This window comes from Notamacropus eugenii, chromosome 6 (genome assembly GCF_028372415.1).
Source record: "Notamacropus eugenii isolate mMacEug1 chromosome 6, mMacEug1.pri_v2, whole genome shotgun sequence".
NCBI classification, from domain to species: Eukaryota; Metazoa; Chordata; class Mammalia; order Diprotodontia; family Macropodidae; genus Notamacropus; species Notamacropus eugenii.
In genome coordinates, this window is record NC_092877.1 from 364,122,793 (window position 1) to 364,194,881 (window position 72,089).

Below are 72,089 nucleotides of genomic sequence, written 5' to 3' on the forward strand. Positions count from 1 at the left end.
AGCAAATCCTCCCTACTGAGAGGTTTGTCTCAGATGATCATTATATGACTTGGAAGCTTCTTCTGTCACTATTATTGATAGTTTATAGACTCAAAAGACAGGTTTAGTGTAACTGATTATTAAGACGGAGACACACCTCCTAATGGGGAATCCAAAAAGCCAGGCTGATTCCCCATTACTGAACTGGGTCTGCCATATCCTCTCTTGTTCTGAGGCTTCCCCATTGCCATCCACTCTGTCTTTGTCCCTAGTTTTTCATATGCTCTGCTCACTCTATTTTCCCTAATAGCTACAAAGAAAGAGAATATATTCATCAGTCCTTTATCAGGAAGCAGATAAAATGGCAACCTTTCAGTGAACACCTATGTCTTTTTTTTCACCCCCCCAAAGAAAGAGTTGGACATCTAGTTACGTACAAGCTATGAATGTCCACAGTGCTGAAGAAACAACAGACTTCTGTCTTTTTTTCTTATTTTTTGTAAAGGATCACTCAAAGGAAGAGAAAATATATCACTAGGTGCTTTCTTTTCTCCTTCTATGCCCAAGCTATTTCTGTTAAAGGTTTCTACTCAGATTAGGGATAAGGAAACAAGTCAGGGAAGTTTGTCCATTGAGTCAGAAGCAATAGAACCAGCAGAGAGCTCACTCAGGAGCAGGGGAAAGAAAACAAAGCTTTTCCCTGATGGAAAGTTAGGTTGGGAATCAAAATTCCAGTAACAATGATGTAATCCTTTAGAAACATAGGCATTTAAAAAAAAAAAACAAGCATTAGTGCATTTTTTGGACACAAAAACTAGTTCCCAGAAGAGACTCAGACAAACTCCCTAACAAAGTACATCCTCAAAAAAAAAAAACCTTAACTTATTGATTGTTAACAGACGACTTCTTTAACTTTGGCCTTATGGGACTAAGACTGACCACGAAAAATAGCAATAGTTTCTTGTATTGTCTGATGTTGACTTCATTTGCGTATGGAATCAAGACCCCCAACTCTAAACTGTCTAAATTGTCAATATTGTTCATTTCGTTCTGCCCAATTAGTTTTGCATCACTGCTAACAAACCTCGTCACATCTCTCTAAATACTTCATATTTGTCATTCTTCATGGCACAGTGATCTTCTATTATGTTCATCCATGTTAATTTGTTTAGGCCTTTCCCAGTTGCAGAGCATGTAGTTGAATTCCTTCTTTTTGTTGTAACAAAATACATTGCTATGAATATCTTGTGAAAAATGGATCATTTCTTGATGAAAAAAGAAGAAGAAAACCTGCCCTGAGGATAGAGTCCCAGTAGTGGAATTTCTGGGTCAAAAGTTATAAACAATTTAGTAACTTTTTTGCATAATTTCTAACTTTTTTCTGCAACATTTTAACCAATTGCAAAATAATGAATTAATGTTTCTGTCTTCCCTCAGCTCCTCTAATAAGAGTGTTCCCATCTCACTAGTGAGTTCTGATGGGCAAAAACCAAAAGTGACATCTTGCACTGTGGGGAGTCCTTGCCCTTTAGGACATGTATTGGCTTCAAAAACATTTTAGGTATAAATATAATAACAGTATTATAATGAGGTCTGGGATGACTATAGGGATGAGCCACTTTTTGAGTCATGTTCTTCACAAACACCACTTTTTTTCTTAAAATTGAAATCTGAAATTACATTAGGAATCAATAATCAATTCCTTCATTAACATGATGAATTTAAAATATTTTAGCATAATATTGTTACTATCAAAGCACCCTCTGCGGGGTAGCTAGATGGTACAGTGGATAGAGCACTCACCCTGGAGTCAGGAACTCCTGAGTTCAAATACGGCCTCAGACACTTACAAGCCCTGTGATGCTAGGCAAGTTACTTAACCTCTGACCGCCTTAATCCACTGTAAAAGGAAATGGCAAAGCACTCCAATATCTTTGCTAAGAAATCCTCATGGAGAATATTGGTCCGTGGGGTCACATGACTGAACAACAAAAAAAGTACAAGGCACTGTGAAGACAAAAAATCCATCCTTATCCCCAGTGTGTTTGTACCCTATCACAAGATAAAATATATAAATAGAAAAATGAATACAAGGGAATCTGAGGAGAAATAAGTGCTAACAGATGGATTGGGGAGACTTCATGAAAGAGGATACCTGAGATGAATTCTATAAAAGATGATAAGGTTTCAAAGAGGGGAAACTGAGGAAGAGGGATATTTGGGACAGAGGGGTCAAAGAATTTACACACATGTTCAGGGGCAAGAGGTGGTATGTCAAGGATAAGAGACAGTAACCTATTCTGTTTAGAATTCTGACTGTGTGGAGAAAGTAGCATGAAATAATGCTGGTATCCTGTGCCAAGATACAAGTAGAAATCAGGAGGATGAGGTAGCCCTTTCACTCCCACAATACTAGGCAGGATCACTGTGAGTCAAGACCACTGTGGAGCAGATGTGGGGCATCTGAGTTAACTTTGCCCCCAGATAGTTTGGTAGGCGATCTAGCAGTGGGACCTTTGATCAAGGTGCATACAAAAGCAGTTTTAGGAGGTATGTTTGAGTAACTACTAAAACCCTAGGAACTGAGGTGTTTAAAAAGTTCAAGAGACATCATTTCTGAATATTTTAATCATTTTATTAATAACACCAGTATGTCTATTAATAAAAGGATGGTCATTCAGCCATCTCTCTTAGATCAAAGATTCCTCATGGTGGTGGAATCACAGTTTAAATACCCTTGAAAGAGTAGGTGTTCTTGAGTGGCATTAAACTCTAATTGGTTAATAATTAATGAATGAATATTACAATGAGGGTGTTGGGATACATGACTTGGATCACCCAAATTTTGTCAGTTTCCATATCAGACGTATCTGAGAAAACACAATGAACAGAAATGTACCCGTTAACTCAAACTTAGAATTTCTTTTACTGTCTTTGATTAGATGGATCTCAACTAGCATGGATGGCTAATGCTTTTAGAAAGATTTCCCATACTGGTTGATTTCTGGATGAGGAAGAGAAAAGGGAAAAAACCTTGACCTAATACAATAATTAGTTATTAATTCAACAGAAAAATAATCACTTCTCAGAATTCTCTTGCTTACTGCTCTCAATGCCATTGTCAATGGCTTTTACCTACTTTTACCTCCCTATACAGTCTATTACCATTCTAGAAACTGCTTTTACAGTAGTGACATTGGATATGTTTTTATTAAAGTAATTGTTTCTCTGATCCCTTAGGTTCTGAGTGCTACACTGCAATAAGTTAAAAATCACAGCAACGATAGCTGTAAAAGTAGGTAGCAGCCATATCATACAGTGTCTTTACTATGAGGCAAATTAGTTTGTATTTCATCATAGAGAAACTAAGAAGCCATTGAAGGTTCTGGAGGAGTGGAATCCTTTGGTCAGTCAAGAACTTTGAGATGATGATTTCAGCAACTGTGTAAAGAATGGAGTGGGGAGAGGAAAAGTTGCAAGTGGAGAGACCAATTAAGACTTAATGAAGGCCCAATGGACCAGAACCCTTTCCTCAGAAGGAGGAAGGAGACCATTCAAACACAAACAGCCATACTAACTGAAAAATCTATGAATATAGAGATGCCAAAGTAATTCAACTGAGCCACATGCTTTTCCTTATCTGACTTGTTCATGATCCACGTATTCAAATGTACCACAGTCTACTTACCCTGGACTGGTGCATTTGTAAAAAAGGCCCTCTGTATAAAACACTACTAACCCTAACACTTTTGGACCACCACCCTGAACTGGGCTGTAGTCTACATAGCTCCAACCTCCTGTATGTCATGACATGCATGGCTTCAATTCTCAGAGCCAAATAAAGACTGGGACCCAAAAGGGATGGTGACGTGGAACCATATGTCTCCCTATAATCTTTTTGTAAGAGTGAATTTCCCTTCAGTGACTATTCTATTAATAAACTCTGTAGTTAGATTAGAGGTAAGTGTGACTGTGTTCCTTTTCTTTGAGATCCAGTTCTGGGCCAGTGCAGAAAATTATTACAAAAGTCCAGGGGACATATTTAACAAGGCTGGTGGCCATTGCCATTCCCTAGCCTTCCCTTGGTTATGACTGGCTAAAGGTCTTGGAATAACATAGAGGAAATCTATGTTTATTTATTGATTCACGTAGCTCTAGCTCACCGCTATGGAGAATAAACTTTCAGCACTCAACAAAAATGCAATAACCCCTCTTGTCCAGGGATAGACAACTTTGTATTTATATTGTCACTCTCCTTTCACCTCTTTGATACTTTGAAGGATTCACTTCTCATTTAACTTTCCCCAAACATCACTCTTACAATGAATTTACCTTCATTATATCAGTGGTATACACTGACTTAGCTCTGAACAAGCTCAATCCCAGTTTTTAGAGGTGTAGGCTTCTCCATGGTTCTGGTAACAGTTCCCATCCTTTTGTACTGATGTCATTCTTTGCTGGCAGATTATGCAAGTCTAGCATTTCTGTGACATCCCAGGGGAATGAATTAACCCTTCTGATAGCCAGTAATTCTGATCTGAATCCCTTCTCCACAAGGGTTCTTCTTGTCAGTCCCTACACTTTCTGAGTAAAACTCTAAATACATAAGGTTAGCCATTCATATTATAAAGGTGACCTTCAGCGATGCAGGTTGCTTCTAAAACCATTGAAACCCATTCTTGAATCTAGACTTGCTGCTGCCCACCCACTCACCCAATCCTTTTTTCCCCAGTTTCTATCTTCTGTTATTTCTGCTGCAGGTTAACCCCATGGCTACCATAACAGCTAGTAAGTGGAGAAAAGGGGACAGATGCAAGGTTGAGTCAAAAAGATTGGCAACTGCATGGGTTACAAAAGAACGGGAAAAGCTAGGGATGACTACAAAGTAGTGAACCTCAGCAGCCGAAATGAGGAGGAGGGGCTTGTTGAAAAGGAGCATGTTTATGGAAGAAGGGAATAGATTCTATTTCAGACATGTTGCATTTAGACAAGAGAGATATTTGACTTGGTTGGGTTTCTTTCACTGTGCTCTAAGGAATCTCTTCTACTTCTAAGTACATCACGGGGAAGAAGAGACCAGTGGTAACCACCTTCCTCTCCCACAACACATGATATTTTGTTCTGAAGTTCACACACTAACATCATTTGTTACTGAGAATTAGTTTTCTATGTCTGTATCTCATCCCCTACTACATAAACTAAAGATTATTGTGTAGGTTCTTAGTTCTCTTAGGGCAGACACCACTCCTTGAACCAGAATGAAATACTTATTATTATTTCACCTCTCATCCTTACCAGGTAAGTATTGTTACAATGGATGGAGTATCTCCATCCCTAAACTCTTTGGTCACAGGATCCCTTTATACTTTTAAAAAATTTCCCTCCCTAAGAGCTTTACGTGAGTTATATCTATTGATATTTGCCATCTTAGTAGTTAAAACTATTGAATTTTTAATGTATTCATTCATTTTAAAATAACAAAAATAAACCCCATCATGAGTTAACAGATCTTTTTACGAAAAATAACTTTTCCAAAACAAAGACATTTAGTGAGAAGAGCAACACTGTTTTACATATTTTTGCGAGCCTCTTTAATGTCTGGCGTAATAGAAGATTCTCCTAACTGCTTCTGCATTCCTTCTGTTGTGCTACGTTGCTTTAGTTGAGGTATTTAAAGAAAACCTAGCCCCACTGAGCTTTGTAGATGGAAAAGGGAGAGTATCTCAATAAGCAAATTGTATCAGGTTCTCTCCTCTCCTCTCCTCTTCTTTCCTATCTTACCCTCTCCTTTGATGTTCTGCCCAGGGAAAGGTAAATTCCATGACCAAAAGCTGCTTTTTTTCCTTTGGGTTTACTAGCTACATTTCTTGCTCAAAGATTGAGCCTTAAACCCAATTCACCCTGGAGCTCATAGAATGGACAACAAGTCCCCACCCACAGCACAGAGTGGATGTAATAATTAAATAGTAATTATATCTCTTTTACTCAGACCCCCTGAGGGTCTTCCCCTCCCAGTTTAATTTGTTTGTTTGTTTTTTGATTTAGGGGGCCATTCCTTGAGTAACTTAAAGAAGTCTATTCATTGAATGGGTATATCTCACTCAAACTGAGATTGTGATAAGACTCTTAGCCTGAAAGGGCCAGGGTCTCACATTGCATTCTGGGTCATCTCCAGTAGCCCTGTTGAATACCAGGCCAAATGGCTCAGGAGAAGAAAGTGAGGTTGGTGACCTTGCACAGCCCTCCCTCACTCAAATCAAAGTCAACTGCAAGTCATGGCATCATATTGATGACATGGTCCTCTTTAAGAATGAAGGACAAATACAACAACCACGGATGAGAAAGAGATTGGGAAAATAGACAATGCCAAACTAATACTCGGGCTTACTAACCCCTGGCCCAACTATATGTGGTTCAAAGGAAAGGTGAGAGACAGCGGTGGCCCACAGGCAGACCTTGATAAAGCGTTGTTGAGTCAAAACATGGCAGCCACCCCCTGCCTTTTCCCTGCTCCTCTCCCATACCTATTAGTAACTGCTGCCGTCTCACCGAAGGTAAGATCGCAGATTTAGAGCGGAAGGCCATCTGGTTCTTTATTTTACACTTGAGGGCCTGGAGAAGAGGAAGGGTTACTGACCTGTCCAGCACAGTGAGTGAGGGAGTGATGAAGTCAGAATTCGAATCCAGCTCCCCTGACTGCCCTGCTCCCCCACCCACAGCCACATACCCCAAGCAACATCCACACTGACTGCCTTCAAACGCAGAGGCAGGCAGCCCAAAGTCCCGCTTCCGCCCCTGCGCACCTCCGGGGTTGAGTCCCTGGGGCTCCTGAGGCTGGGCGGCCCGGGCCCAACTGCTGGGATGAACTGTGGCTCACGTCCTCCCTCCGCCCATCCCATTCCCTGCCTCTGCCAGCATCGCTGGCCGTCTGCCCCAGGATGCGGTGCGTCAAGAGCGGGCGACCGGGCGCGCAGGTAGGGAGCCTCGGGGCTCTGCGCATTTGTGCCCACCGATGCCCAACACTGCGCCACGCGCAAGGATGAGCTAGCGCGCTCCGTCCCCAATGCAGAGGTTGGTCCTCCTAGCCCCTACCCCACCCCCAACCCCGTGTGTTCAGGGAACGCGGTCCCCTCCCCCCATCCCCCTTTTCCAATGTAGGAAATTTACTGGAGAGAGTGCCTGGTCACAAGCCCTGATCCCCAGCGAACAGGGCTGACTCTCCCGTGCGTGTGAACGCTAAATCCTCACCCCGCAGTGATCCCTTTCCAATTGCCCTCCCAGGGCTCAAGCGCATCTTTGTTCTTGCCGCCCCCCCACCTGTGAGTCTGAGACAAGCCCGCAGTGCCTAGGACCTAGTGCTTGGCTCCTCTCCGCCAAGCCGAGGAGTATATCTTTAAAAAGATGAAACCCAGCCACATGACAAAGCTTTATTTGCATTCTCAATGACACCAAAGCTGGTCCTTCCCATCCCAGTTCTTAGTCAGGGGCTTCATTTCCTTCTAAAAGCAATCCGACCGAGCACCCGCTTGGCTCCAAGCTAACTCGCTTAGCCACCCTTGGCTTGCTCCACAACCTCATGCCTAGCTCTCTGCTGCCTGCAATCTTGCTGTAATGTGCCCTGCGTGGGTACCCCCCCTTCCCCTCCCCTTTGCAGAAGTCTGCAGATGGATGGATGGTAGGAAGCATGAACATTTCCCCTGCAGTTTTACACTGGCCTCTGAGCCCAAGGTGATGCATTCCCTTCCCATTCTGGTTTTCTACCCTACCCATTTAAAGTCTATGCCATATAGAATCATTTTCCCCTGCTCTCGGCCAGAGGGCTTGGGAGGGGGAGGGGAAGGGGAATGTATATCTCTCCCTCCCCATCCTTGTTTTCACTCTGGATGTTACTGCAGCGGCACTGAGGTGACAGGAGCGCTCTGTGGCTTCTCTATGTCCACGGTGCCCTCAGAGGCAGTCAGTCGCCCCCACATCCACCGCTGGGGACTAGGTTGACTCCCAGAGGACTGAGAAGTAGCCTTAGCAATACTAATTTTTAACAAGTTGTTTAGCTACATTCTTCTGATGACTAGCATAATGACTGCCTAAGACAGAGAGAGAGAGGGAGAGCAGAGACACTGTGTGTCAGCCTGTAGGAAGTTCGGACCATAAAGGAAGTGGGGAGGGGTCTAGCAGAGACAGCATCATCTCGGAGTAGTCCTGGAAGGGTTCAGGGCAGTTCAGTTGGAAACAAGTTTGCCGCGGAGTGTTTTCCTTTTGTCAATAATTAATCACTGGAATCAGCCTGGCAAGACTGGAGTTTTAACAACAGTGCAGAAGGTGAGTCAGAAGCAACGCCTCGGGCTGATAAATCCATCGGTAACTCCAAGCAGCAGGGAGCCAGTGTCCACACTGCTCATCAGCCCACAGGGCCATCCACTTGGAACAAGAGGTAAGTTCCTACTTTTATTGGTTTTCCTTTTTTCTTTTCTTTTTATGGACCATGCCTTAGTTTCCCTGGGATGGAATTCTGTACTTTTACAAAGAAACACAAAGACCCCAGCTGGGCTTTAAAGTACTTTCACATAATTTGTTCTATTTGACTGAACTTTAGTCTCATGGGAAAGGATAGGCTTTCTGCTCTGTTTCTTAATATTTCAAAAAACTTGGCTGTTTCCCAAAGAGAAACCAAACTTTATACTCTGAAGTGATGGACACTTTGTCCAAAGAGAAGCCAAAATTCCTCAGATGGTACTTTGACTACCTGTCCACTTATAGGGTGTTTACACTTATTGACTGATTAAGGAAAGGTCACCTAGACACTCCAGTTTATTTTACTTCCCTAGTCATTCTTCTCCCTTTTCACTGTAAGGCAGCTTGTGGTGGGTAGCTACCATCAGTGATACTCTGCCTGCAATCAAGGAAATGCAACTGAAGGAGTTCAGCAATGAGCCTTTTCCACATCTCCCCAAGACTGTAAGAAAGATGCATCGTCTCAAGATGCACATGGATGTTTACAGTTTCTCTACCTTGGCCAAAGTTTGTTTCGAGCATAGCAAGGGTCTTACTGGATCCTAACACCAGTTGAGCCAAAGCTAAAGCTCCTCCCAAGTGCCCTGCCTACATATAAATTGAATCTACCCTACAAATCTAATCATATCAAAGAAAGAGCAGGAAATTACTTGCAAGTGAGTTTCTGAAAAGTTGAAAGACCAGACACCTGAGCTCCCATCCCCAAAAGCACATCCTTGTATACTTACAAGAGGGCAGTTTCAGACAAAGTATTTGACCTACAAGCAGTTTTTTCTTAATTGTTTGAATTATGTGGAAGTCAGGAATCCAGAAGATTCTTCTTTTCTAAGGACCATTCTAGACAGAGCCAGAGACTGAAGAGGTCTGTGTAATTTCAACTCAGCAGTTGCATTGTTCCCATGATGCTCTGAAATAAACCTAAGATTTTTATGGTTTGGATATGCATGATGGAGCATATACTCTATGGTGAAATCCCTATCTGCACCAATGAAATTTCATGGGCACTAGAATAAAATTCACTGTCTGTATGCCATTCTAGAACTCTCAGCAACCAATTAAGACTGGCTTATCAAACTGAAGGGTAAGATAACTGTCAGTAAACAGGATGTGATTGTCAGCTTCAGTTGGAAGTCAACAGCCATTGAGCTCCCATTGGTAGGCTTAGTAGACTCAGAAGTTACCTCCATCCTGTGGCTTCCCAAGGCCCTCAGCCCTTTGAACTCTGAGTCTTTGGACTTCAGTCATGTTAATAAGGTCAGAGAGCTGGAAGGGCCCAATCAGTCCAATCGTCCCATTTTACAGATGAGGAACCTGAAGCAGAAAAGGTTCACAACTAGTATCTATATGCATTTTTTTATGCTCCCCACTAGACTCCATGAGGATTGGGGCAAGTACTATTTTTATTTGGTACTGACTTATGTCAGTACCAAAGAGCCCTGAATTGAAATCAGAGAAACTGAGTTCAAATCTAGACCCTGCTACTTGTACCTGTGTGACTTTGGGCAGATCACTTAATCCTCTATGAACCTCAGTTTCCCCATCTGTAAATTAGGGGAACTCCATAACCTCTAATATCCTTTCCCTTATTGTTCTAAATCTACAATTTATGATCCTTCCAGATCTAAATCTATAACACTTTGCCCATGTATTGCAAGGGAAATTTTTTTCGTTATATTGGATTGACTTGACTATATTGGATTGACTAAGAATTTTGGTCTGCATCCTATAGGCGCCAGTATATTATTATTAAATGCTTTCTCAGTGGAGACCAGTATAGCCTAGTAGAGAGCCAGGAAAAGCTGGGTTCAAGAAGTGCCTTTGACACATTGTGGCTGGGGGAGTCACTCACCAGGAAGAACAGGAGATCCCTGTACCAGTGAAAGTACAGACTTAATCTCTGCCCCTAGTTTATCACTGAAAAAATTGAGACCCACCCTTCGGGGTGGAGGGGAGAGGAGGCAATCTGACGGTCACAAACAGGCAGAGAATTTGTAACTTGGAGCTCACCAACACCAAGGCTTAATCCACCACATGGGTGGTTTCCCAGAGACTTTTTCTGAAGCCACACCAAGACTTTTGAAACAGTGAAGCTGTGCCAGGAATGGACCTGTGACCACACCTGGCACTGCTTTGCATAGGTCTATATGCTATATAATCTCCAGACATTGTTTTTGAAGAAAAATGGATAGATATTATGGCCCGACATGAAAGAATTATGGGACCCTTAGGTTATCTTTTCTGCCTCACTCTGACCTAGGCATTATCTCCCTGAGATCCCTTTCATTGGCCAAAAGTAAGAACAAAATGAAGAAGAGGCAAAAAGCCAGGAAAAGGAGTCATGGTGGTAGATGGAGTGTGAGGTGCTCCCCCTAGCTGCCTAGAAAGCAGTGCTATTCATCAATCTTTTCTCATTCTTTGGAATGCTTGTACGTTTCCAAAATTTGCTCCGGCATAACTAGGGGTGCAGTGAGGTGGTGGAAGGGACAGTTATCTTATTTCTCTTTCTATCTTTATCAGTGTCTAGCACACAGCAGGTCCTTAATATTTGGAGAATTATAGATGTATGTATGTATTATATGTACAAATGTACATAGACATATATATTTTTTATATGCATATGAATTCTTTGAAGAAAGATCCATTAGATTGTCAATATGGGCATGCTCTCCACCAATGCAAATAATGGCCCCATTTGGTCTTCCAGAGTTGCTATGCTTCTACCCAGAAATGCTCCAAAATGAGTGAAGTTGGCCTTTGAACAACACAGCACAGTCATTACTAAGTCTGTAACAAATGTTTGTACATTAGAAGAACCTGCCATTGGCGTAGGCTCCAATTGCCAGTTCTACTCTATATGATGATGAGACACTAGACTAGGGTGTTAGATTTAAAGTCAAAGGACCACAGGTAAAATCTGTATTCTGCCATTTGGAACTCATGAGATTATGGACAACTCATATGATTTTTCTATGCCTCAGTTTCTTCCCCTGTAAAATGGAGAGTTAGATGACCTCTAAGGCCCCTTCCAGTTCTAATTACTATGAGTTTTTAACTTATTAGATGATATATGAAAAGACAGACACAAAAAAGAGAGACAGATGGAAAAGAGGCAGAAGTAGACATAGGCACAGAGAAAGAGACAGTGGAGAGGAGAGACAATGGAAGGGGAAAAGGAAGAGGGTGAGAAGCAGGGAGAAAGAGAGAGGAGAGAGAAAGGGAGAGAAAAGTTAGAGGGAAGAAAGGGGAGAGAGAAGTTAGAGAAAAAGAGAGAGAAGGAAAGAGGGGAAAAAAAGGAGGATAGAGGAGGGAAAGAGAGATGAAGGGAGGGAGAGAGGGAGAAAGACAGAGGAGAGACAGGAGGAAAGAGGTGGGGAAAGAGAGAGATGAAAAAAGAGGGAAAGAGAAGAGGGTGGAAGAAAGGAAGAGAAAGGGAAAACAGGAGAGAGAGAGGAGAAGAGAGAGAGAGAGAGAGAGAGAGAGAGAGAGAGAGAGAGAGAGAGAGAGAGAGAGAGAGAGAGAGAGAGAATGGCTTAGAAGGCCAAACCAGTCTTGGATTCAGAAAGATCTGGGATCAATTCCTGATTCTGACACATTCTACATTCTGACACATATTAATGAGGGGAAAAAATTTTAAAAAATGTAATGAATAAAACAAAAAGAATTATATATTTGAATTCACACATATGTGGATTGCTATGCAGACCATGAACAAGCCAGTTAACGTGTAAAAGTTGATAGCATCAGTTGAAAGAGCTTAGACAGATGAAATCTCAGATCTGGATCAAATACATATACACATATTCACACATATCTATCCTCCTCTAAAGTCATTTTCCAAAACTTTCTTGTAGAATAAAAGGGACTATGGGACTTCAAAAGCTTTACCAACGAAGAATAAACTAAAATAGGTCCTACCAGACTGGAAAGACTTCAAATGAAGGCCTAGAAATAGTCCGGAAAAAATCAGAAGAGGCATATCACCACAAGACTGGTCAACAGAAGAAGAATTTATTTTGGCCATAGCAGTTCAGGAAACTAGCTCTTAAGGTCTGGATGAGGTTACAAAGAGCCAGTTTGGGGTGGTCAGAACCCCAGACTTAAAAGGCAGAGGTTTTTTGAGGTCTAAAGGATCCAGGCACATGGAAGTAAGCCACAGTGAGTGCCCATGTCCAGAAGGGATGGACCAGGGAGAGGCAAGGCAGTGTGGGAGGGATACAAGGAAAAGGCTCCCCATCAGTCCTCTCACTGAATCACCCTAGAATTACCTCTTAAGAAAGTATGTGCTGTGAATGTATGAAAATCATAGTGAGAGGCAGCTTGGCATCAGGAAGGAGGTCCCCTCAACAGTAACTAGGTTTGAATCCCATCTTTGACCGTTCACCAGCTGTGAAATCAAAGGTAAGTCATCTTCAAGATTCAAATTATTTCACCTCTAGTACTCACCTCATGGGTTTGTTGTGGCACAGTAGATAGAGTGCTGGGTCCAGAGTTAGGAAAATGAGAGTTCAAGTCCTGCTTCAGATACTTATTAGCTATGTGACCTTGGGCAAGTCACTTAAATTGTCAGCCTCAGTTTCCTCAACTTTAAAATGGAGAAAACAATAACACCTACCTCCTAGGGTTGTTGTGGAGATCGAACAATTGAGGGATAAAATATTTGTAAAAAGAGCAAGTAGATTGCCTGGTGAAGAGCCTGGTACTATATAAATGCCATCTGTGGAAATTCTCTTATGTAATACTTGTCTCCAGTTCCCAGATACCTGCCCTAGTAAATCTTTTCTACTCTGAGTTAGAAGAGTGAAAAGAGGAAAAAAAAATTGATTTCCAAGTCAATCAAAAAAATCAATCAGTAAGCTTTTATTAAGCACCTACTATGTGCCAAACATTGTGCTAAGCCATGGGGGATACAAAAAGAAGCCAAAGATAGTCCCTGCCCTCAAAGAACTTACAAACCAGTGCAACTCAGATATAGTCTAATAATTAATTCTGTTGTAATTCAGTCTAATTTAATTCAGAGTTAGCAGATCTAATCCCAGATCAGAATCTAGCTCACCAACTAAAGGAGAGTTAAGAAGTAATGCAAGAATGAGTAGAACTCAGATATTGAATAAGGAATTCTCAAGATCTAGCCAAAGACTGTCAGCAATTTTTGACAAGACTGTCAAAAATTAACATCCATTGGAGAGGTCCTGGGTTTCTGAATGAGAAGACTGCAGAATTGTGATCGAATTCAGGTCCACAACTGGCCATCTTGTGACCTACCATTTTTTCTGTCTCTCCATCCGCCAAACACATAGACATCTTTGCCCTAAACTGTTCAATAAGAGGCCCATTATGTCTTATCCAGTGCCTTGTACCCAATAGATCCTGAGTAAATATTTACAGATAATAATAAGAAAGGAAAGCACAACTGAGTGATATGGAGAAGACAGAAAGTGAGTCTTGTCTGTAGCTCTAAGGAGGCAACATTCTCCTCAGTGGCCCTTTACAAAGTTGGTAATACCAAGATGAGGCTTTTTATCTAAATAAACAATACTTGAATGACCTCTGTTTGCAAGGTGGAAATGAGAACAGTGTAGGCAGCTTGTTTACTGGTCAAAAGAATGGATTCAACTTGTATGGCCTCCCTTCATTCTCTTCCAGTTATCACAGAGAATGAGCTAAGAACATTAACGTCACATAGGGCAAGTCATTACACTAATAGGAACATCTGGCACTTGCGCACAGGACTTGAAATTTAAATGATGTAAAATACAATTACTTTTAAAGCCCACTAGAACATACCACACACATGGTGACCCAGGCTTCAGTGAGAGACAGTCCATCACATTTTGAGTGGGCCCTTCCATTCTGGGATAGCTCTAAGTGTAAGGAATTTTTCCTTGTTGCAAGCCTAAATTCGTCTTTCTGTATCTTCTATCCATTCCATTTCATTCAGTCTTTGGAGTGGTGCAAAGTAAATCTAATCCCTCTTCCTTATGTTCTTGTTTAGTCATTGGTCAGTCACATCCAACTCTTTGTGACCCCACTTGGGGTTTTCTTGGCAAAGATACAGGAGTGGTTTGCCATTTCCTTTTCCGGCTCATTTTACAGACAAGGAAATAGAGACATACAGGGTAAGGTGACTTTTTCAGGATCACACAGCTACTAAGTGTCTGAGGGCAGATTTGAGCTCAGAAGGATGAGTCTTCCCAACTTCAGGCCCCACTCTATCCACTGTCTTCCATAGGACAACCTTCAAATATATGCTGGTCCCCACCTCCAAATCCTCCATTTTTTTCCCCCAACTCTATCATTTAGCTCATTTATGGTATAATCTCCAAATCTTACACTATCCCAACTGATCCATCCTTCTGGAGCCATTGTAGCTTATCTACCACCTCCTTAAAACATGGTGCCCAGAATTGAATGTCATACCCCAAATCCACCATATGTAGGACCAAGAGGACTATGGACCTCTCTCCTCCTGCTCACTGTCCCTCTCTCACCTGCAGCCTAAAATGGTGCATCATACTGTTGATTTCTTTTGAGCCTGCTATCCAATAATACCCCTAGATCTTTTTCACAGGAATGACCTGGAGACCATACCTCCCCCAGCCTTTGCTCAAGAAGTTGACTTCTTAGTCCAAGTGTGACTCTATGATGCAAACTCCCTATAAGTCTTAACCCTCAGACTTAGCCAGGAGTAGAGAACCACATTTATCATAAGGCCTGGAGTGACCCAAAATTTGAGATTCCAACTATTTCTCTCTTAGATAGTGGCATGATTGAAATTACAGCACAGTGCTAACAGTCGCATTTCACACGCAGTTTGGACCAGGAGTCACTCCTCTGTCTGGTGACACAACACTAAAATAATCTCAAAATCCAATCAGTAAGCAGGAAGGGAAAAATAAAGCCAATCTAAATATCTGTTTACCACACATAGGCTCATCATCTGGCTAGTAGAAAATATTTTTCATTTCCTAACTGGTTGTCTTGACACAGTATCCACAGCCAGAGCTGTGACATTAAAGGAAGATTAAACAATTTTCCTGTGAAACTAACCTAGGCTCCATTCTGGTTTGGAGCCAAATGGAAACTTGACCAGTGCTCTTCCTTTTAGATCAGGGGTTCTTAACTTGGAGTCTATGAACTTGTCTTTTTTCAAATATATTTCCAAAGCTATACTTCATTATAATTGACCTCTTTCATAATCCTTTGTGTTTTATGTACTTAAAAACATGATTCTGGGAGTCTAAAGACACTCCCAAGGGGGCCCATGACACACCAAAAAAAGGCAACAAGTCAACAATATTTAAGTACCTACTATGTGCAAGGCATGTGCTAAACATAGGTTAGAAATGCACATTTAGATGTCTCAGAAAATTTAGCCTTGCTTTGCCAACTTTGCTTTTTTGAATCATAATATTATTTTACAAGAGAGCAGTAGCAGTCTTTATTAAACTAAAAATGATTTTCCATTTGAAGTATTCTTAACCCAACAGTCATTCACCTATTATTAGTTAGAAAAAGATACATTGGCATCCCTATATAGACTAACTTTGTGTGATTTCGTTCTTCAAAAAAAAAAATGAATATCACTGTTTATGACCCATTTGCTATAAAGTGAAATAACCCTCATTTAACAGGCAGAGGACAAATCTCATTCTTTATAATAAACTACCATTTTACAACATTGTGGAACCTTCCAGCCTCCCTGTATGTATCTTGTATATACAACATGGTTTACATGCTGTCTCCCCATTGCAATAAGAACTCCTTAACAACAATTATCATTGTTTTGTATCTTAACACAGGGCCTGGTACATAGTAAGCACTTAATAAATGCTTAATAGCTGGTGTTTACATAGCCCTTTAAGAGCTTTACAAGTAACACTGAATTTTATTCTTACAACAACCCTATGAAGTAGATGCTGTTCTCCCCATTTTACAGATGAGGAAACGGAAGGACGCTTAAGTGGGAATAAATTCTGGTTTTTTCTTTAAACCTATTCGAGATGCCTAGTCACAAGAAATGTTTGTAGCCATGTTGCTTAACAATAGGAAACCCATATTGTCTGGGAACATATCCAGAATTTTTGTTCAGGAAATATGAACTCTATGCGTACTTTGATACTTTTATTTTCCCCCCAGAACATCAGAATGCTTTGCATCTATAAAGTCATTCATCCTCATAAAAGAGTGGCTGACTAGAAGGTTGTGAGCACAGTTCAGATCAATCTGATAGATGCAGTACAAGAAAGCTAAAAGCCTAATCCTGAGAAGCTCAGGGACAAAACTCAGCTCCTCCTGCAAAAGCCATGTATGGACAATCGGCATCTAACACTCCAAAGATAATCTTTTATTGCCCCAAACTTTAAACAATGAGAAAATCAAACAGGCCCTTCTGGTTCTGATCTGGACTGGCAGAAAATTCAGGTTCTAATTTAGAACAAAGATACTTGCTCCTTGTGTTAGGAAATAAGCACCAATGAGAAAATTCAGGCAAAGATAACACATTCCTGACCTACTAAACTATTAGACTGAACTTTTCCTGCTCTGATATCTACACGTGAGCCTACAAATAAAATCTTTCATATGGCTCCCAGATTCATCTAGAAAGAGCTCTTCAAATGGGAGCAATGAAATAAATCGGGAGAATTTAGGTCTGTTTGTTTTAAGACTAGGTTCCCCATCTAGCACAGCCTGGAAGTGTAGGGGCTGACCACTGGCTCAGTCCCACTATGGGTCTGAAAGGGAGCTTTGACCAACTCCATTTCTGAGTCTGGCTATTTCAACTTTCTTTAGTCAACCCAATGGTCCTCCTTGCTCCTTAGGGGCTCACCATACTGATACCCAATTCCGTGCAGACTCCCAGTCATCATAGCCTACTGCAGCTCAGAACTCCAGAGCTCAAGAGATCCACCTGTCTCACCTTCCCCAACAGCTGAGATTATAGATATATCCCACCTCAGAGTACTTAGTCTTTTAAGCTGATTTTACCAACAAAGTAATCTTCATAAGGCCATGGGGATTTATCATAGAATCTTTGTGTTTACATGAGAATGTATCTGATCCAACTCCCTGACAAAGAAAACATGTCCTTTGTCAGTTAGTTGTCCAGCGTCTGCTTGAATATTCCCACTGTTGGGAAGCTCACTGCCTCTGAGCAGACAGATACCCTTAATTGTTACAAAGTCCGTCTTACATTGAACCAAAATCCATCTCCATGGTACTACCAATTGTTGGTATTAGTTATGAAGCACATAAAATGAAGTCAATCCTCCTTGAATATGATAGCTCTGAAATATCAGATATAAGTTACCATGTTCTCCCCTTTAAGCCTTATTTTCTCCAAGATAAACACGATCACTTTCTCGAACTATTTTAGGAAACTTGGTTTAGAGTTGTTTTCTTTAACTGCTTGCCTTCTAAATAGCCTCCATCTTATTAATGGAACCCTTAAAAACTTATGCAAAGGAATTAATATATACATATATATGTACATTTATGTAACTCCAAATCAATCAGTTAGGCTTAATTAAGCATTGGAAACATAAATGCAAAACTTTAGACCCATCTAACAAAAAGCTTACATTATAATGAGAGAGACCAGAAATACTTGTGTAAATATATTATGAATAATCGTAAAGAGAACAAAATACAGTTAAATACCACATCATTAGCTACAAGGTAGTTTGACAGGGAGAACGCTAGCCTTTGGAGCATCAGGGAAATCTTCAGGTAGAAGTTAATGCTTGTGCTATACCTTAAGGAAAAGCGGGACTCTGTGCAATAAGGGTAAGGAAGGAGAACATTCCATCCATGAGAAAGGAGGGAAACAACCATTTCTTAAGCACCTACTATGTGCCAGATACTGTGCTAGGTGCTTTACAAATGTCATCTTGTTTGATCCTCGCAACCACCCTGGGCAATTGGTGTTCTTATCATCCCCATCTTATAGTTAAAGAGCCTGAGACAGACAGAGGTTAAGTGACTTGAGCAGGGTCACACATCTAGTTTGAACTCATGTTTTTCTGAGTACAGATCCAGTACTTTCCATGGCAAGCTGCTTCTAAATAGAAGACAGCCAGTGTATAGGCATGGTGTTGCGGAAAGCAGAGAAGCGCTGTCTGGCTAGATCACAGAGTGTGGGAAAGGGAGGAACAGTGAAGGAATGTAGTTTGAACAGGGTAGAATTAACCACAGGACTATCACTTTCCTAATTCTAGATGATACTTCTATTAATTAATTAATTAATTTCATTCATTAATTAAGACAGTATTACCGTTTTTGGCAGTCCTACCACAGAGTGAACTAAAGTCCTTGGGTCTTTTCTTTCTCATGAACAGCAGCTGCCAAGCCTGTAACTCTGCAGTTGATTTGTTAAACCTGGCTGCAGGATCTGACATTTATCCCTGAAAAAAATTTCACCCCGTTGTCCTGAGTATTGTAGCCTGCCAAGACCTTTTAAAATCTCCATTCTGTGATTCAGCATGTTACCTATTGTTCCCAGCTTTGAGTCTGTAAAGTTGGTAAGAAGGTTTCACTTGTCTTCATCTGAGTCATTAATGAAATTTTTAAACAAGCCAGATATTGAATGGGACCAAGCACAGAGTCTTGTGACATGTCTCCAGAGGAGGCTTCCCTCTCAAATGACATTGGTTGACATTCTTCTGGTACCATTGCCCATCCAGTTACAAATCCACATGGTTATAGCATCATCTGATCAACACTTATCCTTATTGTCCACAGGGATATTGTAAGAGAAACCGAGTTACGTTCCCTCAGTCTTTCTAGCAAAAAAAGGAAATAAAGTTTGTCTAATATGATTCATTCTTAGGTTCCTAGTAATACGCAGTTCCTCTTCCCAGTGTCCACAAATGATTCTTTTAATTATTTGTCCTGAGACCCTGCTGGCTATCAACCCATCTGTTTTGGTGTCTACAATCCAGACCTTCAAAATGCAAGTAGCCACAAGTTCAGGTTGCTGTTCTCCAAATAATAATAAAAGTCTTTACTGAGTGCCCCTAGGTATTCAACACCATGCTAGGCACTATGGGAGGAGGCAGAAGGAATTTGATATAATGGCAATTCCTAGAAAAAGAGACCTAGAGGAAGCAGAGAATTGGGGTGGGGGAGAGAGAGAGAGACAGACAGAAAGGCTATTGTCTTATTTATAGATTAACTGGATCCTAGGAGGTTTCTCTTTCGGCATCATTTCATCATTTATTTAAATGGAATGGCATCTTCCCCTGAGTTGCCCTTGATGATAAAAGTCATGTATCTTTCAGTAAGTATTTCATTATCCACACAGCGCATATTCAGAGGGGACCAGGGGAAAGATCAGCCCTTGTCTTTAGAATGTGTGTCCCGGCAAGATCCTGAGACTCTCGTTGCACAAAATCAGAAGTTCATTCTCACGGTGTATTGAAGGGATGTTAGAGCCTGAGCTCATGAAATACAGGCCCTTAGTGTTATGGCGGGTCAAAACAAAATGGAGGCCTAGAGGTCATGCTGGTAATATTAGAGTAGGGGATCAAATCCCCTAACTCCAAATTCAGGACTCTTCCCCTTACTCTTCTATTCCGAAATGTTAGGCAACTGAAAATACTCTTGAGGGTCAAAAGTAATTTTTAAATTATTCATAATAGTCTATTCATTTATCCATCTAGTAAACACTTGCTGAAGACCTGATCTGGGATTAAATTATTATTATCATTATCATCAATATTATTAACATTTTCCTCCCTCATACAGCTTTTATCCATGTTACCCTGAGTAATCACAACCACTTTCTGCCTCAGTTTCCACATTTGCAAAATGGAGTTGACACTAGCATCTATGCCAAAGGGTTACTCTATCAAATGAGATAATGCCTGTAAAATGCTTTGCAAACCTCAAAGAGCTAGAAAAGTGTTAGCTCTGATTATAAACTGGCTTAAGTTGTTCAAATAACTTTACATGTAGAATTTTATACGATGCTTTTAGAAGTCCTGTGTCATTTTTCATCCCCATTTTGGAAAGGATTTACTGCACCACTTAGCTGCCCCCTTTCTAGGTATAGAGTTCCGTAAAATATTTAAATCAAAATGCAAAACAGTACCAACTAAATCAATGTAGTTAAAATCAGATGGGAAACAGGTAGCTGGGGAGAAAAAAATAATCTTTTCAGCAAGTTTCTCTGCTAAAGATATGAAAGTTAAAGTAAATTTTAAAAAGTAATACAAATAAATAAGAATGATAACTATTTCCCAATAGAAAAATGGTCAAAGAATATGAGCAGGCAATTTTTAAAGGAAGAAATTCAAGCTCTAAATGACCAAAATGTTGCAAAAATAAGTGGGAGGGGGGGGAATAAAAGAGGGCCACGAAAATACCTTTAAAATGCACTGAAGAGCAGAAGTTCAAAGAGGAATACAAACAAACAGGACAGCTTCAGAAGTAACAAACAGTAAATTTATCATATATATATATGTCTTGTTTTTTTTAAAAAGCAAGTTGTACATAAAAGATTCATGTTTTCACATAAAAATCTGCTTTTTCTGGTCTACTTTATATGTGAGACTGCTCTCTTTTTGCGTGTGAATTCTTAAGGTCAGAATTTTTTTTTAATACAAGGTAGTGTATGATTCAGCACCAGCTGTCAGAGGAGGGAGAGAATGATGATGGCAGGTATGATGGCATGGTTTGGGAAGGGCTTGACACTGAAGAGTAGGTGGTCTTTGGAGCAGTCGAGAGAAGGCTTAAAGGCAAAGGAAGGCATGATAATGCTGTGGTAGAAAAATACTGAAATTGTTTGAGGAGACGTGTTTGAATCCCAGCCCTGGCTCTCAAGTAGTCTAGCAGCAAGACTTTAGATAAGTCACTTACCCTCTCAATCACCATTTCTTGATCTTTACTTTTACTTTACTTTACTTCATCTACATCAATGCTAAGTCAGAACCTGAATTTAGATCCTCTGCATGCATTCCAGAGTACTTTCCATGGCAACATGCCACCTTATCCAAAGGGATGAGACAGTGGCTCTCTGCTTCTGTTCACCTCTCTTCTCTCTCTCTCTCTCTCTCTCTCTCTCTCTCTCTCTCTCTCTCTCTCTCTCTCTCTCTCTCTCTGACTTTGCCCATGTCAATTTGTTTCTCCTTTCTCTCTGTCTCTGTATATCTGTCGGTGTGTCTATATCTCTGTCTCTGTCTGTGCCCCTCTCCATCTCTCTGTCCATATGTCACTTTTTTTCTCCTTTCTGTCTCTGTCTGTGCACATCTATCTCCCCTCTGTCTCTGTCTCTCCCCCTCTCTATCTCTCTGTCTCTGTCTCTGCCCCTCTCTACCTCTCCCTCTTTTCCTATCCTCCCATCATCCTCCCCCACAGAATGTCTTCCCTTTGTTTCTGCACCCACCAAGTTCCTCCATTAGAGCCTAACTCAAGTGCCATTTCCTCAGCAGTCATTAGCATGGTAGCCATTCAGAGAACTTTCCCACTTCGTTTGTTACTCAGTTTAAGAGACTCCATCCATAATGATTTTTTTCTGAACTAATAACACTGCATACCAGCAAAAGACAACACACTCACCCTTGGCACTGAAGTCCTGGCTAAATTCACAACAGCTTCTACGGCAAATATCTGTTCTGCAAGTCTGTGGTGCCAGGCTGTTATTTCTCAAAACAACTGGACGTGACTTGACAAGTCAATAGGACATTAAAATGAATCCATTAGTCACCCAAAACCAAGTCGCTTTCTTTTCTGTTGGGTAATTTTGCTATTTTATTGTTTAAGTACATACATAAATGAACAGGTAAGTTTACCGTACAGCCAAAAAAGCCAACAATGCAATGGAAAACCTTTCCCTTACCATTCCTTCTTGATACAATCAAAAAGGCATCAGGTCAAAGGGCTTCTTCTAAATCACTAACGCAAAGACACTGGGGTAGGTTGAGGGGGCAGTGGGTGAAGCAACAAGATATATATCAACCTTCCGTGTTACAAATGACTTGCATTAAATCTGCGTATCACTACACCCGCCCTTTGGGGAGGAAAGTTCCAATGGGAACTTGTTTTTAAGAGGCAATGGAATGGACTTCATGTGAATAAATAATTTTGACTATTATAAATACCCAAATTAGACATATGAAGATAGATGCTATCTGCATCCAGAGAAAGAACTGATACTGATAGAAGTATGCCTAGAATAACTCTACATAAACACACACACACACACACACACACATTTGTGTCTAATGGAGGCCATCTCTAGGATAGGGGGGCGGGGAAAGAAGGAAAAAAAGAAATTTACATGATCACTTATATTTCAGAGGAATGACAAATTATACACACTAGATTTGCAATTTCGTGTGTAATTATCTTTTGTATTACACTGTTATGGAAATGCTTGTTTTAATCCACAAATTAAAAATAAAATATATTTTTTTTTAATTTTTAAAAGTGTCAATGGAACATAGTGGCCAGATCAGTGGGCTTGGGGTCAGGAAGGACTGGGGCATATTTCTGCCTCTAACACATACTAGCTGCGTAACCATAGACACTTTGAGACTCAGTTTCCATATCGGTAAAATGGGGATAATAATAAAAGTTACAAGTTTGAATAACACGCAAATGAGATGACATGTGTAAAGCACTTTCCAAATGTTTAAGCATTCTATAAATGTCATCCCTCAAAGCTATTGTGGAAAGGCCCCTGGATTTCATCAGAAACATTGAGTTCAAATTCTTGCTCTTCTCTTTATGACCTATGAGATCCCTTTGGGCCTCAGTTTCCTTACCTACAAAATGAGGGGATTTGGTTTCATTTACCAGATACATATGAAATAAATGGCAGGCATGAGGTTGTGTGCTAGGCCCTGGATGATTCCTAAGGTCCCTTCTGGCTCTAAACCATATGGCCCTGTGATTCACACTTTGATTAAGTCAGACCTCAGACATTTTACCATGAAAGGCCAGTACCCCCATCATTCACTAAGCTGGCATCCTCCCCAGAGAGAGCTCACTCTCCAGGAGCCCTTCCATAGCAGAGTCAGTCAAAGTTCAGCTTGGTGGGTTTCCAACAACATTCATGAGAGTTGGAACTAACAAAGCTCCTTCCCACAGCATCTCGACAACACTTTGCTTGTGCATCTCACCCACATGTGCCCTTCTATGAACAACCTCACCTGGATGGAAGCCTGGGCACTGTTACTATTTCCTTTTCCAGAATTCCAGTCACATTTCCAGGGTTTGGTTTTTCAGCATGTCCCCTGTAGCTTACGGTGTCTCAGGGTCACCAGGTCAGCACCGAGAGGTTAAGTCACTTGTTGATGGTCACACAGATGTTCTGGAGTCCAAGGTCAGGACAGTTTCTTCCCAATATGCTACCAAAAAGCCAGCTTCACGCACTTTAGCTGTGTATTAGTCTAAATGCAAACATATTTTAACTTCAAACAGCGTCATTTCTCCCTCCCTGAGATGTTGTACGGGAATGCCCAAGTAATTTGTGGAAGAAGCTAGCTTTTTTATCCTTTAGGTCTCAGGAATATCTTAAACTCTTCCTTGCAAGAGTGTGCAGAAGCCTGCTCATACTGATTTTTCAAAATCTGATTGTTAAATTTTCAGTGTGAGTATTTACATCTCAAAAATCAGCAAAGGCTACAAATCACTGCTGAGAATCCACACTTAAGAAGAAATGGAGGAAATGCCAATAATGCAAATTAAATTCAAGGGTGTATCATCTGTGCATCCTGTTTTTGTTTTTGTTTTTTGGAGAGCTGGTTGTTAAACATTTATTAGCACACCACTGGCACCATTCTGCTAACTAAAGCGATCCCTTTGGGTTGTTTACTTTCTTCCTTCTCTTTACTTTCAAATGCCAGCTCATTGATTGATTATTTAACTCTAGTGAAATCTGCTCAGTAGAATGTCTCCTTCTTGAAGTTAGGGACTGTTTTTCATTGTCTTTATATCCTGAGGACCCAGCAGGGGGTTGGGATGGATGGGTGGATGGAAGGATGGATGCATAGATGGATGGATGAATGAATGAAATTAGGATCCCAAATGATTTAAAGAAAATGAAACATTTAAAATCTAACAAGATGAATTTTAATAAGAACAGATGAAAGTCTTGTATTTGGGTGCAAAAGATCAAATATAAAGTATTAGGAGGCAAAAGGAACATGTGAAAAGAATCCAGGAGGTTTTGTGGACATCACAATCCATGATTCAAGAGTGTGACATGGAAGCCATGAGGGAGAATGCCAGCTTGGGCCTCCATTAACAGAAAAGAATGAAGGAGGTTGCCATCCCATAGTGCTCTGCCTCAGTCTGAGCACATACAGAGTACCATATTCAGGTTGAGGGACTAATGTTAAGGATAAGAATTGGTTTGATACAGCATCTTCGGAAAATGTTCCTAGGCCCATTGGTTCAGAGCTAGAAGGGGCTTAAGAAGTCATGGGATCCAGTACCTTACAGAAATGGAAACTGAGGCCCAGAGGTAATTTTCCCTGGGTCACACAGCTAGTTTTAAATATCTAAGATGTAATTCAACCCTAGGTCTACCTGATTCCAAGCCCAGAACTCAAATGCTCACACTACACTATCTCTCTGAAATCATTGCTGTTGTCCAGTCATTGCAGTCATACCCAACTCTAGGACCCCATTTGGGAGTTTTCTTGGCAAAGATACTGGAGTAGTGTGCCGTTTCTTTCTCCAGTTGATTTTACAGATGAGGAAATTGAGGCAGAATTAAATGACTTACCCAGGGTCACACAACTAGTATGTCTGAGGTTGGATTGGAACTCAGGTCTTCCTGATTCTAGACCCATTCTATTCACTCTACCATCAAGCTGCCAGCCCTCTAAATTTGGTGCCTTCTAAATTCAGTGCATTCTAAATTCAGCACCATAGTTCAAAGTCTCACGACCCCACCCTAGTTACTTATCTGAGTATTCTATTTCAGACTCTTCAAAGAAAGCTGCTCTAAAATGACAGACATGATGTCTCTCCTTAGATAACTCACCCTCTCTGTATCACAGGCAAGTGACTATTTCCATTTCTGCGTTTTTTAATGTGGTAAATATGAAGCCCAAAGGGGTTTTGTGTTGTCAGAAGAGGTGCCCAACCAGATCTCTGCCAGCCTAAACCTTCCATCATAGACACTGACCATCTGGATTCCTAAAGTCTGAATTGAATCAATTTTCTTTTCCCTCAGGAAGAAAAAAAATAAAAATACATTTTAATCTATCTGTTTCAGAGGGTAGAATCCATTGTTAGGAGAGTCCTGAAATTTGGAGGATTCCTTTTTCTTCTTTTTGCCTGAGAAAGCAGCTTAGCCCTCTGGAACATTTCAGAAGATACACAAAAGCCCCACAAAAGTCCTTAGGATACTTAGCTCCCAGTGGAACAGTTCAAAGCTATGATGCCCCCCTGTCCTTATAGAAAGAACAGGAAGCTAAGTGGCTCCAGGTCCCAGCCCAGGTGAACTGAAGGCTGGGGGGGAGGGAGGAGAGAGGGGGTTCTGAGCAGGGTTGGTCATGTTCACAGCTCTGGACTCCTCCCTACTTGGTGACTCATGTGTGGTGTTATCAGGAACATTTCTCTCCTGTACTTACTGCAAAGCACCCCCTTCTTATTTCCTGCCTGAATCAAATCCAAACAAAGCCAGGCCCTGAACCATTAGACACAGAGTCTCTCCCCTCCCTGGAGTATGGAGGGAGGGGATGGAACCTGCACTCCAGCTGAGTCACTCTGAAAGCGGGCAGGTGAAGGAATCCTGAGAAGCATTGACTTGACATGGCAGTCAGTTCTGTTCCTTCACCTGGGAAAGGCTGTGCATAGAGCTCTGGACCTGGAGTCAGGAAGACCTGGTTCAAGTATTCCTTTGATACTCACTAACTGTGTGACCCTGGGCAAGTCACAATCTCTGTGTGTCTTGGTTTCCTCACCTGTAAAATAAGGGACTTAGATTTGTTGATCTCTAAATCAAAAGAGTAAAATACAAACAAAAATAAGAAAGTTAAATTCAAGGCCATGTGAGAGGAAGGGTCCTCCATAAACTCCAATGGCTCCCTGTTACCTCTATAGTAACATATGAACTCTTCTTTAGCTTTTAAAGCCCTACACAGTCCCACCCCAACCTAACTTTCCAGCCTCATTACACTGCTCCCTATCCTTCACTCTGTAATCCAGTCAAACCAGCTTTCTCTCTGCCCTACCCATACAGACCTCCATCTCCCATCTCTCTGCCTCTGCACGGGTCATGTCCCATGCCCAGAATGCACTTGCTCTTCACCTCCAATGCATAAAATCACTCTCTTTTTTTCCAAGGTACAGCTCAAGCACCACCTCCTAAACTGCCTTGTATTTAACTATATTTTATTTAATTATATTTTTTTTTATATGTGTACTCATTTCCTTATGATAGCTAGCATTTATAAAGGAATTCAAGATTGGCGGTTATTGTATCATTTTAGTTTTATCTGACTCTTCATGCCCCCATTTGGGGTTTTCTTGGCATGGATTCTGCAGCGGTTTGCCATTTTCTTCTCCAACTCATTTGACAGTTGAGGAAACTGAGGCAAACATGGTTAAGTTACAGGGTTACATAGCTACGAAGTGCCTGAGGCTGGATTTGAACTTAGGAAAATGAGTCTTCTGATTCCAAGTCCAGCATTCTATCTACTGCAGTACCAACTACTAGTTGCCCCAAGATTTACAGATCACTGTACAGATATCTCACTTTATCTTTTCAACACCCCTGGGAAGTGGATATTATTATCACGATTTGATAGATGGGGAAAATGTTAAGTTTTTTATTTTATTTTTTATTGTGGGAGTCATACAGCCCAGTAAGTGTCTGCAGCTAGTTTTGAACTTGGTTTTCCTGACTCCAGGTCCAGGTCCACTTTCTTTGCTCCTTGTTTCATTCTTGTATCTCCAGGGATACCAAACGTGGAATCTGGCATATAGTAGCTTGCCTAATAAATAAATGCATGTTGATTGGCAGTTGATTACTAAGATTTTTTTAAAAGACAAGACAAATTCTTTCATGTTTGGAACAGTGTAAATATTGATCTCTTACAAGGCCAAAGAGACTATTAGTTTCTGCTGCTCATAAACGTTGTGTAGTGGGCCCCACCCAGAGTTTTTCCTACTAGACCTCATTCACACAATATGAATCTTCTACTAGGATTTCCTCTGCTGAGAAACAGAAAAGTTAATTTTTACCCTTCTCTACAGGTGTGTCCGTGTCTGTGTGTCTTTAAACATCATTTCTAACTTAAGCATTCATTTCTAACATGATTCAATATAATGAGCTTTAAAATTTTACAAATCCTATTACTAGAGGACCTTCTGGCATGGTTAAAGATTTTCACATTCTCTTTCCTTTTCTCCTTCTTCACATTCCTATTTATAATACAAACCAAGAATCTCTAATACAGTGAATTTCCTGTCAGAATCATACCATAATTTTTCATCTTGAGAGAACCAGAGGAAGGCCTCCAATCTAGCACATTGAGTGGGTTCTTTTTGCAAAGTAATGCATGGAGTAAGACCATCTATGGATTGTATGGCCCCACGAACTCAATCACAGACCTGAAAGAGCCCTGAACTGGGGTGTTAATTTGACCATATCTAGCCTGGTAATCTGGGAGATTCATGTTTTGATGGTCAAGCTTGTGGTTCTACTAAGTTCTGTCCTTCCGTCACAGGTCCGATTGACTGCTGCTGGCTGACATGATGAATCTAAGGTACGTGAAGGATTACTTTGCCTGGCTCTATTACCAGTACACCATCATCAGCTGCTGCGCTGTCCTGGAGCCCTGGGAGCGATCCATGTTCAACACTATTTTTCTCACCATTGTGGGAATGGTGGTATACACGGCCTATGTCTTCATACCCATCCACATACGCCTGGCTTGGGAGTTCTTCTCAGAAATATTTGGAGACCAAAGTACTGCTTCTGTCTCTAACTAAAATTGCTAAACACCAATAGGGAAGGCCCTCCTCTATTACATAATGGTATTCTTGCTTAGGCGTTTCTGGTTTGTGTGAACGTTGCATCCTCTCGAAACATCTGACCTGAACAACAGACTCTTATCTATGCACTACTCTCCACTTTCTGGGTTTGGAAAGATTATTCACGGATCACAATATGCACCAAGTACCCACAATGCAGTTTCTCCATAAGAAAAATACTTTTCACATTCTACACTCTCTCACAAAGGAACATTAGAACTGTCTGCTCCTCAGATCCATGATTTCAAGTTTATTTTCTATCAGAACAATTTCTTATCTAAGTCTGTCTGGTAAGCAACAGCAAGTGACAGGCATTTATGAAGACCCTAGGAAAGAGAGGCATTTGGGTACCCAAGAGAGAAAAGTAAATGATATTTCTGTAAGGAATGCTTCAGGATGTGGATTCCCTATTCTGTTTGACAGTGTACGAGAGATGTGAGCCCAATTACAGGAACACCTCAAGGCAGCATCTTCTGCAAAACTGCCCTTTCCTCCAATGGTTTCTCCTCAAATATACAAGAAGGATTTGAGGCAGCTGTACCTTTATAGAAAATGGCTCGTGCAATCTTTTCCCCAAAAACCCTTGACCAGCACTGGGGTTGTAGTGAGCTAAAATTAACAATGATGGTTTCCCAGAATCATGGCATTATTGTCATTCAAAGGAACTGTGAGTGCAAGAGACGAAATCTGATCAAAGCCGATTCAGCCACCACGTCTTCCAAAGTTGTCTTGCCTTGCATGATACTAACTAAATAAATTTAATTAAAAAAAAAAAGCAAATTGCTTTTTGTTATGCTATCACTCAGTAGAGCAAGAAAAGCATGTGTTGGGGACCATAGGAGGACAAACTGGTAATTAGACTGGAAGTAATATCCTCACAGCAGGAAGGCTACGGCTCCAACCAAAAGCTTTAATACAGTGGCTCCTTTGCAGAGCAGCAATAACATTTATTAAATCATCTTGGAATGTTTATCATGAGTTTCTAATTGTATTGCTGATTCAAATGTGAATGCCAAAGAGGAAGCTTTGTACCCTTTTCTTCCTTTACTGACATGCACTAGTATTGATGAAAGGGGAGAGGTAAACAGTGTTCAAACAATATTTGGACAATTATATCAGGAAGAAATTATTATTTGGGAGAGCTCTGGAAAAGAAAATGTTTTGTGTTCAAGGAAAGATTTTTGTATTTGTCAAAAATATGGGCATGTATTGAAGGTGACCCAGATCTAAACACAGATATGTTGTTTTTTGAAAAATAAAAGTTAGTTTAGTTGTTGTCATCATTGTTGTTTTCACATGACCATCTTGATTTGCATTTTGTTCTTTTTGCTTTGAGTAACTTATAATGAGTATGGTTTTCCCTGATCCAATCCTTTCTGGCTTACTTTCTTACATCTGAAATATGGACTCCATTAAATTTCTCTAAAATAGAATTCGGTACTGGAAAATCTGATCCAAACGGATGAGGAAACTGAGACCCAGAGATGGGAAATGATTTGCCCAAGATCACCCCAGTCATCAGTAGTAGAGACGGGAACTGAACCCAGGGCTTCTGACTTCCAAACCCAGAGTGACACAAATTGACAACTGATTCAGTTGTTCCTCCTCTCTCCAGCCCAACACAGAGCCCAGAGAATAGTTATCACATTGGAACCCTATCAAATGAAGGGATGGCCAGGTCTCCTCCAGCTCTAAAGCAATAACCCTGTCTTCCTAGGCATTTACTAAGCACTTACTGCAATGGAATCGGCAAGAACTGAGTTCAAGTCTTGCCTCTGATGTATGCTGGCGGTATGATACTGAGCAAGTGACCTCACCTCCCAGTGCCCATCAGTCCCGTAAGGCTCTGAGCAAGTTACAGGCAAGTTGTCATCCAAGATTATGGAAGAGATCCAGCAGTGGGCACCAAGCCAAAAATATAGGTATACACACACACACACACACACACACACACACACACACACATATGGGGAGGCAGGGAGAAGGGGAAGGGAGGCAAGAGGGAGAGACAGGGACAGAGACAGAGAGAGACAAAGCTAGAGATAGACAGAAAGACAGAAACACAGAGATAGAACACAGAGATAGAAAGACAGAGACAGAGACAAAGAGATATACAGAGAGACAGAAAGACAAAGACAGAGGGAGAGACAGACAAAGAGAAACAGACCGAAAGAGAGACAGAAAGACAGAGACAGACACAAAGACAGAGAGTGACAGACACAGAGACAGAGAGTGACAGACACAGAGACAGAGAATGACAGACACAAAGACAGAGAGTGAGACACAGAGATAGATAAAGACCAAGAGAACACAGAGGGTTCTTAATCTGGAGTGTATGATTTTTTTAATACAAGTTATCACAAAAATCTTAGTGTAGTTTTAAACTTTAATATCTTAGAACTTCACAAACTCTTTTGGAATACCTTGCATTTTGTTTATTGTATTTCAGTGTGATTGGGTGTCTTTGCAATCTTTGTCTTATGCACTTAAAAGCATTATTCAGAACAAGGGTTCATAGGCTTCACAGAACAATTCAAGAATTTTTGATACCTATGTAGCAAGGGAGGCAGAGATGGAGAATGAAAACTCTCCCCTGCCTTAAAGGGGCTTGCATTTTGTTGGAGGACTATACCACTTACCCCAAAACATGCATGATAATGTGAGGAGAGAGGAACACTAAAGAAGAGGGAGATGGAAAATTACCTCTGAATTGAGAATTGAAGCACTGCCCTGCTCCATTACAACTGCTTTGGGGAGATGAAGGTGACCAACCCAAAGGCTTTCATGGCAGAAGCAGGCCGGATGGGAATGTTCAAAGTAACAGCCCTTTACCATGGGCATCATTCACATGCAAGAAGATCTGAGGCCTCACTCAAGACACTCAGGGTCTGGGTCAGGGAAAACAGTGAGAAAGGACATCAGCAGAGTAAAGGAAGCCATGTTCTAGGCAATGCATATATCTGAACATGGCCCAGGGTCTCCATCATTTAACAAAGTAGCACCAGATGCAATGACTTTCTGACCACAGTAAAAGGAACCAGGGATTCATTATCTTAGGAGAAGCTGCCTTCCCTGCTTGGGACCCATAACACCAAGAGTTAACTTTGCATGGGGATATCTGAGAGCTGATAGCCACACCCCTCTGCTGTTTCAGGAGAATGAGGGCCTCTGCAGCACAAGTAGCAGGACCCCAGGGATTTGCTCAGAGGTACCGTGTGGGGCCAGAAGCTTCCAGTAGAAAAGATTCTATCAAGAAAATATAGAGGATTCTAGAAAAGCACCAAAGCCAAGGATGCCAGTCAAGAACAGAAGGCAACACTAGCACAGAGAAGACCTGGCACAAGACAAGGTAGGGCCAGAGAAGTATGGAGATTCTACAAATAAGGAACCTCAATTAGGGCTGAAGTTAGAAATGCTCCCAGCTCAAAACAGTGGCTGGATGGCACAGCAGATAAAATGTGGGACTTGGAATCAGGATGATCTTAGTTCAAATCTTGCTTTAGACACTAGCCAGGTGACTGGACAAATCCTTTAATTTTTGTTTCAGTTTCCTCATTCGTAGATTGCAGATAATTAGAGCACCTACCTCACAGTGCTATTGCAAGGATCAAAGGAAATGGCATGTAAAGCACCTTGCAAACCTTTATGGGCTACATAAGTGTTGCTTGTTCAGTCCTGGGGTTTTCTTGGCAGAAGTACTGAAGAGATTTACCATTTCCTTCTCTAGTTCATTTTACAGATGAGGAAACTGAGGCCAACAGGGTTAAGTGGTTTGACCAGGGTCGCATGACTGAGAAGTGTCTGAACCTGAAGATGAATCTTCCTGACTCCAGGTCCAGCATTCCATCCTCTGCACCACCTAGCGGCCCAATATAAATGCTAGGCTACTATTATTATTACTGATGACTAAGCCTAAAGCTGTTACAAAAGAAGCACTTTGTAAACCTTAAAGGATGTTATAAAATCAGTTCAGATCATTATTTTTAGGTAAAGATAGAAGAATACATGGGAGGGGGTAAAGATCTTGCAACTGGACTCTTCCTCTCTCCCTCTCTAACCTGAGTCCTATATTTACCCAATAAAGAGTTCCAGAAGAGATATTTCACCTCCACAGCTGCCTCCGTAGGGTTAATAGGGGAGGAAAAAAACACCTCCAAAATGATCAGCCAGTGGTAGGTCCTTGTGGAGCATCATCAGTATGGCCATGATCTACTTTCTCACAGCAATAATTTCTACTCCATGTTGAATACGTAAGATCCCATTCAGAGAGATATAAGAATTCTCCCTCTATCTCCATCCTAGGAATGATTGAGAGAAAGAGGAAGAAAGGAGAAGAGAGGGGAGGGGAAAGAAGTAGAAAGGAGAGTAGGATGGATATCCTAACTTTTTAAACATCTATATAAGTAAGACCTAACTCCTAAGTGTATGTCTAGTTTTTTGTCAAGCCTTGTCATTCAAATTCATAATGTTTGTCTCAATGCACACTTTTTTCCTAGCATAAGCATATTTTAATATTTTTACTTCTTTCTTAATGCTGAGGTTGCAATTTTCTTTGCTAAAACATCGCATTTTTTTCTCAAGATTGGAAGAAGAACTCTAAACAGACTGGGCAACTGGTTTATTTGCCATCTCTCAAACACCCTTCACATATTTCCGGTCCTGAGCTTCTCTCTATACTATTCCCCAGTATTTGGAATTTTCCCTATCCTGATTCCAAAACTAGTATCTGCCTCAATGAAATCCGACTGATCCTCACAGGTTCAGCTCAAATGCCACCCTATTCATTAAACCTTTCTTGATCAAATGAAAGAAAATATTTTCCCTCCCCCAAAATTATAAAATTGTAAAGTATTAGAAATCAAAGGGACCTAGAGATCAGAGTCCAAAGAGCTCATTCTCTAGATAAGGGAAAGTAGTCCATTTAAGGTCATACAAAGTAGAGACATTTGGTACCCACTTCCCTTAATTTGTTGTCCAGGCCCCTTCTGCCATCCTACCTCCCTCCTGTAGCACTGGGTGTCTATCCACTACAATGGAACTTCTGAAGCTATCCTTTAGTTGTGTTTCATTATCTGTCTTTCTTTTCTCTCTAATTGAATTAGAAGCTCCCATACAGAAATGGCTGCGTTATATGTCTTCATAATTCATTGCACAGTGGGTATTCAATAAATATTTGTTCAATTAATATTTCACAATTTTCCACAGAGGTAAATACAAATTGTTTTTTCTACAAAATAAAATTTTGATAGACTTTGAAACAAATGATCATTGCACCTGTTATAACTCTTACATATTGTTGTTATTTTTACAATATCAGTACTATTGACCAACTCATTTGCTGCTCAGATCAAAATATCCAACCTGCATAGGCACAACCCTTACGTCTTGTGGTAAATTTTTCTTCAGCATTATCACAGAATTTCAGGATTCCAAGAGACCTCAGAGGCCATCTAAAGCATTAAATTGTGTAATTAATTAACTAAATCAATGAAAATGGAATTAAAAGGGGGGGCCCTCCACAACATATGTAATCACATTCTTTGAAGACCTTCACTGAATAGAAAAATCCATGATCTTCCAAGGCAGCCCTTTCTACCTTGGACAGCTCTTATGGTTAGGAAATTTCCCTGTTATCAAACCTAAATCTACCTTTTTGCTATTTGATCCTAATTCTGCCTTCTAAGGTCATGAGGAACAAGTCAAATCTCTCTTCCATGTGGCAGTCCTTCAAGTACTTATAAACAGCTACCATATTCCTCCCAAGTCTTCAGTTCCTTCCAAAGTATGATCCGCATTCTTGTCACCACTTGATTACCTTCCTCTCCAAACTCTCCTGCTTGTCAAGTTTCATCCTAAAATATTGCATCCAGTAGTCTGACCAGGCAAGAGTACAGTTAGACTAGTACTTCCCATGCCCTAACCATTAGGCTTATTTCCAGGTAGCCTAAGATAGCCTTTACTTTTTTGACTGTCTTGTAATAGTGTTGAAACATATTGAATTTGCAGCCCCCTGAGACCCTTAGAATCTCTTCAAATGATCTTCAGTTTGGTCATATCTCCCCAGGCATCATGTCTCTAGGTAGAGGCCCTAATGTTAGCCAGCATTGTTTCCGTACTTCTCATCAGTAAATATAATGAACATTCCGTAAGGAATAGAAGAGCTAAATTTTTAAGTTCCGTGGGGTTTTGTTCCTTATAACAATGTCAACCACTTTATGCTACATCGTTTAAATGAAATAAAATATCACAATTTGTTTTATGAGCATGAAACTCTACAGTCAGTCTATATATTATTGAGCCTGAGGAAAACATTTTATATGTGCCCTGAGGATAAGATAAAGTGCATCAACATAAAATTATGAGCCAGATAGTTACTGCCATAAACACAGCTATGAAATATTAATGTTTTATAGTTATATTATCAGGATAATAGAGAAATATAATTGCTTCTTTGATTTTAATTTGTGGTATATGTAAGTATCCACTATAACATTGCTTTTTTCCTTTTCAAGTATTGATGTATTTGAGGTGGCTTGCCCCAATAGAGTTGGTAGCAATTTCCAACCAAAATCCGAGCTGACCAAAACTTGTGGCCCAAATCAATGACAGATCACAGATTAGAGACTCTCAGATTTGGACAGGACCTCAGAGGCCAAGTCATCAGAAGCATACCTAAAGAAGATTCTTTTCCACAACAGCTTATTTCCTCCCTTTCTTCCCCAATGGTATCCACCAATGTACATACCTGTCCCTGAGTGGCTATCAAGCAATCTGGGTGACTCAGTGGTCTAACTGCATTCAGGCTAAAGAAGTAAGCCTGCTCTTGGTGGCATCATGGGCTGTTTCTTTTACTATGATTTCTGTGGAATAAGATAAATTCCTAATCATTCTCAGAATGGGAAAACTTTGGGTTCCTAGAAGGAAAAAATGAACAAAGAAGGAAAATGAGCAATTGTCAGAAAATCCACCCGGTCATTCTCATCTTATGTAACCCTATGTATTCAAGAGCTAGCTTAGAAAAGAGCCATAATTCAGTCCTAAGAGGCTGAGGTGACGCATCTCCATCATAACGTATGCTGAACCTAATGGTGGTCCATGAGGTCCCTTTCTATATGATGATATAGTGACATTAGCTACTATACCTCAATATTCACCTGCTTGTGGGATCTGAAAGCCCCTACACCACCTGCCCTCCTTGCCTTGGTGTAATTCCTCCCTAGGATAAGTAAGAGATGACCACTGGATGAGGAGGCTGATCATGTGTCATAGAACTGTCAAGGACCTTCCTTGATACCTCATATATGAGCATTCTGGATAGACTATAATGGTACAATTACCTATATGTAAGGTACTGTGGCTGGGGAGTAGATGGGAACCTAGCCTATATGGAGTAAGGATTCCTTCAGTCATATCCTTTACAGACACATTATTGTCATGGATACTAAAAATTAGCCCTTGGGTATCCTGGTGGCTGATGGCTATATTCAGCAGGCCATCAAGTTAGCCAATTTAGTTTAGCCTCCGTGTATCTCTGTATGCTGCTGTCTTGTCACTGTTGACCTCTCAGGGGTAGAGCTGAGAGCAGTTGAAGAGTCACTGGGACCAAACAGCTAAAGCGTGTAATGGATGAGTCAAAAAACCGTGGCTGTTATTGGCAGGATCAATGAGAAAGAGGTCCTTGGGGTCAACAAGAATGTCTCAGGGTCACCTAGAAATATAATGAACACATTAGGTTCCCCCCCACCCCTGCATTCCTCATACCTTTTCTGGGTATTAGATTAACCAACTTGATAATCTGTCTTCCCTTCTTCAGCAAACCACACCGTATTTCCTATGCCTGCTCCTATGATAGCTACATGCACCCATTTATCATCCTCTGGGGGGTTTTACCAAACCTTTGCACCTGATTCTAATAGTAGGAGTTTGAATAAGGCATCAAGGAGCAGCCTCCTATTAAGAAGTGGAGAAAATCTTCTCCTGCATGGTAATGGGGAAAATGGAGTGACCTAAGAAAGCTGTCATAAGAGCTCATACCTGGGGAGAGATGGACTTAGTGTCTATGCAGCCACTGCCACCAACACCACCACCACAACCACCTCTTATGACTCTGGGGAAAGTTGAGAAAGAAAACATCCTCACTTGGGCTTAACTCTGGAGGGAAAAAAAGAGAGGGTCCTTTGTGAGTGTAAAATCAGCCAATGTCAATGTCAAAGCTTCATCCCTACCCCCTAATAAATACTAAATGCATGTTCAAGAGATGGATTAGGGGAGAGGACTGCTGTAATGGGATGGTAGGGTTTAAAGCAAAGACTGCATGGGTAAGGGCAATCTAGTCATCCTTTCCATGGTTTTCTGGAAGTAGGGTCTTTGAGTTGGGATTTTTAATGTCCATTCCATCATTCAATTATCCCAACAGCCTGAATGTGGTATGGAACATACAGTGCCATGTGATCAATGCCTTGTTTGGGGTCCCATTACTAGGTAAAGGTGGTGTAAAGTGAAGACGCATTGTCAGTAGACATAATCCAAATATCCAAACCTCCAGCAGAGATGAATCTCAAGTGCTTGGACAGTGGCCTTGGGACTGGGATGTGCCGTTGAAACAGTATGAGTCAATTGTCATAAGAACATCCAGGGTTGCTTCTTTGGAGGCAGAGGGCCAATGAAGTCTAGCTGCCAAGCACATTCTGGTTGGATGCCCCTGGGAATGCGTCTTCTCACAGGTGCAGGGGCACATTTCTTCCACTGACACACTGAACTTTGCTATAGCATTGACTGGGCCTGTATGCCATTAGATGATTTCCTCTTTCAGTTGCCCATGTAACGATGCTCAGAGGGTTACAATGCATAGGATGGGTGTGTAACCAAGAGACTACCAACACAATTGTCTTGGTGTGGGCTTTCCTGGTCTTTCATTAGGTAGGGTCCAAGTTTATGGGATGACACATGGGTTACAAATATCTTTCCATAGAGTCCATGAGAGGCAACTGGGGCTCAGAACTAGGATCCCCAAACTGGGATGTTTTTCATATCCCACTCATCTTGCAGCCACAGGCCTGACTACTAAACAAGTCTTTTCCAAAGATGTATAATTTGTCGCAGCCCCTTTAGTGTTCAAGTCCAGAATCCCAAAAGCCTTAATAAGCCTGTGGAGTCTTTTTGTCCCAGCCTCCAATCAATTATAAATGAGACTTGTAATTCAGTGGAGTCCCAGGCATCCAAATGTTCCAGTTGGAGGGCCTGCCTAGTCTCCTCCTGGATCTGTTTCTGTTCAGGTCCCCAGGAAAAGAGCAATGAATATCAAGTCACCTCATACAAAAGTTTGAACAAAAGGTCAAGGTAAGGAAAGCATTGCCTCCAATAACCAAATAGTCCTATCAGTTCCTAGGTTTATCACTTCCAGTGCTTAGCAGTACCTGGTACACAGTAGGTGCTTAATAAATGTTTATTGATTGATTTTTTGTTTGTTTGTTTGTTTGTTTCAAGGGAAATCCATGTCCCATTGAGCCCCGGCCCTGAAGACTTAACTTACTTGGTGAGTCCCTGAATTTTATCAGGGTTAGAACCTCAACCATCCCCTTTCAGAGTTTTTGGGAGAACAGTCTCAGTTTGCTGTATTTCTTGTTTCATTTGGACAATCCACAAAATGTCCTTTATGTAATGAAGGTGGTCTTGGATACTGTTCACCCTACTCATTGCTAGGGGGCGGGGGAGGGGGGGTATTCAAGTATCTTTAGGTTAGGACTATGGAAGTATTCTGCCTTCCTTGTCAAGTGAAAGCAAATTATTTCTTGCACTCCTCTCTAAGAAAAATACTGAAAAAGAATGCATTTGCAAGCAATCCCTTTAATCAATCAATCAATATTTACTAAGTGCCTACTGGTCCCAGGCAATGTGCTAATCAGTAATGATACAAGATGAGGCCAAAGAAAGTACCTGGCCTCAAGGAGCTCACAAACTAATAAGAGAGAATCTCTCCTCTAGACTGAGTTTTCAAAAGGGTCAAAGATCTCTAGGAGAAGGAGATCCTGGAGCCAAGTCTTGGTCCTAAATATGAAGTTAAGTCTTTGAAATGACTCAGGTCAGTTTGTCCTGTAAGGTTGTGGGGTCTATGCAGAGGGCATTGCTGGATATGGGTCTTTGTACAGCAAAGGAGACCAGTGGCAACTCCAGGTAAGTCATCAGCCCCATCCAATTCCCAGCCCATGCCCCCACCCACTTCATCATTTTGGTGACTGGTTTCCTAGGGGGGTTACAAGTGAGTACCCAGAATACCCAGAACCCTCCTGCTGCATTCTTGGTCCTTAGCCATGTCCCTGTCCTTCTATAACATGGAGTTTGGAATTTCATCTATATCTTCTTGGGAATCCCTTGTTCTAATAATCACAAAACGATATGTAGACAATCTCCCAGACAAAACCCTAAACTCCTGTGGAGTTTCTGCTCCTTTGGATGCAGATGGTGGGCACACCCATGTATATATACACACATACATATCCAGGAGCATACACTAACTACTATGCCTCTCCCTTCTATTAGCTAACTCTCTTCCATGGCAACACTTCTCGCTGCTTCCCACCTCCCCTTTGAGCATGAATTTCTGTCATTACTGTTTGAAGGGTGGTGGTATTTCCCCTGGTCCCAGGATCCCCTGTTCTGGGGAAGGGGAGGGTAAAGGCTTCCCTCTGTGCTCAATAACAGTGAGCAGTAGCCACAGGAGAAAATGCTTTACTTCCTTTGGATTAGTTTCAATTTTGCACTGAACTCAGCCATCAAGATCTTCTGGGGTCCAAGGTGCTGATTACCTTGACCACCACGCTCCCCAGCCGCACTTCCCCAGTGGCCCTGCCACACCTTTTCATGGAGACCCTTCCCAAACCTTCTTGTGGGCAGACTCATCCCAAATCATCCTAATTGTGAGGAGCTCACAGGGGAGGTACCAAGAAGGAAGACAAACTCTCCAGGCTCATAAATCAGGCAGTTTATTACTCACAGATAAGCATATTTGCAGCTCTCAGCTCTTTAGTCCCAAAGCTAAGCAGAGCCAGTGGCTCAGGAGTACAGTGGGAGGCTTATCACTGTCGAGAGCCCAGAACTCCTTATATGTGATTGCTGGTGCTGGGCAGTCACAAGGATCAAGTGAAAGGGGTGGGAGAGCTTAAGGAGAGTTGATTGGAGAGCAACTCAATTGCAATCCCCCCCTTATTAACCCTTAGGGCATTGTGAGTAGGAAAGTTTGCTCACCTGATTATCATCAGGAGAGCCTGGCATACTTTGCATACCTGCATTCAAAGAAGTTTGATGAACTGATTATGATGAGAGAGTCTTGCACACATTGCTGCAATAAGTCATAGTGAAATTGACTTGAGTCAAGTATTGGAAACATAGGCGAGTCAATCAGTGGTCAAACATGGAGTCATTTCTGTGAGCCAGGCTTAGCCATGGGTCAATCCTCACAGTGTCCCTTGTAGTTATCTACTTGTATATCTGTTATATCCTGCCTCCCTCATCCCCCAACTTCCCTACACACAGTAAAAAATAAGATCTTCAAGGGTAATAATTATGGGTCACTTTTGTCTTAGTATTGTACTTGGTAAAAAAAATATGAAATGTTTGTTGAATTATATTCAATTGCATTTTAAGTTGTTATGGGTGTTCAGAGAAGGTGATGACCACAAGGTTGTCCAGAAAAGGCATTGTGGAAGAATTTGAGCTGAGTCCTGTAGGATTAGTAGATATGGGTCCAGTAACCAGCACAGAATCAACAAAGCTTACCATCTAGCTGGTAAGACAAGTTAATGAACCAGACACTAGGCTGAGATGCATGACGGGGAATGGAAAAGGTAACCGCATCCTGTGGTGGGGAGACAGGGGCTCCAGAACCTATCCTAAGACCACTGATAAGGATAACGTTACTATTATTACTCATAACATCTATATAGCACCTAATATGTGCTAGCTACTGGGCTGAGTGCTTTATAAACATTATTTCATTTTATTTCATCCTCACTACCCCATAGGTAGGTGCTAATGTTCTCCCCATTTACAGTTGAGAGATATATGACATGTGCAGAGAGGAGTAGGACCTCTGGTGGGAGGGCAGCCCATCCACTTTTGGCACCCACATGGTGCTCAACTCTCACCTGTAGCTCAAAGAAGCTCTAACATGTGCAGTGGCCACATCCTGACAAAACTATCTTAGCAAATGGGCTAAACCAGGTTGAAGGTAACAGACAGGCCTCAAATTCCTCAGTGAAATTGGGGGAATGTCTACCCTGAACATGTGAAGACTATGGAGAGAACCCCCTGGGGAAGGGAAGTAGATGTCATGTGCAGCACCCATAGGTTGAGTGTCTGAGGAACACATGTAAGAAGATTTGGGGCTTCAGAGCAAGGGGGGACCAGGGCAAACCTACCAATTCCTATTTTAACTAATTTGTTTTGCTAAGTGCGTGCTAATCTCCCTTCTTTCCTTCCTTCCTTCCTTCCTTCCTTCCTGAGAGGGAAATGGGGTCAAGTGTCTTGCCCAGGGTCTGAGGTCAGATTTGAACTCAGGTTTTCCTGACTACAGGGCCAGTGCTCCATCCACTGTGTCACCTAGCTGCCCCAAAATCTTTTTCATTTCTATGCTGCCAGAGGATTTTCAACTGCAGTTTGCACCCTATACATTTGACAGCCTGGAGCAAAGCTCTGATCACTCAGTCTTAGTTTTAGTTCTATCTCCACAGATACTGTCTACAGCATGAATATTCCTGTGTATCCTTCAAGACAGCTCAAATTCCACAAAATCTATAAAGCTTTCCCGGATATCCTCTCCCTTCACTCTTTACCTCTTTTTAAACAAGAAAAGAGACCATTCTCCATGCCATTTGTTTTAGAGTTGAGGAGAAGGGGAGGGGGAAAGGGAGACAGAGAGACAGACAGGCAGCAGGCACTCTGCTAGGCAATGAGAATGCAAACACAATAAACAAGAGAGTTTCTATTTACATCTTAATGAGGAAAGAGTGCAGAAGAGGTGCTGGAACAGGAATAGGAGGGGGCACTTACTGGCTCAACGGCATGGACAAGAGTCTATAGGAAATGCCATGGGAGCCTAGTTCCCAGCAAAATAAGGCAAAAGTTCATGGGCAGAATGTGTGTTCTTCCTTTGTTGCCAAAGAAGACCATGCCATCAGAGAAATGATGACGTGACTTGCACTTGACTTTGTTTTGAGTGAGGGAGGGCTGTGCAGGTTACCAGCCTCACTTCTCCTCCAGAGCCATCTGAATCCAGTCACCAGATATTCATCAGGATGACTGGAGATGACCCAGGATGAGGCAACTGGGGGTAAGTGACTTGCCTAAGGTCACACAGCTAGCGAGTGTCAAGCGTCTGAGGTGAGATTTAAACTCATGTCCTCCTGACTTCTGCACTGGTGCTCTATCCACTGCACCACCTAGCTGCCCCTAGGAAGGAATAGCAGCAGAGAGAGAGCCAGTGCTTTTTATTAGATGGAGACCAGGTCTTAGGACAGAAGGAAGGCACCGGAAGTTCAGGAGAGCAGGAGCCACCTGGCTTCCACAGTGGGGCTAAGACTTGCCTCCATCATATCCGTGTGCATCCGGATGAGGCGCTGCACCTGCAGAGAGGGAGGGAAGGAAGACTAAAGTCCAAGGTTCCACTGATTTGGGGATGGCCAGAGTGGCACCATGGAAAACTGGAGAAAGTTCATTTTGCCATCAAAGGGAGCTCTTGATCATTGGAAAAATGAGTCTCCCACCCTGGGCATCTTCTCTGGTGTCCCTCATACCTGGAATGCTCTCCTTCCCCATCTCTTGACTTCCCTATCTCTTGACTTCCCTGTCTTCCTTTAAATCCCAACTAAAGCCCTAGCTCTTAATGGTAGTACCTTCCTTCTGTTGATTGTTTCTCATATTATATATTATTTGTAATGTATTCTGTCTGTAGCTTGTTTGTACATAGCTGTTTGCATAGTTTTTTGTTGTTGAATTTTTTTGGTATTTTAATAATATTTTTCCCCAATTACATGTGTAGTTGTTTGCATGTTATCTCCTCCATCGGACTGTGAGTTCCTTGAGGGCAGGAACTTTCTTTTACCTGCCTTTGTATCCCCAGTGTACAGTGCCTAGCATATATTAGGTGCTTCATGAATATTTATTAAATTGAAATCTGTGAACACCAAGGTCATCCTTTCATTTGGTTCATCAACAAATGTTCACCATGTCTGTTGTCCCTTAGAGATGGTCATCACCCTGAACAGCAGTGGGGTCAACTGATCTGGGGAAAATTCCCATGAATCTAGAGAACTGGGCCAACCAGGCACAAACACACATACATATGCATGCCCATGTGCACTTGTACTAAACACATATACACACACACACATCCCATGCCTGCAGAACACTGAGTACAATTCATTTAAAGACCTCTTTACTAAATTTGCCTCTATCATGTTGTCAAACTTAGTAGTCATCCCCTGCCACTTGAATTGGGTCCACACCTCTATCCAGTCCCCTTAGAGACTTTGGTCCCCCTGGGTTTTGCCTGTTTCTACCCCAGATACCACCTTCTGCCTTCAGCGTTGTGAAATCTATCCTGGCTGCCAACCTCTACTTTATTTGTAATATGTCTGGGCCCCAAGCTTCACAAGAACTTGGAGACACTGTGGTATAGTGAAAAGGTCAGTGAATTTGCACTAAATAGACCTAGGTGGTCATTCACATTTGACTACATTCAACTTGTATGACCATGGGCAAGCTACTCTGCTCCTCTGAGACTCAGTTCCCCCATTTTGAAAATAAAGACATTGACCTAAAATGTTTCTAAGTTCCCTTACAGCTCTAAATTATATGATCCTTTGAATTTCCCAGGAATGTCCCAGTCTCCAAAGTGGAAAGACATCACCCAGTGTTATGTAACCCTGTTGGATACACCCCAAGGGTGTCTGTCCCTGGGCAGAGACAGAAAGGACAATACAATTAAGCAATGACTGTTTAAGGCCCTAAGAGCTTGTGCCTCTTGTAATGACTTAATTGTTAAAAAAAAAATACTACAGAATTAGTCAGTAGCATTTGTGCTTTAATTAAAGTATTTAAAATTCTCTTTTCTAATTCTGCACATTAATGCTGGACAGTTATTTGGCAACCAAGATTTCTCAGTTCAATTTCATGATGACTCATTTTGCTCTTGTCCAGAAAATAAATTTTCTGAATGATTTAGTTTAATTTATTTAGAATAACTATTTTAAGACACAATAGAAAATGCCATAGTAAACTAGAGTGTGTTGAGTGTTCAGAGTCCTGCCCATGGTATCGAATGCTATTTTACCTCATACTTCTCTCTAAAGAACTCAAAGTACTTACCGCCTCGTATTATTAAACCGTCTAATATTCTTGAAACCATAAGTAACAAGCTTTCTTCTCTCTGATGCCTGGAATAACTCAGACTGTCTTGCAATTAAAGACCAAGTGATGCACAGACCTAAGACTTAAGGACTGAGTGACCTTGCTCTTTTCAGCTTATTTTTTTTCCTGTGGGATTGACTAGATCAGCAATTCTCAAACTTCTTGGTCTCTTAAAAATTACTGAGAACCCTTCAGAGAGCTTTTGTTTATATGGGTTATAGCTATTGATATTTACCATATTTGTTCATCTGTTTCAGTCATGTCCAACTCCTCACAACCCTATTTGAGGTTTTCTTGGCAAAGATATTAGAGGGGTTTGACATTTCTTTTACAAGCTCATTTTACAAATGAGAAAACTGAGGTAAACATGGTGAAGTGTATTGCCCAGGATCACACAGCTAGCAAGTGTCTGAAGCCAGAGTTGAACTGAGGAAGATGAGTCTTCCTGACCAGGCACAGCACTCTATCCACCGTGCTACCTCGCTGCCCCAATTACTATAGAGAAATTAAGATGTCTTCTGTTGCTGTTTTCCTATCTGCAAAATGAACTAGAGGAGGAAATGGTAAATCACTCCAGCATCATTGCCAAGAAGACCCCAAAGGGGCCATGAAGAGTCAGACATGACTGGGTCTAGGGGTCTTCCAGAAGTCTTTTGGTCACATGTGGAGAACTGCTGGCTCACATCATATGGGTGATTGGGGACTTGGAGGGTGTGGAATATAGACAAGATGCATACAGAAAATAAAGCGAAAATATTTTCCAATAGCTAAAACTTGAATTCCAATGTTGTTTCTAGTTCTTTCCCAGTGATACCTGGCATCGATCCCCTGGCTGATTGTAGGCTCCAAAGCCCACTTGAACCAAGATGTGGCTGTGTTCCCTCTGATAGAATAAGAAAGGTGTTTTATACTGCATTCCATCTGTACTTTGTCAGTGTGTATACTTTTCTCCCGGAAACCCATCATTCTTGTATCTGCATGTGTCATATGTGTGTGTGTATATAATGTACATATGTATATGTGTGTATATGTATATATGTGTGTATGTGTATGTGTGTGTGTGCATATGTGTGTATATATGTATATGTGTGTTTATATGTATATATGTATGTGTGTGTTTATATGTGTATGTGTGTGTGCGTGCCCATTGAGTCATAAATTGTGTCTGCCATTGGAATGTTAGTTCCTTGAGGACAAGGACTGTTTTGCTTTGTTTCCTTTTGTTCCCAGAGCTTCCCAGTGTCTGGCATGTAGGAAGTGCTTAATAAATACTGATTAATCGATTGCCTGTGACTGAAGAGCCCTGGCTCAGGAGTCAGAAGAACTGATTCCAATCCTATGTCCAACGACTGTTACCTGTATGTCCTTGGACAACTAAATTACTCTCTCTAGACCTTGTTGTCCTCATTTGTAAGAAGAGGAGGTTGGACGACCCAGCCTCTGAGGGTCCTTCCCCCTGAAAATCTGTGACCTTATGCTCCATCAGTTCTCGAACACAGCCTGCTAGAGGACTTCCTCGAGCTCTCCAAACATTAAGCTGACACCACAAAACACTTGAGCTGTCCATTTCTTGTCCCTTCTTGTAGGGACATGACCTGCCCATCTCTTTGGGCAGTCTTACTTTCCTTGTATGTCACTTTCTACACACAATTAATAGTGCCTAATACACTGCAGCCTATTAAACCCATCATGCATCTTTCCATTTTACCCAGCACTTAGCAAAGTGCCTGGTAGGCATTTAATAATAATTAAACACTTTTTATTATAACAGTAATTATCATATACATATGGTTACTATTATATTCATCATATCACTTTATTATATTATAGTAATATTATAGATTCATAATACAATTGTTATATTATAAGTAATAATTATATATTATGTAATAATAATAATTAGGCAATTAGTAAGTGCTAGTTGACTGGCTGATTGACTGATCTGCTATGCCTTTTAGCATTAGGGGAAATGTTTGCCATTTGAACAAAGAAATCTATAAAAGGCCACTTTTATTCTTCAGGGATATTGGCATTTTCTGATTCACATCATCAGGAAACTAGTCATATTTTTTACAAACTGGATTTTGTTTCACGAAAGAACTTGGAGTTATTGAAACCACCCCCTGATTTCCCACATGCAATTCAGTCCACTCATATATTCCAGGACAAAAAAGATTTAGAGGTATTCTAATTGCTTCACGTCCCTTCAGGCTTGGGTGGCTATAGCATTTGCCATGCAGAGTAAAATGCTGAGCTGTCCAGAATGTCTGTTTGGAAAAGACATCTCAGAAGATTCCTCCTGCCCAGTCCTCTGCATAGTCTCATGAGCTACTGGAGCTTTTCAGAAAATCAGGGCAACCCAATACAGTCTGTCCCATTACTAGGTCATGTGAGGTGAGCATCCTTCTTAGGGTTGCTCATAAAATAGGAAGAAAGTTCCTGGATTTCTAGCTAGAAGAAGCCTCAGAAAAAAAATAATAAACAAGACGTAGTAAGAAACACAGACTTGGAGCAAAAAAATAAATAAACTGAGTTTAAAAGCTGACTGTGCTACTCACTATCTATAAGTATGACCTTAGGAACTTCACATAGCTATAAGCCTCAAGTTCCTCATCTGTAAAATGGACTTAAAAGTGATATTTACCTTTGCCAGAGTGGTATATGAATGTAATGGACTACAACTGTTAAGAAATAATGAATATCGTATACTGAGAGAAGCATTTAAAAAAATTATAAAAATTGATGCAAAGTAAACAGAATTAGGGAAACAATGTATCAAACGTGAACAGTAAAGTAAATTAAAAATAGCTCCAAAAAGCCACAATAACACTGAAAAGATACAATGTTTAATGCAATATTACAAATGGTAGTTACTAAATTACAAAGACTAAGCTTTCTCCAGAGATATGAGAAGGCACTTCTCTCTCTTCCTTGCAGAGTTGGGGACCCAGCAGTGGAATAATATATATAACACTGGACTTGGTTAAGGTGTCGGTTAGTTCTGCTGAACTGGGATTTTTTCTTCTTCTTTTTTAATTCTTTGTTATAATAAGTCCATAATGACTGGTGCAGAAGGCTAGAAAAGCTCCAGGACGGCCTAGCAATGGAGCTTGTCATCTGTTAAGAGGCAGAATTGAGGACAAGAGGGTCCTAGACTTAGAGCTAGGAGGGACATTACCTAGCCTTTTTTTTATTTTATTTTCTACAGAAGAAAAAACTGAGAGCCAGAAAGGTCATGTACATAGTAGGTGCTTTATACTTTTTAAATTAAATCCCATTCTTCAAGGTCACACAGCTAGTCAGTAGCAGTCAGGACTTGAACCTGGGTCTTCTGATATTAGAATATGCTTTTTTTCCACTACACCACACTACTTCTCCAGGTATGGATAGACCACAGTTTCACAGATAATTGACACTTCTCTACACACACACACACACACACACACACACACACACACACACACACACACACACACACACACACACCCTACAGACTCATCAGCCAACAGGAGTTTTCCCAGCATCCACTAGGAATTCAGCACTGTCATAGGCCCTTGAGAGGAAAACACAAGTATAAATCATGGTCCCTGCACTAAGAGAGCTAATAGTTTTGTTGATTAACTCCCCAAAAAATGACAAAGGTATGAAATCAAATGCAAATGTAGGTAGAGCTTATCTCAAAGAGGGGGACCAGTCCTGTGATTTCATTGATACAGGAAATTCCTCAATAAAGCAGCTTCCTCTAGCAAAGCAACTTAGCACTTCCTCTCCAATGTAGAGTCTTAGAGCATTATTTGTGATTCTTAGAGGTTAAACAACTTACCCAGAGTCACACAGCTAGTAAGTGTCAGAGTCATTCTGAATGCCAATCTCCCTGGCTCCAAGAACACCTCTCTGTCTGCTACAATGCAATAATTAGATCATGACAACAAGTAGAAAACATACCAGAATTCTGAGGATGCCAGTGAAGTGGTACTTGGGCTAAAATACATATCTTTACAGATTTTCATCAATTCAAGAAAGTACAAACATAGTGACTATATTGTTCAGCAAGGATGAGATAGGCAGAGGGAGAAGGCAAAGGGGAAAGCTCTGATCATGAATGAGAAAAGTTTGGGATCTGTAAATATTACCCACAGTTAGAATGTCATGTTTAACACCAAATACCATATTTTGGCAAGGATATTGATGTAAAAGAGCTTCAAGATGAGGGTAACTGCAATAGAGGACCTTGAATTCATTCTACGTAAAGATGAACTAAAGAAACTGGAGGTGTTTGGCCTGGAGAAGAGAACCATTAGGAAGGACATGAAAACTGTCTTGAATTCTCTGAAGGAATTTCATGTGGAAAAGGGATTAGCCTAGTTCTCTGTATTCTTAAGGGACAAGAGAAGAAGCATTGGGTGGAAACTACAGGGAGATGCATTTAGGTTTGTCACAAAGAAAAACTTCAGTAGGGTTAAGGCTATCTAGAAGCAGAATGTCTTCTTGCAAGAGGCTGAAGGGTTCCCCACCCCCATCCCATTCAAATCAAGGTTGAAAAATATGGACGCTGACATTCCTTCCAACTCAAAAATTCTGTAGTTCTGTGATTCATGAGACACCACAGCCAAAGAATTCATCAAGCAACCAAGGGACTGGTGATGACTTTCTCCATCATTAGCACCCTAGATCTAAGATCTAGAAGTCATCTTAAAGACAATCTAGTCCAATTCTTTCATTTTACAAATGAGGACATTGAGACTGAGAGAGGTCACTGCAATAATGGACATTTGCAACAGGGTTTAGGTTCAGATCCTCTGAATCCAGAGCCACTAATGGGGAAATCAGAGCTAACCTTCTTTCAATTGTGTCTCACTCCTTACTTAGGTAGGTCTTCAGGGATAATGAATTCTAACCACTCTGATGGCAGCAAGTGATGAGGAATTAAGAAACCTCTTGATGAAGATGAAAGAGGAGAGTGGAAAAGATGGCTTGAAGCTTAACATTTAAAAAAAAGAACCTATAATCTTGGAAATGGGTGCCATCATTTCCTGGCAAATAGAGAGAGAAGAAATGGAAGTAGTGTCAGATTTTATATTCTTGAACTCAAAGATTGCTGTGGACAGAAACTGAAGACATGAAATTAAAAGACCCTTGCTCATGGAAGGAAAGCTATGGCAAATCTGGATGGCATACTAAAAAGTAGAGATATCACTTCACCAACAAAGGTTTGTATAGTTAAAGTTGTGGTTTTTCCAGTAGTGATGTGTGGCTGTAAAAGCTGAACTTTAAGCAAATCTGAGCTCTGCTGGTGGTGCTAGAGAAGACTTTTGAGAGTCCCTTGGGTGGTGATGAGGTCAAATCAGTCCAAACTTAAAGAAATTAATTCAGAATATTCACTAGAAGGTGAACTACTGAAGCTAAAGCTTAAATACATAAAGAGACAACAGGACTCATTGGAAAAGACCCTGATAATAAGGAAGATTAAAGGTGAACAGAAAGGGGGATGGCAGAGGATGAGAAGTATACATAACAATGAACGTGTACTTGGACAGAGTTCGAGAGATACTGGAAGATAGCAGGGCTTGGTGTGCTATGGTCTGTGGGTTCATGAAGAGTCATTCATGACTAAACAATGACAACAAAAACTGAAAGTTATCTCTGAAAGCAAAATTCTTGCTCAGTTTCAAAGTTTTTCCTGGGTCATTTCTTTTCCTCTCAAGTCAACAAGTATTTAAATGCCTACTATGCGCTAGGCACTGTGCTAGGGATACAAAAAATAGTTTACAAACCAATCAGTCCCTCTTTTCAATGAGCTCACAAACCTATGGGGAAAACAACCTGCAAACTGTGTGCAAACCGACAATGATGGGGAAATTGGAGCTGTTCTCAGAGGGAATATACTAGCATTAAGTAAGATCTGGAGAGTGTTCATGCAGGAGGTGGAATTTCTGTTGGGATCTCTTCTTGCCCTTAAATAAACCTTGTCTCTACAATCTGTTTCCTATTTCTAACCTCTTTATAGGACACCTAATAAAATGGGAAAAATTCTCTACTTGAAGTTGGGAGAGAACTAGTTTAAAATCTGAAAGGGGAATGGGTATCCTTTAGGGAATGTTGAGCTGCAACAACTCAATGTTGGTTTTCAGTTGTGTCTGACTCTCCAGGACCCCATTTGGGGTTTTCTTGGCAGGGAGTCTGGAGTGGTTTGCCATTTCCTTCTCTAGCTCATTTTGCAGATGAGGAAATTGAGGCAAACAAAGTTAAGTGATTTGCCCAGGGTCACACAACTAGTAAGTGTTGGAAGCTGGATTTCAACTCAGGAAGGGCAGTCTTACTGACTTCAGGCCCAGTGTTCTATCCACTACAACACCTAAATGCCCTGCAGCAGCCAAACTGGGAACTATCAGTGCCCAGAAATGAAAAATAGGTGTGGGTGAAATTAACATTAAAGGTAAAGATTCCTCTCTACATGCAGAATGCATCCAGCATGACCCACATCTCCACCTGCCTCACACAGCTATCTAGAAAACAAAACAGGACTTAAGACTATCCATTCAGCTGAGATTCCAGACTGGGGACATCATCATTTCGTAGGTGAGGGAGCTGTGGCTCAGAAAGAAATGCGATCACTTGCCTGATGTCATGAGACAGGTAGAAAGAAACACAGCCAGCATTCAGTGTTTGGTCTTGCTGTAGCTGCGCTCACCAACTTCATTCCCAGTGTGTGGGCAATGAGGGGCAGAACTCTCTGGCTGGGGGATACTGCTGGCTGAAATAATCTCACAGGGTTCAAGCATCTGGTGATGTAATGGACAGAGCACTGGACCTCAAGTCAGCAAGAACTGTGTTCAAATCCAGCCTTAGCCACTTCCCAGTTTTGTGACCCTGGGCAAGTCACTAGACTCTGTTGCCTCAACTATAAAATGAGGATAAGAATGGCACAGTGCCTGACATGTTTATATAAGCTACAGAAATTAAATTATGCAAATCCTTATTCCCTTCCTGTCATGTGTAAGACTGGCAATGGCAATCATACCACCTCCTGGGTGAGGTTTTATACTCACACAGAGTGAGAACAAAGGTTAAAACTGTAAACAACTTCAATCTGCCTCCAAGGAGTGTGTAATCCTACTTTCCCAATGAATTGTCACTCATGGGCTTTCAAATTCCTTTATGATCACCAGACTTGGAAAAAGTCAAAGTGCCATCCATCCTCACAAAGATTAATCCACTTGATTCATTCTTTTTGGTTGACTCAAGACCCAGTCTTGTTCCCCTTAGTGTCATTGGCCTCCACACCTGGGTCCAAGTCTTGCCTCTGACATATGCTGGCTGTGTGACCCTGTGACTCTCAGGGCCCCAGGTAACTCTCTCCAGTGGTATGCTGGTAAATAATTAATAACTGGTTCCCCCCCCCAAAAAATTACACTGCATCATTGCCATTTTTTCCATCAGTCTAGAAAATCAATGCAACCATAAATCAAACCCTAATATGTAGCCTTTGCCATAATCTAAGTCATAAATTTTCCCACTGAAGATTTGATTGACTCCCAGGAGCCAGTTTGAGCTGCCTCCAGTACACCCTGAAGTTCCCTGTGCTAATTTCAGACCAAAAAATGATCCAGTGGGTAATCCTAGCAATAGTGCTCAAGTCATAGGCCCAGTTCAATTCACAAGTATTTCATAAGTGCCAATTATTTTACAGGAACTAGGGAAAATGAAGGCAATGCTGAAACAGTCCCTCTCTTCAAGGAATGGATAGGTCCTTCCTGATCCTCCCACCTGTTGGTGCCTCTCCCCAGAATTGCCTTTTATTTCCTTTGCATATTGGATTCAGTCAAGTCACCCCACCCCACTTAAACTGAATGACAAGATATCCAGATACCTTCATGAGTTGAAAGCATGACTCAGTCAATTGATTGATCTATCATGGGCTATAGACTCTGCAGAAAGAATTCCTGCACAGGAAAACACAGTGATAAATTGGTAAATTTTTAACAACCAGCTTGAAGTGGATAGGAATGTTGGCTGAACTCACTTTGATTTTTAGTTCACATCATTAACATTTTTTCTACCACTTTCTTAAGTCTAAACAATGAATCAATTCCTGATTTGTAGGGGTTGATGACTTCCCAAGTTGCAAATGCTTACACTAAAATTTTAACTATTTTCTCTCCTTCACCTAGCCCAAGCACATAACAGACTCTTAATAAATGTTACAAATTGATTTGACAATGGAAAACATGTACATATATAAGTAAATATGAAATATATTTTTAGAATACAAAATAATGTTAATAAATGGGATGGAGTCCTAACAACCAGGGAGTTATCAAAAGTCTTCCAAGAGAGGGAGATGTTTTCTGCTCTGAGATGCCAGGGTTCCACTCTTAAAAGGATATTTCATCTAAGATACCATATCAGTGGTCAATATACCATGTTTAATTTTGAAAAACCTATTCTAATAATTAAATACACAAAAGGGCCCACACCCAAAGGAAAAGCATACCTAGACGCAGGTGGGGCACAAGGCACAAGGGTGTCAACAAGCTTTAGGTTTCCTCCCAAAATGACCTTCCTACTAATTCTTTCTCCACACACCCATCCATACACCCACACCCACTGACTTCCCAATCCTTCCTAGCCAAAATTCTCTGAAGCAATGGTGTCAGATTCAGATGGAACCATACATGAGAATTTCTGTGGGCATCATATTGACTTAGAAAACCCCATATTAACATTATCTTTGTTCTATTGTATTTAGGGTGCTGAGCCTGAAGCCAGGAAAACTCATCATCCTGAGTTCAAATCCGATCTCAGACACTTACTGGCTATGTCACCCTGAGCAACTCACTTTACCCTGTTTGCCTCAGCTCCTCATCTATAAAGTGAACTGGAGAAGGAAATGGCAAACTGCTCCAGTATCCTTGCCAAGAAAACCCCAGATGGGGTCACAAAGAGTCAGGCACTACTGAAACAACAAAACAATGGCAACAACAAATTATATTTTTATTTATTTTTGTTAACTATTTCCCAATCACATTGTAATCTGATTCTTGGTATTGCCAGGTGTTGAACACCTCTGCTTTAGAGTACTCTCATTTTTTTTGTTTAATTTTTGTTATATTTTAATTTCCAAACTGTGTCTCTCCATCCCTCCCCACCCCACTAGATCCCACCATTTGACACAAATAGCCAGACAGATGTTTGTAAAACCATACTATACATGCTTCTGTTTATCAGTTCCTTCTCTGGAGGTGGTTCGCATCTTCCTTCATCACTGACCTGTGTATGTTCTGGAGTACTCTAAAGGTATGCCCAGAAATGTGCTGGAGCCAACTTAAATTAGCTTGCACCAATGGTTAAATGTTCAGGGTGAGTATTTGCGCCCCGGAGTCAGCAAAGGCAACAGATCAGACTTGATTTACCTTTCTGTTCATTGTCTAGACTTGATAGAGTAATAAAGAAAATGTTAATAATGAAGATTAAACTTAAAAGTGTTCCCTACCTCAGTAAATCAACAAACATACCAATATCATCAACACATCAATAAACAATAAACATCAAGAGCTTACTATGCGCCAGGCCCTGTGCTAAAAAATCACTGGATACAAAAAGAGGCAAAAGACAGTCCCTGCCTTCAAGAGGCTCACTATCTAATGGAGGAGATACCAGACCAATGTCTACAAAGGAGCTGTTATCCGGGATAAATAGGAAATAATCAACAGAGGGGAGACATTAGAATTCAGAGGGTTTGGGAAAGACTTCCAGTGGAAGATGAGATTTTACTGCATACGTATTCCCCCTGAGAGTCAGTTGTTAAACATTTACCCACACACACCCAGGTGTGCCCAGGACTCCAGGGCTTGCCAAAGGAGATGCCAAGTGTACCCAGATCCAGGGCACATCTGAGGCTTCTCCTACCTTGTCCCTATCCCCAGCTTGCTACACTAGACACTTTGGGGAAATTTCTTCTTCGGATGAGATCTAGGACTCTCTCTAATGGCTGATCTGAATTAGCACGCTCTCGATGGGGGAGCTCCTTCCATTTATATGTTCCCACATGTATGCTTTCTCCGATTTCTGTTTTGCTATTGACTTGGATAAATGAGTTTCTTTTCTGTTTGCTACACGTGTTCATAGAGAACCTGGTGTTTGGTGGTGATGAAGTCCTGAATATAGAACTTGGGGCCCTCCTTTCCTTATTAGAGACTTATAGCTTGAACATAAAAATGATATCCTCTCCTAGACTAATAATATTTAGGGGAAAAGATATAATTCTAGCCCAGTACCCCTCTCTCTGAGGAGAACAGAGTAGAGGGGCCAATCTCTGGTCCCTCCTAGGGGAAAACCTCTGACTGTACCTCCTGAGAGGAATTAAAGTCTCCCTTAGAGAGGGGCTGGGGAGGACATGCTGGAGACAAGTCATATACACAACATACCATCCTAAATGTGGGGGACAGCCAAACTACACTAATACATACTAAGTGTCCCAAAAGTCTTAGTGGAGTTTATAGCAGCTATAGCTACTTGCTGTCTGCCATACCACACCCATCCTATGGTTTCCCACTTACTTTCCTTTGTTCATACTATTCCCTCCACTTGGAATGACCTCCCCACCTTCTCCACTTGTTGAATATTTACCCAGGCTTTAAAGTCCTGCCCCACCTCCTCCAGGAAGTCTTCCCTGATTCCCTAGTCGTTAATGATCTCCCCTCTCCCCCAGTTACCCACAGCCATCACTTAGGACTTTGCTTGTACCTTCCTCATGCATTGATCGTGCATGATTTTATCACTAGAGGTTCCCTTCCAACTCTGCATCTTGAGTCCATCACCTCTCTGTCAAGAGGTAGATAGGATTCTTCATCATTGATTTCTCTGGAATAATGACTGATCATTGCATTGATGAGAGTTCTTAAGTCTTTCATAATCATTTGCTTTTATAATGTTGTTAGAAAATAAATTATTTCCCTTGTTCTGCTTAATTCCCTCTACATCAGTTGATAAAAGTCACAGTTTGTTCAGTCGTTCCCGATCAATGGGCACTTTCCTTCCAGCTAATTGCTATAACAATGAGTACAAGTATCAGTGTCATTCTGTGGTGTTTGGGATTGGCTTGAGCATCCTTAATTTATATTAATGACATTTCAGGGGATAAGAAATACATCGAGGTTCTGAACTTCATCTCATGACACATAAACTCGATTACAAGTAATTCTGAGATTCTGATCTGTCATTAATCACCCTTGAAGTCTAGTAGCCCAAGATTTGGATAGATATGTCAAAGGGCATGAATCATTTAGAACCTTGGCATCATTCTAAATTGTTTCCCAAAAGACCATTCTACTTTCTGATAATTAAATTGTTAGGAAATTTTTCTTACATCCCATTTAAATCTGCCTCTACACATTCCCCTATGGCAGCATCTTGATCTTTGTCTGGGCACATGTAGAACCAAGATGGTTTACACCCAGCACAGCACAAACAAAAACTTGCCTCCCTATGAATCATAGACTGAGTGGAACTTTCAAAGGTCAACTAGTTTACTCTTCTTCCACTTAAATTCCCAGGTGTTCAATAAATTTAATTTGGAAGCTCACCAAGACTGGGTTTTACACTGCCCTCCAAAATCTCTTGGCATTCAATAATAAACCACAATGATGCTAAAAAAATATTTTTTTTGCAGAGCTGGAAAGGCCTCAAGTGCAGACCTGGTGAAGGACCAGCCATAGAAAAGTGGAAAGAATGCTGGATTTTGAGTCCAAGGACCTGGGTTTGAATCCTTGCTCTCTCAGCTAACACCTATGTGACCTCAGGCAAGTCCTTTAACTTCTCTGGGCCTCAGTTTCCTCATCTGCAAAATGAAAGGATTAGGTTAGATGGCCTCTGAGGTCCCTGAGGCTCTAAAGCCATGATCCTAGCCGGGAGTGTGCTGGAGTCAGCTCTACCCAGCTTTCAAGACCCAACTGTTAACTTTTCAGTGTGAGCATTTATACTTTCGAAATTAGAAAACGTTCCAAATTCAGATTTGATTTACTGTTTTGTTGATTTTCTAAAGTTAAGAGAGTGGTAGAGAATGTGTTAATAATTCAGATTAGGTTGAAAGGCATGTCATGAATATTGTTTTTTTGAGAGCTAGCTGTTAAACATTTAATAGCCCATCCTTGCCTATCACCATTCTTAAAGGGAACCCAGAGACACGGTTTTCTATATTGGGATGAAGGCTGTCATTGGAGTCCAAAAGACTAGGATTTATATTCTGCCTTTGACTATTAACAGTTGTGTGATCACAAGCAAACGGTTCAATGTCTTCTAACCTCAAGAAACTAAGACTTACCTATGCAGTTCTATGCACAGAATGACTTCTACTTTAGTGCATCAGGCACAAAATGAAGTTTTGACCTTTTGTTTCTTATTCCATAACATGTCATTTGCATAAATTAAACTCAATCTAATCCAAAACACTAAACATTTCCAAAGTTCCTACAAACATATTTCAGAAAGCAGCATGTGTAACCTCGAATTTGCTTTTGATACAATACAATGGCAGTGACAGTAAAAGAAAAGAAACTTATCATGGAGGAAAGCTATCACATTTACATATATGTATAAAGAGAGAAGATACACACATATATACACACATGTGTGTCTATATACATATATGATATATGCTATATTAACATATGGATTATATTTTATTTTCCCCAATTAGATGTTAAAACTATTTTAACTTTTTTTTAAAGTTCTGAGTTACAAATTCTATCCCTCCATCCCTCCCTGAGATGGTAAGCAATCAAACAAAGCAGTCAGAAGCTAGCACATTTATATCATGCTTGTTTTGCACTTTCACTTCTGTGATCTCATTTGATCCTCACCAGAGTCATAATTAAAGCCAATAGGAGGAAGTGAAGGCACAGGCTTTGCCCCAGGGTGCCAAGATGGAAGCAAAGCTTCCTTCTAAGGGAGATCCTATTACTGGAACAGTCTTCTTCCAAACAATCAATTAACATACATGTATTATACATCTACTATGTGCCAGGCATTAGGCTGAGCTCTGAAGAAAAGATGGAAGAGAAGGGAAAAGAAAAGATAATGAGAAGAACAAGAAGAAGAGAAGAAAAAAAGAGGAAAAAGAAGAAGAAGAGGAAGGAGGAGGAGGAGAAAAAAGAAGAAGGAGGAGGAGGAAAAGAAGGAGGAGAAGAAGAGGAAGGAAGAAGGAGGAGGAGGAGAAAAAGAAGGAGGAGGAGGAGGAAGAGAAGGAGGAGGAGGAGGAAGAGAAAGAGAAAAAGAAGAAGAAGAAGAGGAAGGAAGAAGAAGGAAAAGGAGAAGAGGAAGGAAGAAGAAGGAGGAAGAGAAGAAAAAGATGAAGAAGGAGAAAGAGGAGAAGAAGAAAAAGAAGAAAAAAATTCTTCTTATTTTAGAGCATAGCCATATCTCTATTGCTAGAGATCTCACTGTGGAGTTGTCCTATTCATTAAAGACAGAAGCTGTCTGGGACTCTATCTCTGACCACTGAGCTCCACCTACCTGAGCTGCTGAAGCCTCCTTATAACCCTCAGTCTTCCTTCAGTGCCAGGAAGGCATAGTGAGTTACATAGGAGAAGGCAGATGTGTTATGGTCTGCCAACATTTACCTACCTCTCTGGAGTACCCACTGATGCCCTTGCTGTGCCTTCCAGTTCCCATCACTCTCTCCTGGATGAAAGCTGAAACAGAGCAAAACCTTGAAAAATTAAAATGGCCTGAGGATTTAGGGATTCACCTTGGAGATAACAGAGCCAGCACAGAGAAAATAAATTTCTTCCTTTTCCCCCTTCAGACACATATGTACCCTTAAATAACCCATTCAAGTCCACAAATACCAGGGAAGGAAGGAGGAAAAGGAATGAGGGAGCAGGAAATTAGATTAAAAAGTATTAACTGAGTACTATTGTGCCATAAGAAATGATGAACAAGAAGACTTCAGAGAGACCTGGAAGGACTTATATGACCTGATGCTGAGTGAAAGGAGCAGAACCAGGAGAACTTTGTGCACAGAAACGACCACAGTGTGTGAGAGTTTTTTCTGGTAAACTTGGAATTTTGTAATAACGCAAAAACTTCTTATAAAAAAAAAAATCCCAAAGGTGGTTCTCAAGGCAAAATGCCTTCCACACTCAGACAAAGAAATATGGAAGTCATTCACAAAATGTAGCAGATCATGTTTGTGTATGTGTATGTGTTTGTGTATCATGTTTTGATTTGTTATATGATTTCTTTCATTTATTTTAGTCTGACTACATAGCATGACTATAGTGAAAATATACTCAATAGGAAAGTATATGTAGAACCTATACAGAATTGTATGCAGTCGTGGGGAGGGAGGGGGGAGTGGGGGGTAGGTGGGGAGGGATAAAATCTCAATTGTATGGCAGTGATTGTTAAACATTAAAAAATAATAATAAAAAAAAGAGGTAAAAAAAAAAAGTATTAACTGAGTTGGCTTTTGACCAACCTCTGGCCAATGTGCCAAGTTTTCTATTTTAGAATCTCACAGAAGCAACTTCAGAGGTCATTGGTCCCTCCCATGACCAAGAATATATCTAAAAACATAGCCATTCATTCTTTGCTTGAGACCTTCAGTGAGGGGAAGCTTCCCAAGGATGTTCATTCCACTTTTAGAAGCCCTAATTGGCAGAGGTTTTCCTGATTTCAAACTTGAATTTTCCTTTGCAGCTCCTTACTCATTTCTCCTGATTCTGGCCCCCAGGGCAAATAGGACAGATATAATCCCTCTTCCACCCTTATTTCTTAGGTCTTCTCCTGGCTCAGAATCTCCTGTTCTATCAACCGATGCGCATTTGGAATGTAATGAAGGCCCTTCTGCAACTAGGTCTGCCCTCCTCTAAATGCCCTCCAGACTATAGACAGCTTCGTAATATGGTGAAGACCTGAGCTCCAGTCAAGCCTCAGACACTTTCTTGCTGGGTTACCCTGGGCCAGTCAGTTTGCTTCAGTCTCTTCCTGTAAAATGGGAATAATACCAGTACCTACCTTACAGAGTTGTGAGGATTAAAGGAGATATTTGCAAAACCTCCTTAGCCCATACCTGGCGTATAGTGAGCACCATATAAATGGTTTTTCTCTTCCCACCCTTTGTCTGGTATTATGATCTCTCTGAAATTCAGTGTGAAAGGACCTAATTGATCAATTTTCCAACTCATACTAGAAAAATAATCCCCACTACAACACCCCTGATGGGTGACACGGCCTCTCATGAAGGGGGCCCATGACCTTCCAAAGCAGCCCATTCCACCTTGGCATTATTCTAATTGTTGAGTTTTTCTTGACAGCCATTAATGCTCTTAGTTCTGCTTTCTGGGGCCAAATACAAGCAGTATAACCCCTCTTCCACTTGTCAACCCTTCAAAACATTTCATGAAACTCCCCCATAAATCAGTAGAGTCACTTTCCATCTATAGTCATATATATTGGAGGTATCGATGCCCCCAGTGTTTTTGGCTCCTGGTTCTGAGAAACATATGCCAACTAGGAAGCTAAAATGTTAAAGATCCTGCCAACTCTCATCAAATCAGTTGTTCAAATCTTTTTAGATAAGGATCAATCAATATTATTGAGCACATGCTCCAGCACAGAACTATGCAAGGAGTCAAACCATGTCATAATTACTTAAATATTTAGTTGGGTCTATGAGTTCAGCCGTGGTGTTCCTCTCAGCTTCTGGACAGGTCAAAGTCTATCCATGATTGTCCATGCTTTCCCAAGGACAATTCACCCAATATCCTGGAGGTCCTACTCTGGGCTTGAAATATTTAATGGCTGTCTTTATCTCTTGGAGAATTGGCCCACGTCAGAAATAGTTGTTCAAAGCTCTCATGCTGACCAGTAGTGGGATCAGACTCAGGAATGACCACTGCACTTACAACCTGGGTGGGATAGGTGGATCCAGTCTCAAAACAAACAAAACCAAAATACTGCTTCCTGCCCATACCCACCATGGTCTTTGGATCATGTGCAGTCTCAGTCCTTTGGCTCTTTACCTCCTATTCCAAGGGTTCTTAACCCAGAATCTTTGAACTTCTTTTAAAAAAATATTTTTTGAAACTGTATTTCAATAAAATTGCTTTTCTTTATAACCCTATATATTTTGTAATCCTTTTAGTATTTTGTAATTTTGCATTTTATTTTGTACATCTAAAAATGTTATTCTCAGAAGGGTCCATAGGCTTTACCACATTGCCAAAGGGGTCCATGGCACAAAAAGGGTTAAAAATCCCTGACCTATTCCACTGGGCCAGCGTGTTGTTTGATCATAGTCCTTGTCCGAGAGAGTACTACTGAACTAACACAATGAGTTCTTCATCCAGTTGCATGCTGTAATCTCAATGATATTTATTCTTCATCCACTTGGTTTTTCTTATGTGAATTACTAAACCAATTTCTTTTGAGTGGCCATGGACCTTGGGGAGGTGCTCCCCTAGTGTTTCTGGAGGCTTTATGTAACTGGCAAATAAAACTCATAGCACAGAGGAGATGGGAGGCTTAGCCTCTCAAATGAAACAGAGTAAAAGAATTATGCTTTTTTTTTAACCCTTCACATTTAAACCCCTCACATAAGTAGTGGGTAGATAGTCAGTTTACAACCAGGAAAATCTGGATTTAAGACTGATAGGCACTGGCTACTTGACCCTGAGAAAATCAATTAGCTAATCAGTGCCCCAAGTAACTCAAAGACAATGAGTTATAGAGAATGTGCCAACCTGCATTGGTAGGAGGAGTTCCTATGATAAATAAAATCACAATCCCTAGCCTTTATTCCTTAATACCTAACATTATGAGTGAAAATTATTTTTAAAAAGAAGTTTTTAAAGGAGATAAGTGGAGAATGAGGAAATTATGGGAATGAGGAAGACTTTGTCAAGTCTGCACCTGCCCACTTTCTCCTCATCTCCTCACCACAGACTATCTCCTCCCTACCATGAGTCTCCCAGCTCTGACAGGTGAACTTTGCCTTGTCTTGATGGAGTCCAGGCTTCCACACCTCTTTCCAGTGGTCTCCTCATCAATCCACCTGCAATACTTTCTAGTAACCTGTTCTGGGTTTCATCCACCAGAATATAAATTCCTTGAAGGCAGGGACAACTGGCAAACACTTCATCTTTCTCTACATCTGTATCTGTATCTGTATCGGTCTGTCCAACCACTCATCAGTCTGTCTGTCTATTGTCAGACTTCTATCCCAGAGGGCTAGGCTAGATCTTCCAGGTCCTAGAGGCTCCTGGGCTCTAAGTTTAGAATAAAGTGTTAAAAACCATGGCCTCCTTTGTGGGCTACCAAGCATAGCTCAGAAGCAGTTGTTTGCAAAACTGAGAACTTCCTGCTACACTTTGGCCATAGCTACAAGCAATGTTCCCTGGATGTACCTTCTGTCTCAGTTTAAGGAATCACAGACCAAAACATTTGACCTCCCTCTACTTTATGGTAAGAGCTCAGAAAAGATTTAAGAAGCTGATACAGCTGAGCCCTCACAGCTTTAGGGCTCCAAGAGCTCTTGCCGGTCACTGAGTTTAACCCCTTCATTTTACAGAAAGGAAATTTAGACCCAGAGAGGTTTAGAGAACTGCCCAGACTCACATAGAGTGAGCAGAAAAGCTGAGATTTGAGCTCAGGTCCTCTGACACAAAATCCAGACTTTTTCTACTCACCACAGTGATTTTTTTTGTCCTTTTGTAGAGTCCTTAGCCCAGAGCTGAAGAATCAGAAAGTAATTAAGCAATCAGACAGGAATTTCTTAAGTACCTACGATATACCAAGCAACTGTACTAAGAATTGGAAGATATAAGTACAAAGAATAAAAAATCCCTACTCAAAAGGAGCTTAATGAGGTCAGACAACACATACATATCTACATATATTCAGAATAAATATGAAATATGAGGTGGGAAGATCAAGAGATACTTATTGCAGGTGATAGTTTCAGGTTGCCTAGTGGGCCTAACCTCAGACACTCACCAGCTGTGTGACCCTGGGCAAGTCATTTCACCATGTTTGCCTCAGTTTCCTCAACTGTAAAATGAGCCAGAAAAGGAAACAGCAAATCTCTCCAGTATCTCTGCCATGAAAACTACAAATGGGGTCATGAAGAGTCAGACACAACTGAAACAAGTGGGTCCTAAACATTACCAGCAGCAAACATGCCCCGTCACTTCATAATGGATCTGGCTTCCCCTAAACCACAGGTTTTATCACCCCAGACCTCTCCATGAGAGAAAGCTGGAAAGACAAAGCCTATCACTGGCCCACCACATCATTTCATGCCCCAGAGGAAATAAAAGCCCAGTGATTCCCTTCAGGATTGTTCAAACTCCTGGGTGACCACGTTGAGCAAAAGCAAATGGTTTTTATTTTTTTCCCTTTCACTTTGTGGAGAAGTCTCTGAAAAATGCTTTCCTTCTCTCTTAGTGGGTATTGAAAGGCACTTGTTTGGGCAGAGTATCATCAAAGGTCATTCTCAAATGTGGAAGGGGCAGCCTCCCAGAACTGGAGGCGTGAAGCCACTACCTCCTGGGCCTGCTGAACAACATTGGCTGCCAGGAGCCCTCCCCCCACCCCATCCCCAAGGCAAATTGGCTTCATTCATTCAAATGTAGGAAAATGATATGCGGCTGCCACATGGTTCACCTGGGTGTGGGAGAACGCAGGGCGTTTCTGTTGCCTGGGATCTGATTCTGCTAGTGAAGGCATCTGCTCTGGATGCCTCCTAAAGCCCAGCAGTATGGCCCAGTGGAAATGGGCACTGGATTTGGGGTGGGAGAGCCTGGGTTCAAATCCCATCATTTCACTTCAGACTTGGCACCCCCATTCATAATTCGGCTGGATGACCTCTAAGACAGTATGGTATAGTAGATAGATTACCTCTAATGTCACGTTATGCTCTGATGCTGTGATCTAGGGGCACAGTATATAGAGTGTTGGATCTGGAGTTAAGAAACACTGAGTTCAACTCCAACCTCAGACACCTACTAGCTGTGTGACCCTGGACAAGTCACTTTGAAGATGCTTGAACAAGGACATCTGCCCATGCTGTTGTCCATGTCTCACCTTCTTCTTTGCCCATCCCAAAGCTCCCTCTCCTTCTAGATCCTCTAGTAGCTCAAGTTGACATTATTCTGTCTCTCCTTTGACTTCTTGAAGCACTTGTGCTCTATAGCATAGCCTGGTACTTGATTATACAAAGTATCATCCTAAGAGCTTGGAGGCCAAGGTTCTAATCCTGCCCCTTCTGGGTGGTCTTGGGCAAGTGAATTCATCTTTTGGGGTAAAGTTTCCCCAATCTCCCAAACAGAGAGGTTAAACTTTGTTCCAAAAAGTCTCTTCTGGTAAAGCAGATACTAACTGACATCATAGGACCATAGAGCAAGGCTGGGATAGGACCTCAGAAACCACTGAGTCCAACCCCCTCATTTTACAAATGAGGAAACTAAGCCTCAAAGAGGTTGTTATGTGCCCACGGTCACCCAGGTGGGAAGCATTAGATGTAGGACTTGATTAGATTAGATCCTCAGACTCTAAAATATGTGCTCTTTCCACTGTACAGCAGCAGGGAAGGAGCACATTATTCTGTGCAATATTAAAGTTTGAAACATTCCGTGGAACCTTTCTGTTTTAAAAATCATGGGTTTCTTTTAATTTCCTAAGAGGCAAACTCATCGTTGTATCATTTTTCTCAACTCTTCAGTAATAGTCTCTGTTATTTCAGTAAATATTGGCTAATCTGAACAAAAAGTCCTTCTCTGAAATTAATTCACAAGGCCATCCAGAACTTCACTGGGATCCAGTGGAAAAGACGAGCAAGTTTGGAGTCCGGAAAATTGGACTAGAATCCAAGTTCTGGCATTTTCTCACTTTGTGACATTGGGCAAATGACTTAAAGTTTCTAAACCCCTGTTTTCTTGTCTGTAAAAGAATTTTCCATGATAGGTGATAGTGATGGTGATGGTGATGATGATGGTGCTATAGACAGAGCAGAATTTCTTATAGACCTGGTCCATCTTGGATCCCATCCAAGAAGGTTTAATTACTAACTGAGCAAAAGAACCGTATTATAAGATGATCTTGGGAATGAGACAGTCCTATAGCATAGACCTTGAGGAGAGCATTATATGTGAGTCCCCACCATAAACATAGGGGGAAGGGGGTAGGAGGGGGAACACTTAGTAATAAAAGTGTTATGTCACTTCTAACCCATTTAATGATCTTCTGATTTCACCTTCTGGGCATTTTTAGCCCATCCTATTAACATTCACCAGCTCTACCTCAATGCCTACTAAAGATTTTTATGGAACACTTGCTGGAAGTGTTGAAAGCTAATAGATCAAATAAAGCTTTCAGCTTTATTCCTTCTTTCATTCTTTTAGTGTGGGAGGAGAATAATTAAAGCATGGAAGCTGCTGTATAAATGTGTTATTAATAATATCATTATCATGAATTATTATTATATCAGACTTTTTAATTCCCCAAAGTTCATGGACTCAGGAAAGCCCAGAACAGAGATCCAGAGGTAGAGGGGATCTCACAAGGCTTCTGGTCCAGCCAACCTCTGTCATTTTACAGAGGAAGAATCCAAGATCCAGAGAAGATAGGTGATGTGCCCAAGGTCACACAAGTTTCAGAACCAGGATTTTGTCCCAGATTCTCTAACTCCAAATCTGGCTCACTCTACACTATAATGAAAAATTAAAGTCATTTCCTACCTGAGAAGCATTAACAGCCAACCAAGAAGTGCCATCCAAGTCTATTTTGATCCTGTTTCCTGGCTTATTTTTAACTGGTGAATTGAGTTGGTGGAACAGATTGCCACTTGACAGCTGTAGCAACATAAGCCCTTGGTGTTTCTGCTCAGCTGAGAAAGGACAAGCTGCTCCAAGGACTATTCTTGGCATGTCTTCCCTCTGTTCACTAATACTTTCACCTCCTTACTCCCCCAAGCTCGTCTACTTTAGCACCATCAATATACTTCCATTGCCAGTGGCTACTTCTCCTTTTTCTACTTCCTGTGGAGTCCAGGCTTGAAAATAAGGATTGGCCCCCAAGTTACAAGTCAATCAAAACACTAACTGATATTATGGGAGGCTGAGTAGAAACTGGGCCACATATCTACATGAAAACTATATATCAGGTCAAAAACTAATGTTATTTTGGATCACTTTTTAGCAGAAATTTACTGCTCAATCACTCTACCTTATATAGGGGATCATATACTGAACTTGGAGTCAGGAGAGATCTATGTTAAATACTAGCTCTGGTGTGTACTGGCTATGTGGCCAGGGGACACTTCACTTAACCTCCACTGCCTCATCAGCAAAATAGGCATAATACCTGTAGTATCTGCCCTACAGGGCTGATGTGAAGCTCAAATAATAGAATAGGTATTAATGACTTTGCCAACTTTAAAGTTCTATGTAGGGGTAGGGCCAGGATGAAGAAACAGAGTCAGCAACTGAGCTGAATATTCCTTAAAATGAGTCAAATCTAATTTTAGAGTGGCAGAGCCGACAAAAGTTCAGGGTGAGACATTTTTCCTCTTCAAGACAAGATAGGAGCTCAGAAGAAGAGGTCTGTGATACTGGGTTGGAAGCTAGTCTGGAACATAAGTGGACCTAACATAAAATGGAAGGGGATAGCAGAATGGGTTGGAAATCAGAATTCAACAATATACTGTTTACAAGAAACACACCTGAAACAGAAAGACACACAGAGTTTAAGGGGCTGAAGTAGGATCTATTGTGCTTGAGCTGAGGTTTAAAAAAAAGGCAAGGGTAGCAATCATGATCACAAAGGAAAAGTGAAAATGCTTCTAATTAAAAGATATAATCAAGGAAACTACATTTTGCTAAAAGATATTATAAAAAATGAAGTAATATCAATACTAAACATATAGGCACCAAATGGAAGAGAATCCAAATTCTTCAAGGAAAAGTTAAATTAGTCACATAGGAAGTAGAGAGCAAAATGATACTAGTGGGAGACCACAATTTTCCCCTATCCAAATGAGATAAAATCTAACCATAAAAATAAATAAGAAAGAAGTTAAGCAATGAATAAAATTTTAGAAAAGTTAGATACAGTAGACCTCTTGGGAAAACTAAATGGGAACAGAAAGGAGTACACCCTTTTCTCAACTGTACATAGAACCTTTACAAAACTTGACATGTATTGGGCCCTAAAACCTTCACAAACAAATGCAGAAAAACAGAAATATTAAATGCATACTTTTCAGACCACAATGCAATAAAAATTATATCCCATTAAGAGTCTTGTAAGCATAGATTAAAAATTAATTGGAAACTAGAGAATCTACTCGTGAAAGATGAATGAGTCAAAGACAAAGTTATAAAAACAATCAATTTTTACATTAAAGATAATGACAACCATGAGACAACACATCAAAATTTGTGGGATGCAGCCAAAGCAGGGCTTAAGAGAAAATTTATATCTCTAAATGTTTACATCAATAAAAAAAAAGAAGAGCAAAACAATTAATTGAGCAAGCAATTTAAAAGACAGAAAAAAACAAATTTAAAATCCCCAATTAAATGCCAAAATAGAAATCCTGATAATCAAAGGAAAGACTAATAAAATTAAAAGTTCAATGACCATTAAATTTACAACTAGCAGTTGGTTTTATGGGGAAGAAAAACAGTAAAATAGATAAACTGTGGTTGATTTGATTTTTTTAAAAAGAAAAAAGAAAACCAAATTTCCAGTATCAAAAGTGAAAAGTGAGTGCATCACCATTGAAGATGAAATTAAATCAATTATTAGGAGTTATTCCAATTATATGCCACTAAAACTGATGATCTAAGTGAAATATATAAAAATTTACTGGGTTTACAAAAATGTGAATTGTCCAGATTAACAGAAAAAGAAGAAATAGAATCCTTAACCTTATTTTAGTGTTTGAAAGTCAAATTTTCTATTCAGCTCTGGTCTTTTCTTCAAGAAAGCTTGAAAGTCCTCTATTTCATTGAATTGTCATTTTTTTCCCCTGAAGTATTATACTCAGTTTTGCTGGGTAGGTGATTCTTGGTTTTAATCCTAGTTCCTTTGGCTTCTGGAATATCATATTCCAAGTCTTCCAATCCCTTAATGTAGAAGCTGCTAGATCTTGTGTTGTCTTGATGGTATTTCCACAATGCTCAAATTGTTTCTTTCTGGTTGCTTGCAATATTTTCTCTTTGATCTGGGAACTCTGGAATTTGGCTACAATATTCCTAGGACTTTCTCTTTTTGGATCTCTTTCAGGAGGTGATCAATACATTCTTTCAATATTTATTTTGCCCTCCAGTTCTATAATATCAGGTCAATTTTCCTTGATAATTTCATGAAAGGTGATGTCTAGGCTCTTTTTTTTTGATCATGGCTTTCAGGTAGTCTCATAATTTTTAAATTGTCTCTCCTGGATCTATTTTCCAAGTCAGTTGTTTTTCCAATGAGACATTTCACATTATCTTCCATTTTTTCATTCTTCTGGTTTTGTTTTGTAATTTCTTGGTTTCTCATAAAGTCATTAGCTTCCATCTGCTCCATTCTAACTTTTAAAGAACTATTTTCTTCAGTGAACTTTTGGACCTCCTTTTCCATTTGACTAATTCTGCTTTTTAAAGCATTCTTCTCCTCATTGGCTTTTTGGACCTCTTTTGTCATTTGAGTTAACCTATTCATAAAGGTGTTATTTTCTTCAGCATTTTTGGGGTCTCCTTTAGCAAGCTGTTGACTTGCTTTTCATGATTTTCTTGAATCACTCTCATTTCTCTTCCCAATTTTTCTTCCACCTCTCTTACCTGATTTTCAAAATCCTTTTTGAGCTCTTCCATGGCCTGAGACCACTGCATATTTATTTTGGAGGTTTGGGTTTCAGAAGCCTTGACTTTTATGTCTTTCTCTGATGGTAAGCATTTTTCTTCCTCCTCTGAAAGGATGGAAGAAAATACCTGTTCACAAAGAAAGTAACCTGCTATAGTCTTATTGTTTTTCCCTTTTTTGGGCATTTTCCCAGCCAGCTACTTGACTTTTGAGTGTTTTGTCAAGAGGAGAGTATACTCTGGGAACCTGTAAATTCTCAGTTTCTCCAAGGTGGCCAAATCAACCTGGTGTGCACTCTGGTCTGAGAGCTACCAAATCTTTTCTGCCCAGGATCTGCAAGTAGAATTCCCTTTCCAGAGCCTCCACCAGCTCCACCACACCAGCCAACATTCTTCCTCTCCCCAGGGCTACCACTCAGGGCTGAGACTCAGATCAGCAGCTCAATTCCTCTAGGGGCTTTAGGCCAAGGGTTCCAAAAATAGATGCTGCTGCTGCTGTAGCTGCCATAGCAGCCACTACCTGGGGCTGGGCTAGGGGAGGAATATGCTCCCTTCTTATCCAGGTGAAAAATGTTTCTCACTGACCTTTGAAGCTGTCTTTGGCATTTGTGGGTTGAGGGATCTGAGAACCACAGCTGTTGCTGGGGATTCCACCCCTGAGGTCTGTTTCAGTCCTGTTCCTGCTGGTCCTGCAGGGCCAAGGCTGGGCTGGGCTGCATGGGCTGCACTCCACTCCACACCCCATGTGATAGACTTTTTCTTTTGGCCTTTCAGGCTACCTTGGGCTGGAAATCTCTTTCACTCTGTCATTTTGTGGCTTCTGCTGCTCTAGAATTTCTTTAGAGTCATGTTTACAGATATTTCATGGGCTGTGGGGAAAGAACTAGAGTATGAGTGTCTTTCTACTCTGCCATCTTGGCCCTTAATGCTATTTTAGAAAAAGAAGTTGAACAAGCCATAAATGAACTCCCAAAGAAAATTCCCCAGGACAAAATGGATTTAGAAGTGAATTCTACAAAACATTTAAAGAAAAATGAAGCCTAATACTATATAAAGCATTTGAAAAAATAGGTAAAGAAGTTCTTACCAAATTTCTTTTATGATTCAAAAATGGTGTGATATCTAAACCAGGAAGAGAAAAACAAAAAAAGAAAACTGTAGACCAATTTCCCCAATGGATATTGATGCAAACATTTTAAATAAATACTAGCAAGGAGATTACAGCAATCTATCACAATGATCATACACCATGACCAGGTGGGATCTATGCCAGAAATGCAGGGCTAATTCAAGAGTAGTTAAGCACCATATTAATATCATCTATTATTGGACCACAGTTATAAGCACACCCTCTTCCCATCCTCTGTATGATTCATTTTTCATGAAATTATAGATTTAGATCTGAAAGGGACTGTAAGGGCTGGCCACCTCCTTCATTTTACTAATGAAAAAATGAGGCCCTGAGGGGTTAACAGATGTGCCCAAGATTACAGAAAGAGTGGCAGAGTTTGAACCCAGGTCCCCTGACTCCAAAACATGCATTCCTCCCACAATTGTCCTCTTGTTTGGGAGACAACAAATGCACCTAGAAGCCTGGTTAAGAGAGAGTCAAGTGAAACAAAACCAAAAGAAACAAATTTCTGAATTTTAGAATTTCAGCCACTGTGGTGCCTGGGTAGAGAAAAAAAATGGAAGCAATGAGGCCAATTTGGAATTCCTCAAAATATCCCAGTGTGAGCCTGTGCTACCTACAGGCAGGCCAGCTGGAAAGTATTCACAAGCATTCACACTAAAGAAAGCCACATAACTTATTTCAGATCATTGGTGAAGTCCAAACCCCTCACTTTATAGATGAGGAAACAGAAGCCCAGAGAGGGACAGCAACCTGAACGCGGTCACACAGCTAGGAAATGTCAGAGCCTAGCTCTCCAACTCAAAGTACAGCCCACTCTTTTTCAGAACATTGACTGCTCTTTACTGTATTCCATATTTGATTCTAGTCAAGAAGCCTTTACTGATGCCCTGCTATGTGCCGGGCACTGTGTTAAGCACAAGACTCAGAATATGCTTGCCTTAGTTGGGGAATCTTGGGATCTTGTTATGTATTTTCTCTTTTACAATAATCAGGGTCTTCCTCACAGAGTGCCTTGTCTCTAGGTCATTGGAAGTACATCCCACAAATACTGAACACAAACTCACAAGGATAATAAGGGAGCTGTCATGTTGTGTGTGCCCTTCCCTGATAATGGGGCAGGAGGGTTAAATGAGAGCCATACATTTGATTTCAGCCAGTATTCCTGACCTCCACCCTGGCCAAATATTGTCCCAAAGCCAAGAACCAGTGGCCAATTTCAATTTCACTTCCTCCCCTTTCACCTACTCACTGATCTCCTGAGTAAGAGGCACATGAGGAAGATGAAAGATCCAAAAAGCAGGAAGCAGAGAGAAGAAAATTAAGACCATTGGAATTAACAAGCAGCTGGGCAGCCACCCTCAGGTTTTGGGGGTAGGAATGCCCTGTTCTTCCTCTCAGGATGCCTAGTGTCTCACCAAAATAGGACAATCATAAGTGGTTGCAGGATTGAATTATTTGGGATTCAGAATTTTTCTCCAGACCCAATCCTCCTTTGCATCACCAAAAATAGAGAATCAACTCATCAGGTTGTAGAGTCCAAAGAGACCTCAGAAGCCACCAAGCTGACCCCACCTTTGTATTTTTGCAAAGAGGGTAAGTTACTTGCCCAGGATCACATAGCTAAATAAGTGTCTGAGACAGGATTCAAACTCAGGTCTTTGTGACTCCAGGTCTAGCATTCTATCCACTATACTACCTGACTACTTTGCAAAATTTTATAAGGATCATAAAAGGTCTTGTAAGTCTAAGATTTGGCACAATTATTTTTCCTTTGGTCAGGAAGTCTAGACCAGTGATGTTATCAGTGTAGAACAACACATTTTTTGAGGAAATTCCACCAGCTAGGCATCACAGAGGCTCTTCTTATGAACTTGGAGTCAGGAGGAACTGAGTTTAAATCTGGTCTTGGGTACTTAGCAGTTGTGTGACTCTGGGCAAGTCATTTCTGTTTGCCTCAGTGTCCTCAGCTATAAAAGGATTATAATAGCACCTACCTCCCACAGTTGTTACGAAGATCAAAATATGTGAAGTACCTTGCAAACCTTAAAACATTATATAAATGCTTGTTGTCATCATCATCATCATGATTGCTAACATATAAGAAGATATTACAGTAGAAAGATATTGACGCACCTGTTCTGCAATGATAACGTCTGAATTATCTATTACTACTACCCAGCGTGTCCCCAAAGTCTTGGTTAGTTGAAATTTTGATAGCTATTAAAATACCAGAAAAAAACATTGGCTCTGAAACCAGAAGTCCTGGGTTCAAATCTAGCCTCACTTACTTACTGTCTCTATGACTTTAGATAAGTCCCCTCTTTATACTTCAGTTTCCAGACTTGTAATGTGACAGTACAAATTAAACCGAGGTACAAAATTCTGGACAAAATCCATTTATTAGTTAGGCTAGCTATAGCCGGTAAATTGAGTCAATGATCTTCTCAATAACCAGAGACCTTGAGTGAGACTGATATGGTCTTTTATAACAATTATCAAGATAACAAAGCAAAATCCCAAACAACAGAGGTGTGTCTTCTTCTGGTTGGCTATCCATAACATTGTCAGAATTGAGATCACGTTATGTGAGCCTCCCCTTGTGAAACCCCCTTAACTGTAGCCAACACATGGCACAAGACAAAGGCTCACAGAGATGAGAACTGCTACAATAGTTTAAATGATGAGATTTGATCTTTAAGATGAATCAAGTTTCTCTGGAAAGTGGGTGATGGGTGAGGTTACAAAGGGGGAGTCAAGTACAAGACAAATGTTTGACCTTTAGGCAAGTTTCTCTGTGATGTGGGTAGGGGGTGAAGATTATAAAAAGAAGGAAACATAAAAGAGAGTGTCAAATCTAGATAGACTAAGCCTTAAAAATAGAATTAAAATCAGTTTTCAATTTTACTTTTCCTTCCTTTGATTCCTGGGAGGCCATACTTAGCCTAATTAGAATTAGCTTAATTAGGGTTTCAAATCAAGGTAAAATAATTTATTTAAGTTATAATTAAAGTATAATAAAAATAATGTATTTCTATCACTCTGTAATGTTTAGTAAAGCTAAGGCAATGATCATGGAAGCAAAAACACTGTGAAAAAGGGGTTAATATTTCTGCTTTGTTCTAATATTGTTCTAATTCCCAATGCAGGGAAATAGAGACTAAACAAATTTTATCCCAGATATTCTACTTTAACAGGACTAACCTGAAAAGAAATGAGCCCAA

The 72,089-nt window shown here is 40.8% G+C and overlaps 1 protein-coding gene across 2 annotated transcripts; it reads left to right on the forward strand.

The window, feature by feature from the left end:
* Positions 1–7,166: 7,166 nt before the first annotated feature.
* SPTSSB (serine palmitoyltransferase small subunit B) lies at positions 7,167–29,759 on the forward strand. Of its 2 annotated transcripts, XM_072618568.1 has the most exons (3): positions 7,167–8,410; positions 25,421–25,496; positions 28,173–29,759. In XM_072618568.1, the coding sequence occupies exon 3, from the start codon at positions 28,198–28,200 to the stop codon at positions 28,435–28,437; it is 240 nt and encodes a 79-aa protein (XP_072474669.1). In that variant the 5' UTR covers positions 7,167–8,410; positions 25,421–25,496; positions 28,173–28,197; the 3' UTR covers positions 28,438–29,759. The 2 variants fall into 2 exon arrangements, with proteins under 2 accessions (XP_072474669.1, XP_072474668.1); XM_072618567.1 differs by lacking the exon at positions 25,421–25,496 and having other exon boundaries at positions 7,171–8,410.
* The last annotated feature ends 42,330 nt before the right edge of the window (positions 29,760–72,089 follow it).

Coding starts and splice junctions, on each gene's coding strand:
- SPTSSB (XM_072618568.1), top strand. CDS start 28,198: ATGATGAATCTAAGGTACGTGAAGGATTACTTTGCCTGGCTCTATTAC.